The sequence below is a fragment of the Ambystoma mexicanum genome, chromosome 7q (genome assembly GCF_040938575.1).
Source record: "Ambystoma mexicanum isolate Mex_15411 chromosome 7q, UKY_AmexF1_1, whole genome shotgun sequence".
Classification (NCBI taxonomy): domain Eukaryota; kingdom Metazoa; phylum Chordata; class Amphibia; order Caudata; family Ambystomatidae; genus Ambystoma; species Ambystoma mexicanum.
The window spans coordinates 982,331,817-982,403,905 of record NC_090941.1 but is presented as its reverse complement, the minus strand read 5'-3'; the positions used below and the strand labels follow the sequence as shown (position 1 = coordinate 982,403,905).

General features: G+C 44.1%; 1 pseudogene; it reads right to left on the bottom strand.

The window, feature by feature from the left end:
* Window positions 1-37,990: 37,990 nt before the first annotated feature.
* LOC138528456 (large ribosomal subunit protein uL2 pseudogene) lies at window positions 37,991-38,808 on the bottom strand (annotated as a pseudogene).
* Window positions 38,809-72,089: the final 33,281 nt, after the last annotated feature.

Below are 72,089 nucleotides of genomic sequence, written 5' to 3'. Positions count from 1 at the left end.
CATGAGTGGGGGCCTGGTGGGGGCTGCCCATGGTGGCTGGGGGGTGGGGGTTGGTTTTGAGACATGAGTGGGGGCCTGGTGGAGGCTGCCCATGGTGGCTGGGGGGTGGGGGTGGTGGGAGACATGAGCGGGGGCCTGGTGGGGGATGCCCATGGTGGCTGGGGAGGTGGGGGTGGTGGGAGACATGAGTTGGACATGAGTGGGGGCCAGGTGGTGCTGCCCCTGCACTGCTGGGGGGTGGAGGTGGTGGGAGACATGGGTGGGGGCCTGGTGGGGGATGCCCATGGTGGCTGGGGGGGTGGGGGTGGTGGGAGACATGAGTTGGACATGAGTGGGGGCCTGGTGGTGCTGACCCTGCACTGCTGGGGGGTGGGGGTGGTGGGAGACATGAGTGGGGGCCTGGTGGAGGCTGCCCATGGTGTCTGGGGGGTGGGGGTGGTGGGAGACATGGGTGGGGGCCTGGTGGAGGCTGCCCCTGCACTGCTGGGGTGGTGGGGGAGGTGGGAGACATGAGTGGGGGCCTGGTGGAGGCTGCCCATGGTGGCTGGGGGGTGGGGGTGGTGGGAGACATGGGTGGGGGCCTGGTGGGGGATGCCCCTGCACTGCTGGGGGGTGGGGGTGGTGGGAGACATGAGTGGGGGCCTGGTGGAGGCTGCCCATGGTGGCTGGGGGGTGGGGGTGGTGTGAGACATGGGTCGGGGCCTGGTGTGGGATGCCCATGGTGGCTGGGGGGTGGGGGTGGTGGTAGACATGGGTGGGGGCCTGGTGGAGGCTGCCCCTGCACTGCTGGGGGGGGCGGGAGGGGGTGGGAGACATGAGTGGGGGCCTGGTGGGGGCTGCCCATGGTGGCTGGGGGGTGGGGGTGGTGGGAGACATGGGTGGGGGCCTGGTGGTGCTGCCCCTGCACTGCTGGGGGGTGGGGGTGGTGGGAGACATGAGTGGGGGCCTGGTGGAGGCTGCCCATGGTGGCCGGGGGGTGGGGGTGGTGGGAGACATGGGTGGGGGCCTGGTGGGGGCTGCCCATGGTGGCTGGGGGGTGGGGGTGGTGGGAGACATGAGTGGGGGCCTGGTGGAGGCTGCCCATGGTGGCTGGGGGGTGGGGGTGGTGGGAGACATGGGTGGGGGCCTGGTGGAGGCTGCCCCTGCACTGCTGGGGGTGTGGGGGTGGTGGGAGACATGAGTGGGGGCCTGGTGGAGGCTGCCCATGGTTGCTGGGGGATGGGGGTGGTGTGAGACATGAGTTGGTGGCCTGGTGGAGGCTGCCCCTGCACTGCTGGTGGGTGGGGGTGGGTGGGAGACATGAGTGGGGGCCTGGTGGAGGCTGCCCATGGCGGCTGGGGGATGGGGTTGGTGGGAGACATGGGTGGGGGCCTGGTGGGGGATGCCCATGGTGGCTGGGGGTGGGGGTGGTGGGAGACATGAGTGGGGGCCTGGTGGAGGCTGCCCATGGTGGCTGGGGGGTGGGGGTGGTAGGAGACATGGGTGGGGGCCTGGTGGAGGCTGCCCCTGCACTGCTGGGGGGTGGGGGTGGTGGGAGACATGAGTGGGGGCCTGGTGGAGGCTGCCCATGGTGGCTGGGGGGTGGGGGTATTGGGAGACATGGGTGGGGGCCTGGTGGGGGATGCCCATGGTGGCTGGGGGGTGGGGGTGGTGGTAGACATGGGTGGGGGCCTGGTGGAGGCTGCCCCTGCACTGCTGGGGGGGTGGGGGTGGTGGGAGACATGAGTGGGGGCCTGGTGGGGGCTGCCCATGGTGGCTGGGGGGTGGGGGTGGTGGGAGACATGAGTGGGGGCCTGGTGGGGGATGCCCATGGTGGTTGGGGGGTGGGGGTGGTGGGAGACATGAGTGGGGGCCTGGTGGAGGCTGCCCATGGTGGCTGGGGGGTGGGGGTGGTGGGAGACATGGGTGGGGGCCTGGTGTGGGCTGCCCATGGTGGCTGGGGAGTGGGGGTGGTGGGAGACATGAGTGGGGGCCTGGTGGGGGATGCCCATGGTGGCTGGGGGTGGGGGTGGTGGGAGACATGAGTGGGGGCCTGGTGGAGGCTGCCCACGGTGGCTGGGGGGTGGGGGTGGTGGGAGACATGAGTGGGGGCCTGGTGGGGGCTGCCCATGGTGGCTGGGGGGTGGGGTGGGTGGGAGACATGAGTGGGGGCCTGGTGGGGGATGCCCATGGTGGCTGGGGGGTGGGGGTGGGGGGAGACATGAGTTGGACATGAATGGGGGCCTGGTGGTGCTGCCCCTGCACTGCTGGGGGGTGGGGGTGGTGGGAGACATGAGTGGGGGCCTGGTAGGGGATGCCCATGGTGGCTGGGGGTGTGGGGGTGGTGGGAGACATGAGTTGGACATGAGTGGGGGCCTGGTGGTGCTGCCCCTGCACTGCTGGGGGGTGGGAGTGGTGGGAGACATGAGTGGGGGCCTGGTGGAGGCTGCCCATGGTGGCTGGGGGGTGGGGGTGGTGGGAGACATGGGTGGGGGCCTGGTGGAGGCTTCCCCTGCACTGCTGGGGGGTGGGGGTGGTGGGAGACATGAGTGGGGGCCTGGTGGAGGCTGCCCATGGTGGCTGGGGGGTGGGGGGTGGTGGTAGACATGGGTGGGGGCCTGGTGGAGGCTGCCCCTGCACTGCTGGGGGGGTGGGGGTGGTGGGAGACATGAGTGGGGGCCTGGTGGGGGCTGCCCATGGTGGCTAGGGGGGTGGGGGTGGTGGGAGACATGAGTTGGACATGAGTGGGGGCCTGGTGGTGCTGCCCCTGCACTGCTGGGGCTGGGGGTGGTGGGAGACATGAGTGGGGGCCTGGTGGAGGCTGCCCATGGTGGCTGGGGGGTGGGGGTGGTGGGAGACATGGGTGGGGGCCTGGTGGAGGGTGCCCCACACTGCTGGGGGGGTGGGGGTGGTGGGAGACATGAGCCGGTGTGCAGAGTAGTCCCCTGTTTTGTGGGCTGCCTGCAGGGGCCGTGGAGGGTGTACAGGGTACACCTGTGAGGACCCACCCAGCCTAATCACGTGTGATTATTCCCGCGCACCCCTGTAATACACGTACCCAGCCAAATCGCGTGTGATAATTCCCACGCACCCCTGTAATAAATGTACCCAGCCAAATCGCGTGTGATTATTCCCACGCACCTCTGTAATACGCGTACCCTGGCTAATCGCGTGTAAAACTTCACGCGTACCCCTGTCATACACGTACCCAGCCAAATCGCTTGTGAAAATTCCCGCGTACCCCTGTAATACACGTACCTTGGCTAATCGCGTGTTTAACTTCACGCGTACCCCTGTCATACACGTACCCTGGCTAATCTCATGTAAAACTTCCTGTGTACCCCTGATATGCATGTTACCCGCTTTGCGTTCCTTGTTTGGCAGCCCTATCAACTGGTCCAGGGTTAGCGCAGCCCTTTGCGATGATTTAGCGATTTTGATGGCTTTTCCTTGCGCGAGGGCGTTCTTGGGGGCGTTACTGGCGCTGCTGCAGGGTCGCTGCGATACTCTGCGCCACGGCTGGTTTGGGAGCCTAAAATCCATGAATACGATGTGCGCGGAAATCGGTTTTAGCGCACGCGCCTGGCGCAGACAATCGCACGCGGACACTCTTCGCCAGCCGCTTGCGACACTTTTCTGCGAAATTCTATGAATTACCATGTTAGCGTCTCCTACTGCTGCCATCACCTTCTAGGCCCTCTCAGTAACTTCATAATGATCTCATAATCTTGATTAGATCTTCCTTGCCATTCTACATCAAAATCAGATGACAACATATCCCCAAAGATTTTATTTCAGGTATGTGATCTCTTCCCATAAATGGGCAACCAATAACGCTAAGGAGGTACCATATCCACAAGTGTTATGAAGATTTTCTTTGGATTGCATAAGAGTTGCTGTATAGAGTGCCTGCATTACAGCCAGAAATCAAAAATAAGTCCTGTCTGATATGATATAATATGATATGGCATTTATAGCGCACCTGTACACAAGTCTTTCTAGGCACAATAAGTCAAGGAGAGGGAAACAGAGGAAGGACAAAACAAAGATCTTACTAGGCCTTGTGTCATTCAGATCACGCAAGTGTGCGGAAGAGGGAAGGGGAGAAGTGCCAGGGGGGAGGGGAAGGGAGAAGTGCCTTGCCATGCATCAGCCCTCTGCCTGGTTTGTACAGGCCCTGCCTAGACACATCTTTGGGCATATCAATTTTTGAAAAAAAGATATGCATGTGGAAATATGAGTCCTTGCTTTGGGCGTCCTTACATTGTGGTCATGATGCTCTCAGAATACCATGTTACATCATGAGCCCAGGTGTTGTTAGAATGTGAGTTCTTACGTCTCATAACACTGTGAGACGGAGTTCTGGAATTGGCGGAAGTCAGTTGGCGATACGCGGTACAAATATCCTTTAACATTAACATGAGGACAGGAGAGGACATGGTTGCAGTCAGCATTAAGGACACCTAATATTAATAAATGAGAAGTACCCACGTTGCGTGCAGACTGTGTCCATAAGCTGTGCAAATGCAAAGAGTTAATTAGGCCGTGCACAATATGCAGATATTCAACTTGAATTGACTGCGTGCTGACGTGGAATTTCTTTTTTTTTTTAATACACCCGTTAGTGTCACAGACCTGAAGCATCACAAATCCTACATGTTAATAAATCAGAAGGTCCCTTATCTGGTCTCTGGTCACCGTTTGAATACAAAGGCGCCTAGGAAGCGGTTACGCATGCGCACAGCTTAAACGAATACAAGGATTAGTAATGGCGTTGTGTTCAGCTATTCATGCAGCCCTAACGTGTTGGAAATCCCCATTTCAAAGCAATGGGATTCCAGCTTTTGTCATTCAGCGACTTACTGGAATTCTGAAAAGAGATAATGCTGCTTGGAGAGGAGCCAATCACATCCGAGCCAACAAAGTTAAATATAAGCACGATATTTACACAGTATATCTTCAGTAACGAGAATGACGTCTTTCCAAATATGGCTTTCCGCCAAAGAGGAACAGTGGGCTTATTGTTCTATGAGGAAATTATCTGGGCAAATGTGTAGTTCAGTCAACAGAACCAGAAGTAACAGAGGAATCAAAAAAAGTCCAGGAAAACATCCTCAATTAAGGAGGAACTGCAAAAACATACAATGTATACATACAACATGATATGATATAATTGTTTTTTTATAACACGCTTAATACCCAGAGGTTTCTAAACGCAGACCCTGGCTCAAACCTTTGTTACGACTGGAGACCCGGTGATCATACCGTCTTGCTTCCAAGGTGAGCACATTGGCCCTGAACTATCCTCCCGATACATTAATGTACCCATATCTTCACCTGTATTCCATCATCATAGTTTCTGCCCATTCACAGCTTGGATATTACTGACTGCAGGGCCTTTTTTCAAATCAGTAAATGTTTAAATGAGAGACGAGGGGCAAGTAACTTTGCTTCAGAACAATGGAAGGGGTTGTGAAATTCTACAGATTGCACATACCAACTCATTATTATAGGATGGCAGTCGCCACCCTACAGTTAAGGTGATACCTATGTCTCATAGGAAATACAAACATTGTATTGTTAATAACTTTTGCCTTGCATAATGGATTTGGCTGATATTTTCCAGACAGTTATTAAGTTATTAAGAAAGCAACAAATGCTGTTTTCGACCCACTCCCATTCATTTACCCATAGAGAAAAAGTCAAATTTTAGGAAAGCCGAACCACAGAAACCAGTGGGCGGATTTTAACTAAATAATAAACAATTTCGGCACATAGCATTAAGTCAGTTTCCGGCACTGGTTTGGGGTAAGTCCATACAGTAGTTTTAAGAATATTCCACAGGAACGGGGGTCTCCCCTGCTCCAAAAAAATAACTATGAATGGCATGGTGCTTTGCAGAGAGAGGTTGAGAGGCATTTAAGAAATGAAACCCTGACTTTTTTCCCAAAATTCCATTGCTAATGACTTTTGACATGATGGATGGATTTAGAGGAAAATAGAGAAACAAAACGTTTGTCAAGGCCCCCCACCCGAAGCAGAAATATTGGGAAACAAACGTTAAAAAATGAAAACTTTATTAAGAAAACAAAAGGTTCAGTTAAATTTCAGCCTACTGCCATTAATTTTCCCATAGAGAAAAAGTGCAGTTTTTGAACAGCTGTAGCGCAAAACCGCAGTGGAAATTTGCACCAAATTAGAAAAAACTTGAGCACAAATCATTGGCTTAATTTTCTTGACTGGCTTGGAATTAATCTATCCAGTTGTTTGTAAAATATTCAACAGCGGCATTGCGTTCCCCCTGCTCCTTAAAACCCTTACATATATCTGCCTTGATGCTTTGCAGCAGAGAGCCTGAGAGGCTTTTCAGAAATGAAAAGTCGCCATCTTTTTTTTGCTCAGTGTGAGCGATTCCCACGATAGTGCACAGAGAAGCCATAAATGAAAGAACTCAATAGACTATTTCAAGGAGGAAAAAGGATGCCATCAAGCTTTGGAATGAACTTCCTCATGACTTTAGAGAGTCGAATAACCTTCTCGACTTCAGAAAGAGACTCAAAACTCTTCTGTTTATTTAGTCACTCCTGATTGTTTTGAATGACAGCGCTTAGATGGCTTGCACTGTCTGTAAGCGCTATGTAAATACCAATAGGCAATAGCAATAGAAATCGCTTCAGGCTAGAGGTCAGCAATGGGAAAGAAGACAATGTATGAAGTTAGGGATTTGGAGGTGGGTTAGGAAGACATACACAGGTAGAATATTTTCGGCTGATCTGGGGAAGACCGCAGGAATCTCCTGAGATTCCTGCGGTCTTCCCCAGCAACACTGCAAGGCGTGCTCAGAATTGAATATGCATCACACAAAGCGATGAGTGATAAGGGGTAAGGGGAGAGGTTTAGGGAGGGGAAAAGCAATTGAGTGGAGCTAGGGGCCCTGGAAAAAAGAAGGAGGACACATGTTGAGTGCTTGTGAGGATGGGGAAGAGTTTTTAATTCCAAGCATTTTTTCACGTTATCGTGGGAATCGGCAAACCGCGACTCTACTGCAGGAATTTCCGTTATTGGAAATGATTACTATGAAATTATCACAGGAATAAGAAGTTAGAAAAAAAGGTTTAGCATCTCCAGCGCTTACATCAACTGGGAAGTGGGTAATGGGTGTTTGGTAAAAAGAAAATTGTGTGAAATGGCCAGTGGCTGTTCCCCGTGGCACAGCATTGCTTCCCTTTGGGCATTTAACCGCCTAATATTCAGTTTCAGACCTCAAAGAAATGTGTTCTTAATTGTCTCTATGACCAGCTGAAAGATTATCATCAGTATAGCAGTATACCCTAGAGCCATTAGGTGTATTGGTCCTATAGAAGGCAGCTAATAAGGTTTCATGCCAAAACACATCTTTTATGTAGACCCTACACGCTAATAATCAATAAGACATCATATTAACTTAAACAGGATTTACAGAATTAGTGAATTATCCTAGGTTTTCATTCTGTTCATCCATCGCCATTTGTGGAAATCTGAACAGTTTGTTATCAAATGCATATACAATATTCTTTCTAAAGTAATATTTGTCACTTTTGGGATTTTCACTGAGGTTCTCTTACCTTATGTTTTTCATTTTGTAATGTTAATTGGGATCTTAGTATTGTTGTGCCAGCTTGAATTGTGTTTGTGTTTTGAACATATAGTATAATTCAACACTATAAATGAATACACCTTTGAATAAAACAAATGTGATACTGATCATCAGAATTAAATCGTATGATATTTACTATCCTTTAGTTCAGAACTAGACAAATATTAATTGCCATAAGTAATACATTTGTGTTATCTTCACTGCTATTAAAACATGGTTGTTCCCTTTTGGGAACAACCATGTGCATGCAACGGCCAGTGGCTATGGCTAGTTGTCCCAAAAGACAGCTATTGATGCAACATGTACAGAGATCAGAGCCGAAGGACATAGTTATTGAAACCTCAAGAAATTATGCAACATGGACAGAGGCTATGGCTGAAGGCTGTGGTCACTGGACATGGCCAAAGGTCATGGCTAGTGGGCCCCAAAGAAAACTATTGGTGCAACATATACAGTGTACAGCCCTCATAACCGCAGTTATAGTGGTAATGTACTACAAATAACGACAGATATCAGTAGACGCCCGCAAATAACTGCAGTTATCCGTAAAAAGCATACAAAATGCCAAACTCTTTAATGCCCTCCCAGGCCCTCATCAAGTGCCCCCCTCCTCTTGGTGTATTCTCTCCACTCCCCTCAGGTACTCTTTCCCTACCTAGCCCTCTCCCATTCCCCCAACACTCGTCCTTTTGTCTGAAACACTTTAACTGCTGATCGCGTTTTCTTCTATAACCGTGGTTATCCTGCTGCATAACTGTCATGATGCCTACCCCCGGGCATCAGGACCAAGCCCATCAGCCCTGGGAGCAGGCATCCAGGTGCTTACTAAAATCCCAGCAGCCCCGGCTAGGGGCTGTCTGGGTACAGTCCTGGTGCCATTGGCACCAGGCTCATGTACATTACTTACCCAATGCAGATCATGCTGCAATGAAGTCAAGCCAACGTGAGGCCTGAATGGGACTACTTTGAAGGCTATTTAAACCACGTCCGAACAGCAGCACATGCTTCGCGTTATTCTGCATCCAGCATCGTAACGCTCACCGTGCCTGCAGTTAGCATCCAGACTTCTGCCATGGCCGCCTCGAATCCAGAGCTCCTAGAAAAAGAGGAAAGAAGAAGGAAAGGTTAGAACACGGTCATTATTTTAATTCCTTACCTGATTCCGGATCCATCACGTCTTCGAACTTGGAAAGGACATTATTTCTGCACGTGTCGCATCGCCAGCTGCAGCGCCGCGCCATACTCACCAGTCCTCACAGCATTTTTCGATTCGGTGCTGCCTCCATCATTTTCCTCGCCGAACTCCAGCATCTAGGGGACAAAAGAAATATAAGGTGAGCCGAGAGGGCCAACAAATACAATCTCTTTTTACCACCATAGGCTTACCTGATTTACCACCGGAGGCATTATTCTTTAACATCCCGCAATTTCTTACGCCGCACCTGTAATCAGAGAGAAAACAACAAGTTAATTACACGCATCTTTTACCGGACAGTGTTGGGTAATACAGACTCTTACTTCTCTTGGACCCAGCTGCAACACAAGAAGGAAATGGGACAAGAGTGAACATAGGACATATTGAACTCTTTGGACTTTATACTTACGGGTTCTCGCCAGGAACCTCGGAGTCAATATTTGTCCAGAACTCTTCCAACGCCTTCGAACCAGTGAAGTAACTGGTATCTACGCGCCCCTGCATTCCACGCAGGATGGAGAGCTCATCATTTAAAAACATAAGGTGAGATTACTGAAAGGGAATATCGGAGGTGATTAGTGGGGAGAACAGTGGGGTACCATTACTAGAATCCACGGGTGGCTAAATCCCTTTCTCCACTTGCAGGAGAATACTTCTACGGGTCAATCAGACGAGATTAGGCGGGCCAGTCCAGTCTGTCATCTCTGCACTACTCTTCACGTTGAAGGAGACCACAGCTGTCCGGGTCGGATTGACGCCCCTGTGGGAGCCAGTTGAGCGTAACAATAACCCTGGTTATGCAAAAACATTCAAGCTCTGAACTTAGTCGCCAGCCCCTCCCCAACACCCCAATTTCACATGGTGTCCTCTTTCCCCCTACCCACATCTGGCCTGATGCCATTTCATTATGTTTCTTACTCCAACTGGCATTTATTCCACATTTCTTTTACAGCTAACCCAGTTATACCTGTTAAACCCGCAGCTATCTCTGGCATCGAGCAAAACAACAAATTGGCGTGCTTCTAATTTCTGAAAAGCCTTGCTGATGCATAGTGGGAATTATATATAGCTATACTTTTGGGAGAAGGGAGCACTCCTCTGCTCCATCAAATATTTTAACAACTACTGGATGAAATCACCCCAGACCGCTCCCGTAAATTTGATTAGCCTTTCTCAGCCTCTTTGCTGCAAAGACCAACACCGGTAAAAAGGTTTTAAGGAGCAGGGTGCACCCCGTTATCCATCAAATATTTTAAAAACTACTGGATGGATTTATCCAAACCAGGCAAGGAAATTAAGTCAACACTTTGTGCCCAAATTGTTTCTTATTTGCTCCAAATCTACCAAGCAGTTTTCTTGCTATGGCTATAAAAAAACTGCACTTTTTCTCCATGGGAAAATGAATGCGAGTGTGATTAAAACAGCGTTTTTATGTTTTCCTAATAACATTTTCATTTTCTAACAAATCGTTCTCCAAATTTCATGTTTAGTGGGGCATTTGATAAACTGTTTGGAATATTGTTTCTAGCATCTAGCAAGTAAAAAGGTATTAGCCTTGCTAGGTCTCTCTGCTGTAAAAAGCACCAAGACTGATATAAAGGTTTTAAGGAACTGGGGGCACTGCATTCTCTGTCAAATATTTAAAAAATATTGGATAGATTTATCCCAAACCAGTCACGAAATGTACAACAAAGCTTTGTGCCAAAGTTGTATCTTATTTGGTCAAAATATGCCCAGCGGTTTTTGCGCTACGTCTGTTCGAAAACTGCACTTTTTCTTTATGGGATGATGAATGGGCTGACAACTGTGAAACTGTGGTGTTTTGTTATCTTAATAACTTTTTCTTTTTTATAACTTATTTCCCTAGAATGTGCATCACGGGGTAAGGGGCTCTTGACGAACCTTCTTTTTTTCGAGAATTTCATTCAAATGCATCCAGCAAGTCAAATGATATCAGCAATAGAATTTTGAGAAAAAAATTGCTGTTTTTTCATTTCTAAAAATCCTGTTAGTGTTTTTGTTTTCCTAATAATATCTTTATTTTTTATCAGATCTTTCCTAAAATGTCCAGTCTAAGGTGTGGGGGGGGGGGCATAGGTATAATTTTGTTTGAAAAATTTCAGACAACTCTGTCCTGTGATTCAAATTTTATTAGCAATTATTTTTTCGGGTTTCTTATGGAACTTGATAATCACCTTAACTATAGTGCAGTGCTTGCCGCACTATAATATCTCAGACACTTTCTCATGTCTCTGTGCTCCATTTTATCTGCTGCTTATTTTTGTAATGGCAGTCTTTCCATATATCCATATATTTCTGTGCACTTTGTATTGTTATTTTGAGTTGGGCGCAGAGGAATTAATGGACAATGGTAAGATATATATATTCACTGAAAAACCTTAAGCTAAAGTTCAGTTAAGGTGCCCAAAGGTTTTGCAACCAACCCCCTGAAATTCAGCAGATTTGGGAAGTCATGATTAGCTTAAATTGGTGCATTCCCATTGATATCCCCCATAATGCTATGACCCATCATAATGCCCTTTTGTATGTCATTGTGAATCCCTTCTCCTATAATATGTATGTGCTCATGGGCGTTTCAATGGGAACGTGCCCGCACGTACACAATTGTCTGAAAAATGTCAGCCAAATATGTCATGCAAGTCAAAAGTTATTAGCAATACATTTTTTAGAATTCCTATGGTACTCAGTACTTACCTTACCTATAGTGTGGTGACTGGTGCTATACATATATATATATTATATATATATATAATATAAAAAACGGCTCTTCCTATGGAAACAGCAACTTAACCATAACTACATAGCCACTACCGTTTATATATATATAATATATAAAAAATATATATATATATATATATGTATGTATATATATATATATATATATATATATATATATATATAAATAAATATATATATATATATATATATATATATATATATATATATATATATATATTACACAGCCATGGTAGTGGGTGGCTGTGTAGTTATGGTTAAGTTGCTGTTTCCATAGGAAGAGCCCTTTTTGGGTGGCTTATAACTTCGCTCTCCCTGAACGAATCCTCACCAAACTTTGAAAAAAAGTATATGGGTCACTCTGAATTCTTCTGCAAAGTTTGGTGAGGTTTGGTCCAGGGGGGACAAAGGTATAGGGGGGTCCCAAAACTTATTTTTTTCCCATAGACTGAACGGGGAAAAAACTTTGCTCACGCCTACAGGCCAAACCGCTGGATGGATTTTCACCAAATTTAGACCAGGAGCAGCAGCTTGGTCCCGAAAGCGTGCTTTTGCAAATTTGGTGAAAATCCGTCCAGTAGTTTTTTTTAAAATGACCAAAAAGTAGGTCACAAAAATTTAGTGATATCTATGTTCGGTCCGCGGACACACTTCCCTGTTCGCTCCGCGGACAGTGTCCTGATTGGCCAACCGGCTTGCGTCATGTCCGCGGATATGCAACGTGTTCGCTGATTGGACGGTGAAGAGTGTGAAGTGCATCATATTTTCGGGAACGCCCACCATCTTGGATTCGCTGACATCTGCAGACAGCGCAGTGAAACTTGGTGGAAAAATACTATTTAGTAGAGTGTGTTGGTGTGTAAAACTGTTTGGGGAGGGTGGGGGAGTAACAGATGGGTTAAATGTTGTATTTATTTAGGTGGTAGACCCCCCTGTTGTGTTCGCTTTGTCGACGGACAACGCGGATGTTCTGAAATGCTCTAAATAAACAAAATGGGGGTGTTCTGAGGACACTACGCCTGTACGTATTGTTCGCAAGCAAGCTGAAAGTGTTCTAAGAACACTTGCGGTGTCCTGAAATGTTCGAAAATAAACAAAATGGATGTGTTCTGAGGACGGTAAGCCTGTCCGTTTTGTTTGCAGGCAAGTTGAATCTGTTCTAAGAACACATCATGTGTCCTGGGATGTTTGTCAATAAAAAAAATGGGGTTGTCCTGAGGATGGTATGCCTGTCCGTACTGTTCGCCAGCAAGTTCAAATTGTTCTAAGAACGCATGAAGTGTCCTGGGATGTTTGTAAATAAATGAAATGGGGGTGTTCTGAGGACACTACGCCTGTACGTATTGTTCACAAGCAAGTTGAAACTGTTCTAAGAACACTCGCGTTGTCCTGAAATGTTCGAAAATAACCGAAATTGGTGTGTCCTGAGGACGGTATGCCTGTCTGTTTTGTTCACAGGCAAGTTGAAACTGTTCTAATAACACATGCAGTGTCCTGAAATGTTCGTCAATGGACGAAATGGGGGTGTCCTGAGGACACTGTCCGTATTGTTCACTGGCAAGATGAAAGTGTTCTTAGAACACATCATGTGTCCTGAGATGTTCGTAAATAAACAAAATGGGGGTGTCCTGAGGACGCTATGCCTGTCTGTACTGTTCGTAGGCAAGTTGAAACTGTTCTAAGAACACTCATCATGTCCGCGGACATTAAAAGTGCCAATATGGCATAGTTAAAATGTTTGACTCTATGGGTGTGATATGCTGCCGTGGTTGTGGCCAGGGCATAGAGTCTTGGGAGCATGGAGTCTTGGGAGCATGGCCATATGGCCATGCTCCCAAGACTCTATGCCCTGGCCACAACCACCGCAGCATATCACACCCATAGTGGCTTATAACTTTGGGATCAAAGAACAAATTTATAAGCAACGAAGTTATAAGCCACTATGGGTGTGATATGCTGTGCTGGTTGTGGGCAGGGCCTATAGTCTTGGGTGCATGGACAAGACCAAATTTATAAGCACCAAAGTTATAAGTCACTATGGGTGTGATTTGCTGTGATGGTTGTACTTATTATAATATACTTACCTTTGGTTTAGTAACTGGAGTACATGTATTTCTTGTTTATTTCTGTGATAAAAGAAAAGATCATGTTAGTATTGGTATTTTGTAACGACTTATATCATTGAATAATCAACATTTTTTTTTTACCCTCATATTTAGTAGATTACAAACCAGTGTACTGTGCAATTTTCTCAGTTTCTGTGTTTGTTGCTAAAATCATTGGGTCTGTGGGAGAAGAATAAAATCCATGTTGGATTAAAAAAAAACTTTTTTTGTTATGCTACAGTCTATTTGTTTGTTTGTTTTCAGTGTTCACTTGTTTTTTCTGGCTAATGCTCTATATATTGGTGTGTTGCAGATTTTTGGAGCAGTTAGATTCTTGTTGAAATATTCTAAGTCTATTTTTTGTTATAATGAAGTGGTATTGATTTATCTGTTTGGATATTGTAAAATTTTGGGGTAGTTAGATACCAGTTGGCGTATTCTAACTGTCTATGTTTTGTTATAATGTAGTGGTATTGATTTATCTGTTTGGTTATTGAAAATCTTGGGGTAGTTAGATACCAGTTGGCATATTCTAAAGGTTTATTGTTTGATATCATTTAGTGGTATTCATTTATCTGTTTAGTAGTTGTAGAATCTTGGGGCAGTTAGATACCTGTTGGCATATTCTAACAGGCTATTTTTTGTTATAATGAAGTGGTATTGATTTATCTGTTTGGATATTGTAAAATCTTGGGGCAGTTAGATACCTATTGGCGTATGCTAATTATCTATTTTTAGAGATAATTTAGTATTATTCATTTATCTGTTTAGTTGTTGTAGAATCTTGGGGCAGTTATATAGCTGTTGGCATATTTTAACAGTTTATAGTTTTTTAATAGAAGTTTAATTAATGTTTAAGTACAGTTTAGTTAATACATTTTGGTTTTAAGAAGATTAAATAAGTGTTTGTAAGATTTGCAGGTAATCTCGGCTTTAGAGTAATGGTACTATCATTACATTCGAACCATCCACATTTTTTTTATATATGCAATATAGTGGCCGGCATTGGTTGTGGCTCCTGTGTGGTAGATTATACCTATTGTTGTGAAGGTTTTCTTACCAAATGATACTTGACCATGTGTGAATCCAGTCAGCCGGCAGTTGTTTTTGGTAACATCTGCATTGTAACCTAGAAGCATTAGTATTACGTATTTACTACTTGTTTGTATTAGTAAGGTGGAGTGATTATCCGAATTGCAGGTAGTACATAATCTCCCATGGTTTGCATTTTGTACAAGTTGCTGAAATGGAACAGATTCACAATTAGGTATTGATACATACACAAAGCATTCATTGGGGATTTGTTCTTGTGTCACATTGTTGCTGAGAGTGCATGTATGTTTCACGTGTATGAAATCTGGAAGATTTCATTTATAGGTATGTTTTTGTTTTCCAGCACTTGCAGTAAGTACATTAGAAATTCTTTTGGATCTTCCTGTGAGTTTATAGTGAATTTCACCATTCCAGCACAGTAGTCCAATTGTTGTCTTATTCTATAAACACTATACGTCTTGTCAGGATTATTTGTTGCGTTTCTATGAAGTACTCACATTTGCAAACACAATTGGTCTGTACTGTGTAAGTAAATGTTGTCAACAATTGGTGGTAATTGAAATGGAATATTCATTGCTACATTTGCGTAGCAATTTACACCAATTACATTTGAAAGTTTAAATGGACCAGGTAGTTCTGTATCTGAGTGTTTTTTTTGGAGTTTGTGTTCCTTCTTTGAAAAAGTACGCAATTTACTTTCCCTAATAGGTTCTTTTTTGATTGTGATACTTGATGAAGTATTAGTTTATTTTAATCTCTTTGGAGGATTTGCAGTGACATCCTGTTGCATTTCTGTTTGATTTAGTTTTCTTTTAGAACATTTTACTTTTTGTGGAATAGGTTATGTTTTTAGATGGGGTGTATAGTGAACAAAGTCTATTTTATTCTGAAATGCAAGGAATATCAGCGTTTACTTTACTTGCATCAAAGTTGATTAGAAATAGACCGTCAAGTGTACGTAAGCGTGATAGTGCTGCGTAGCTCATGCCTTCTTTAAAAACTGTGTTACCAATATCTATCAATGCTTTGTCTAGGGTAAGATTTATGAATGGTGACTGCGTATGACAGAGTTAGAGAAAATTGTTCTCTGTGTACATACATGTCTTTGAAGAGAAGGAATCGAGCTGTTGAGCGTCCTATCCTTTTCTCTTTTGAAAGTTTGTCAAAAGAGAATATTGACAAACTGAATGTTGTTGTCATGTGGGTATGTTTGAAAGCCAACAACTGTACCCAGTGCTCCATTAACTAGTCCTTGATCCACGTCAAGGTTATGTTTAAGCATTACTCTGCAATTTAAGGATGATTTTAATATTTTTTCCAATCTAGCTGTGTCGGAGATTGAATTTTCTAAACTATTTAGTCTCGTTGTGGCTTGTTCACACATGGGTAGTGTCATACCATGTATGTCTGGTTTGTCTGTGGCGCTAATTTCAATTATTGGTTGCATTTCTTTTTTTATCATTGTTTCATTGAATTTGAAACAGCTTGCAAGAGTTGGCATTAAGGCCATACAATTGACATTTTTGTGGGCTAATTGTTCCATAACATCCGTAACACATGCATTATCACCATAAAGTGCATGAATTTGCCGTGTTTTCAATATTGCTTGAACTTCTTGAGATAATACACCAACTCTAATACTTTTTAAGAGGTTGGCATAAGTGAGATCTGCAGATTGCTGCATGTTTTCTTTTAATTCTCTGCATTGGAAATGTTGCCAAAATTTGACATTTCCAATGCTGCCAATAGTTTTATGGCAGAGTTTGTGTCCTAAGGTTTTAAAAATAGGCTCACCTTTCACTTGTGTCAATCGAAGAAAATCTCCGAAAACAATAATGTGCTTTCCTCCAAAGAGCTCTTCGTAGTTTGTTTTGAGTACTTCTTGTAATCTGAGGTGAATCAAAGCCAACATTAGGTTGAAGACCATGCTCACTTCATCTATTAGTAGCATTTTCATTTGTTTTAATGCTCTGCGTAGTTCCATTGCAGCTTCTGTAGAAAGTTTGTAATAGTCTAATTTGTTTTGGTGTTCTACTTGCAGGAGTAGTAATCGGTGTAAAGTGACAACGCCTATGTTGTAGGCAGCTAAACCTTTGGGGGCAGTGACAACAGCTGACAGTTTGTTGTTTGTCAATTGTTGAAGGAATTTACTGATGATTTTGATTAAGAATGTTTTGCCAGAACCAGCTTCACCACTGACGTACAGTAGTATAGGTTTGTAATTACCCAGGTGCATTCTTTGTTTTCATGTTGTACACCAGGTGCAATTTCTTTTGTTACTTCTTCAAAAATGCTACGTTGCTCATTGTTTGGTGTTGATTGTAGTATAGTTAAGACTTCTTTATCTTCGTACTGACACATGGTGTTTTCTACTTCTGTCATAGCTAATTCTGCCTCATTTGTTATTAGTGGCTCTCCCAGTGGTTCTTGGCTTCCTGTTACAGAAGGTTGACTACTGTCAGGAGTGTCCTTATCTAGTTGGGCCGGAGTTCTTCTTTGTGTTGCTGTTCATCGTGCAACATTGTTTTGTACTGTGTAAAGTTTACATCAGTTATAGTGCTTTCATTTGCTTTGAAAGCGTCTTCATAGGAGTCATAGTTATCTAGTATGTCTTCTTCTTTTCTCGATGGTTTAAAAAGTTGTAGCAGGGACATGTAATATAGTTCTTTATGTTGAGGAGTCTTTAATGAGAATTTGATATGATTCATTAAATTTGGTTTGGTGAGTTTTACTAAGCTGCCTTCACAATTTGTCACTCTGTATTTACCTTTTTTTTCATCAGGTTTTATATTATTTTTGTATGTGAAGTTTTGGGCTATGTGGTATAGACACATGGTTTCCAAAGTGGTACTTCTGTTTGGGTAGTATGTGTCCAATACATTGTTTTTTAAAATGTCTTGGCTGTTGGGATCATGTTTGGCTATTGTTTCTATATCTTCGTATGATTTTCAAACTCTTTTTCTAGATTTAGCAGGACCATGACTTAGCCATACTATATTTTCAGATTTTCCATACAAAGCAGTACCAGTTAAACAATCTGCTGCTTCATAGGAGCCACATTCTCTATGGGAGACCATTGTTATGCCCAAGCTGTATAATTTCTGATACAGTGTTTTGTCTGATGACAGGTCATTCCAGAGGTCTCGGAGCTTTGTTTTTTCTGCTTTGGTTAAGTATGCTGTAACATATCGGGCAACTGCAGTGGAATTGTCTGCAATGTACTGCACATCTATGTTTGCATTCCATAAGTGGGCAATGATTGCATTGTAATAATTGATATATTTTTCTTCTTCTGTTCTTTTTATGTAATATGTTTTTTAGGTGATTTACCTTTAACACTATGTCTGAAGACATGAAGTTGTTCACTTGACCTGTTTTTGTAATCGGTCTAGGGAAACCAAAGCGGCATTTGGTGTAGTATTTCCCTTTGTTTTTGTATTTGCGACAACAATATTTGTCTTGGGGCAGTTATATAGCTGTTGGCATATTTTAACAGTTTATAGTTTTTTAATAGAAGTTTAATTAATGTTTAAGTACAGTTTAGTTAATACATTTTGGTTTTAAGAAGATGAAATAAGTGTTTGTAAGATTTGCAGGTAATCTCTGCTTTAGAGTAATGGTACTATCATTACATTCGAACCATCCACATTTTTTTTATATATGCAATATAGTGACCGGCATTGGTTGTGGCTCCTGTGTGGTAGATTATACCTATTGTTGTGAAGGTTTTCTTACCAAATGATACTTGAATATGTGTGAATCCAGTCAGCCGGCAGTTGTTTTTGGTAACATCTGCATTGTAACCTAGAAGCATTAGTATTACGTATTTACTACTTGTTTGTATTAGTAAGGTGGAGTGATTATCCGAATTGCAGGTAGTACATAATCTCCCATGGTTTGCATTTTGTACAAGTTGCTGAAATGGAACGGATTCACAATTAGGTATTGATACATACACAAAGCATTCATTGGGGATTTGTTCTTGTGTCACATTGTTGCCGAGAGTGCATGTATGTTTCACGTGTATGAAATCTGGAAGATTTCATTTATAGGTATGTTTTTGTTTTCCAGCACTTGCAGTAAGTACATTAGAAATTCTTGTGGATCTTCCTGTGAGTTTATAGTGAATTTCACCATTCCAGCACAGTAGTCCAATTGTTGTCTTATTCTATAAACACTATACGTGTTGTCAGGATTATTTGTTGCGTTTCTATGAAGTACTCACATTTGCAAACATAATTGGTCTGTACTGTGTAAGTAAATGTTGTCAACAATTGGTGGTAATTGAAATAGAATATTCATTGCTACATTTGCGTAGCAATTTACACCAATTACATTTGAAAGTTTAAATGGACCAGGTAGTTATGTATCTGAGTGTTTTTTTGGAGTTTGTGTTCCTTCTTTGAAAAAGTACGCAATTTACTTTCCCTAATAGGTTCTTTTTTGATTGTGATACTTGATGAAGTATTAGTTTATTTTAATCTCTTTGGAGGATTTGCAGTGACATCCTGTTGCATTTCTGTTTGATTTAGTTTTCTTTTAGAACATTTTACTTTTTGTGGAATATGATATGTTTTTAGATGGGGGTGTATAGTGAACGAAGTCTATTTTATTCTGAAATGCAAGGAATATCAGAGTTTACTTTACTTGCATCAAAGTTGATTAGAAATAGACCGTCAAGTGTACGTAAGCATGATAGTGCTGCGTAGCTCATGCCTTCTTTAAAGACTGTGTTACCAATATCTATCAATGCTTTGTCTAGGGTAAGATTTATGAATGGTGACTGCGTATGCAAGAGTTAGAGAAAATTGTTCTCTGCGTACATACATGTCTTTGAAGAGAAGGAATCGAGCTGTTGAGCGTCCTATCATCTTCACTTTTGAAAGTTTGTCAAAAGAGAATATTGACAAACTGAATGTTGTTGTCATGTGGGTATGTTTGAAAGCCAACAACTGTACCCAGTGCTCCATTAACTAGTCCTTGATCCACGTCAAGGTTATGTTTAAGCATTACTCTGCAATTTAAGGAAGATTTTAATATTTTTTCCAATCTAGCTGTGTTGGAGATTGAATTTTCTAAACTATTTAGTCTCGTTGTGGCTTGTTCACACATGGGTAGTGTCATACCATGTATGTCTGGTTTGTCTGTGGCGCTAATTTCAATTATTGGTTGCATTTCTTTTTTTAACATTGTTTCATTGAATTTGAAACAGCTTGCAAGAGTTGGCATTAAGGCCATACAATTGACATTTTTGTGGGCTAATTGTTCCATAACATCCGTAGCACATGCATTATCACCATAAAGTGCATGAATTTACCGGGTTTCAATATTACTTGAACTTCTTGAGATAATATACCAACTCTAATACTTTTTAAGAGGTTGGCATAAGTGAGATCTGCAGATTGCTGCATGTTTTCTTTTAATTATCTCTATTGGAAATGTTGCCAAAGTTTGACATTTCCAATGCTGCCAACAGTTTTATGGCAGAGTTTGTGTCCTAAGGTTTTAAAAATAGGCTCACCTTTCACTGGTGTCAATTGAAGAAAATCTCCGAAAACAATAATGTGCTTTCCTCCAAAGAGCTCTTCGTAGTTTGTTTTGAGTACTTCTTGTAATCTGAGGTGAATCAAAGCCAACATTAGGTTGAAGACCATGCTCACTTCATCTATTAGTAGCATTTTCATTTGTTTTAATGCTCTGCATAGTTCCATTGCAGCTTCTGTAGAAAGTTTGTAATCTCTTCATTGGTGGAATAGGTGCGTGGGGAAATGCTATGGCTAGTGGTGATCCCTTTGCATGCATTATAGGGTACTTTGCAATATTGATGTTGTACTGGACTAATTCAGGATGCTATCTTGATGGCATGTGTGGAATTTGTGTATTTTGTGGCGTGGAATGTTGTGCAATTTGTATGTGGATGGATGTTTAATGTTACTAGACCTGGAATGTCATCTGTGTTGTGTAGCTTATACTTGCATGTTGGTTCATCTCAAGTACATTGCCGCCTTCCCAGATGGACATTGCCATACATCTGTATGTGCATTTTGCCCACATACGACAGGCTACACCCAGTTGGAGTACGTATCTCTCCCCCCCTTCACACCCAGTTGGAGTACGTATCTCTCCCCACCCCCTTCACACCCAGTTGGAGTACGTATCCCCCCCCTCTTCACACCAAGTTGGAGTACGTATCTCTCCACCCCCACTAGTCACATTGCCATGTGCTTGCCCTGTTATTCACCAAGTAGCCACGAACGTTGTCCGGTGTGTTGCTCCATGTAGCGTGGGATAGTTGAGTTCCGCAGGACCATGGAATCATGGGTTGATCCGGGAAATCGAGCACAGCAATGTGTGATTATCTTGTTGGCGTCACATACCATTTGGACATTGATAGAGTGGAATTGCTTCCTGTTTCGGTAGACTACTTCATTGTGATGTGGGACCACCAATTCCACATGGGTACAGTCGATGGCCCCGATGCAACTTGAGATGCCTGCCAGTGAATAGAAGACAGCTTTTGTGTTTGCAATCTCCTGGGCAGTCCGTGGCATGGATATGTGTTCAGGTGCATGCTTCAGGAGGGCATTGAGTACCTGGTTCAGCGTGCGGGAGAATACTGGTTGTGAGATGCCATGCATCTGTCCCACTGTATGCTGGTAGGTGCCTGTGGCCAGGAAGTGCAGCACACTCACCACCTTCAGTAGCGGGGGGATGGCAGTTCTGATGTCTATGAGGCTCACAATGTTGTCGTGGATCATGTCCACGATGCTGGTGATGGTAGCCCTGTCCAGACGGTACAGGGTGTGTATCTGCTCAGGGGTTAGGTTAAATGGACTGGCTGTGATCCTGGGGATTGGTGGGTGCCTCTGTGGTATGATTGGGGGACGTGGTGGTGCTTGCTGTGCCTGTCTTGCCCTCCTCCTCCTGCGTCTCCTTTGTGCTGCCTGTTGTTGTTGCAGCTGCACTGCAATGAGGTCCTCCAGGCCATGTAATTCTGCCAGTATTGGAACCATCTTGGTGTGGGAAGGGGTGTGGGAAGGGGTGTGGTGTGCTCCTTTTGAGCTGCCACAGTCTCCATTGCCTCCACCTGTGCTGATTTTGTCCAACTGTGGCAGGTGGGAACACTGCTCAGTTCTCTTAACGGGTGGTTCGCGATGGCGGTATTAGCGCCATGGCGGTAAGGGGTTTTGGGTGCTTTACCATGCCGCTATTAGCATGGCCGCTTGACTCGTGATGGTGTGCTATTGGCGGCATGGCGCTATTTACGGGATGGTGGGTCACGCACACGCGGACTGGCCGCTATTAGTGGCAGCCTACTTAGCGGTGCCGCTAATAGCGGTGAGCCGGGTCGCGATCCGCATGGGGATTTAACGTTACTGGTATTCCATTACCAGTAATGTTAAATCCCTACCGCCTACCGTGTAATGAGGCCCAAAGTGTGTTACAATAGTCCAAGTGGCTGAGGACCAAAGCAGCTACGACTGAGTTTACGAGGTATAAGGGGGAGCACTTTCCGCAAGATCTTCAGATGGAAGTGTCCCGCTTTACAGATGGCAGAGACCTGGTGATCCATAGAGAGAGGAGAAGAGACCACAATCCCAAGATTCTTTACAGTTGTGACTGGAATGGGGAGGGAGCCAAGAGCAGACGGCCAAAAAGAAATCACCCACAGTGTGGGATCAGGGGGGAACCCACCACCAGCACCTTTGTCTTGTCTCTATTGAGTATCAGCCAGTTGTGGTTCATCTAGTCTCCCACAGCAGAAAGACACTGGAAGAGGCATGACGACATCTCAGCATGCTCAAGATCTAACCTCATCAGGATCTGAGTGTTGTCAGCATATGAGTAGCATTTAATGCCAAAGAAGCATATGAGACACACAAGTAGCTGAAAATAGATGTTAAAAAGTATAGGGGACAAGGTGGAACCCTGAGCAACCCCTCAGGAATGAGAGCAAAGGAGTGAAAACAAGGGGAGAAGTGAAAATATGTGGCCTCTCTCAGCCAGGAACGAGGTAAACCAGGCAAGCACTTGGCCGGCAATGCCAACCTGGGCCAGGTGGGCCAGCAAGGTAAGGTGCTCAACGGTGTGAATGCTGCTGACAAATCAAGCAGAATCAGGGCCCTCACCCCAATAGCATCGGCCAGCCTTGCCATATCATCTTAGACTGACACCATGACACTCTCTGTGATCTGTGTTCCTATTCTTCCTATAACAATGTCAGAGATGCGGACTGCAGTGGCTCTGCTCCTTACAACCGAGGGGCTCATCGCCAGGGACAGGGGCTACCTGGAGAGAAGCTGTGAGGCTGCACTGGGGGGGTGAAGAGGTGCACACACCCTGGAGGGTGTGCAGAGCAAATGCTGTGGCAATCACAGCCCCCGTGGCCATTGGGACTGCATGGTTTCTTTGTTCCCCGGGGCCTCGCCAATATGGCCACCGGGATTCCTGCTTGACTGAATGCAGACCCGACTCCCACTGTAGGAGCCGAGGGATTGGCTCAGCAAGAGGAAGCCTGTGTAGCTGGCAGGCAGATGCTGACCCCCCTTCTAAGGGCCTCCTTCCAAGGGTTAGAGTATCCCCTGGCTGGTCCTGTCTAGGAATGCTCCTACAAAGGACATCTACACCACAGTACCTGGTATGGAACCCCATACTCTGTCCTATGTTGCTGCAGCACTTGTTGGCTGCTGTCCTCCTCCATATCCAAGGGTACACCCGACCCACTTATATCAAGTGCAGCTGATTCCTTTTTCCCTGCCCACATCTCCTACACTACGCCTCTACTCTCTGGGCAACCCGGCTCCAAATGCAGGCATTCCTGCGGCCATCACTTGGCATGCCTCCAGGACCTCTGTAACCTCCATCTTCTACACTCTACACTGATGCTCACTTCATGCCAGATTCACTTCCTCTACCACATATTCTTATAGTTCTACCCAGCCATCCAATTGCGCTACACCTGACTATCTTTTCTCTTATCCTCAATTGCTGCTTCCTCTGTATTTAAGTGCCCCTGTAATTGGAGCCTCATTTCTGCCAACTCTCTCTAGTTTAAGCTTGACCACTCATGTGCAGGAAAGCATAGTTGCATTCTTCACTGGAGCCTGTGTAATTAAGTAGCATCTGTTAGCCTTGAATTACTGCTGCATGCCCTGTTAGAATGCTGGCTTTCTAAATGTATGCTTGATTTTTAAATATAGGTGTTTTTAATGGTGCACTTCCCATGTTGAATTGGTACCTTTCTTTCACTTTGGACCGACTTCTTGTAGAGGAGCAACTGCATGCCCCTGCAGGAAATCCCACCCCCCAACTCCTGTATGTTGGAAGTCTGAGATTGTCCCATGCTTGACTCCAGCAGTTGTAACGATATCACAGCGAATATTAGAAAGAAGATACCCAGTTAGAAAACCATATCAGATGTATTCCCGAAGAGACGATAATCTAAGTGAGGAACTCATTGAAGGAATATAAAAACGAGTGAAAGAGAAGCTGGCGACATCACAAGAGACGACCGTGATGCACTAAGAAAACTGGCTGAAGATATTGCATGGACTTTATAGAAACTGACGACGAAGTTAAGAATGGAGTAAACTTTCATATGCGAAAAGAAGATTGCACATGTGTGACGCGCTGCAGAAAATGTAAGCCGTTCAATAACTGTATAGATGCAGCAACGCAAATAGACTAAGTGATCTTAGAAGATGGCTATATTTAGTGAATAGACTGCAGGCAGAGCCACCATTATATACAAACTGGACATCAGTATCATGAATTTAGTAAGCCTGGACCCATGGAGAGGAAAGGCTGAGAGCTGTGTTGCAGCAAGAATTAGCTGAGTTTGTGGATACGACTGGTGAGGCTGGCCGGTCTGGTACCAAAGCTGAAGCAGCCAAGGCTGGTTATCTATTCTTGAAGGCGGTGAACGTGAGAAGCTGAATCATCCCTTGATAAGCTGCAAGGAAAGAACACCATGAATGCAAGTTGTATTCATTTAAGACACTTAAATGCTGTAAAATGGACTAAATTGTGGTCTCCTGTCATGCGAGTCAAGGATGGAAAAAGAGTCGAGCTAGGACAACGATAGAGCTAGGACAACGATAGTGCATGATCGTACTCTCTTATATTCCCAGATACAAGAATACTTTACAAGACCAAGTTCAAAGACAATCCTCATGGCAGAAGGCATGGGTGATGACAGACATTGGGCTAATTGGGTGAGGAGGTCAAGTGAACTCCACCTCCTGGCACCTGGGTATGATTTTGTGTGATGCTAAGTGAACCGAATGTTCCAGACATGGCACAAGTGTGCCAACCAATTGTAGACGGGCGTATAACAAAGGGCCTTATAATTTGAGAGCCAATGATATAGCATGTACTTAATAGTCTTGAAAATAACATGTTTTAGAGGTAGGCATAAGTTGTCCACCCGACAGTAGATATCCAATCACAATCCCACCCCTTATAGAAAGTATACTTAGATGTTCCCCTTGAGACTATCACATCCCCTCGTAAGTTTTTCTCATTTGCCATGTAGTATGACATCACTTATGACAAATATTTTGCAAATAACTGTGTTTTTTATGAGATTTGATGAGAGCTCGAGCCAAAGTCCCTGTTTTAGATAATGCTATTTAAACAGCAAACTTTGCCATCTTCCTGAGTTGGTTTGATTATTTGGTGTCTGAGTTATTCTACATCCCCATCCATTGCATGCATGTTATCCAAAGGGCTCTAAACTCATTCTTAAGCGCTTTTCTACCTCTGTAATCTCTGATCCGCCTGAAACTTTAGTCTTGCTGTGTTTTAAACCCGTGCACTGATTGTTTTCTGCTTCATTTTAGTGCTGTGCTGGAAAGTTGAACCTAGATGTACCTGTAAACCTGTGCACTGGTTGTTTTTTGATGCATTTTAGTGTTGTGCTGCAGATTGGAATCTAGGTGTGCCTCTGAACCGGTGCACTGATTGTTTTCTGCTGCATTTTAGTATTTTTTAAGGTTATTTCTTACCTTTTTTATTGTATACAAAACATCTTCAGTGCATATCATAATATTCAAAACTGGTGAAAAAACATACAATAATACATATATAGAAGTGTGGCCATTTTCAATACATCATTCTTATATTCAATTCAATAGAAAGAAGAACAATAGCAACCAGGTGTATCTAAGGCTTGTATTCATATGTCTCTTTTCTAAAGGTACCATTAAATGGTCAATGTAGCCAGGCTTTGGGGTGACCTAATCAATGGTCAACGTCTTGATATACATCAATTGTAGATAGTTGCAAGTGGGGAATAGTCAGACACCTGAGGTGTTCTGTCCCATGATGTTTCGGCAAGTTGGTCTGTAAGCCTTCATCTGGGGCCAAGACTGGTTCTCCCTAGAGGAGGGAACATACAAGACGAATGAGATTAGAAAGTGGCTCTTCTAGAGTGCTGCTAATTCATACAAAAAAGCACATTTGTATATACAAATCTAAAACCGTATAGTTGGAAGATTAGGGGGTAGCCTATTAACCCAAAGGCTGCCCAGCCATAAAAGTGACCTGGTCCAATTCACTCTTTAGCACGTCTTCCTAGGAATGGGGAAGCAAAGAGTCTTGAGTCTAGTGTACTCTAATATGCCGGGTAGGAATTAGCTGTCCTAGGGTGCTGCAATTAGGCAAAGGAGAAAAGACCCTGATATCAGACATAGGGTTCTGTAATTGATCTGTGTCTATAGCATAGAGAAGCCAAATTAGAACAGTACATTGTAGGGAGGTACCTGTGCTGTTGCTGTAGTAAGAAGTGTAGTGCAGAAGTAACAGTTGTGCTGCTGTAGGCTGAGTAAAGCGAAAGCCTGTAATATTCGAAAGTAGGCTTAAAATAAAGGCATTCGCATATTAATGCAATGCGGCTCTCTTATACTAAATGGAGTTTCCAGTGTCTTAAGGTGTGTATCTTTGAGTAGCTGGAGACAGTCACCGCCAAGGGGGTTGATAAATCTGGGTGTGCGGGATAATCAGCTTCATGTGCATGCTGGTCCCTGCAAAGAAAGCAGAGGAACAGGATAAAATTAGCCCCAGGAAGGTACGCCATTGTCGTGGTTAGCACAGATATAACCCCTTTCTGGGAGTAAAGGCGAGCAATCTTACCTGATCTAGCTGGAATGGTCGTGCGTGTCGCGAATGTCAGCACAAATACAAGATTCGGCTTGGATGTAGTCCTGCAGCGTAATGTACACATTAAAAATGGAGAGCTGTATCCAAGGATGGAAGGGCGCATGCGCGGCGGGGCAGTGTCCCTAAGGCTGGTGCCATGAGCAACGGACGCATCTGAGGAGAAGCGTACGTGTTAGAACCATGTAAAGAGGTTTGTGCGGTCTATAAAGCAGCAACTATTGATTGAAAACAGAACAGGGGCATGGTTGCAATTGTATGTGCATGGCCTAAAAGAGGGCGCTGGATTGGGTGCCATATGGAGGTCGGGTAATGTATATGTGACCATGAGTTCAATGGTTGAGATATATTTGCATATAAGGTGAAAAATGTGTATATTTAAATGAATAAATGACCACATGGCAGGCCATGGTTCATAATAATATGGCCAATATGGCACAGTAACCTAAAGAAAGGAGATAAACAATCAATCCCTATTAATGCTTCCACACATTTAAAGTCACTGATGGGCAGTTTAGATACACAATGCCGGTATATCTTAGCGATCAGCTGTGTAAACAACAAAATGAAGCAATGTAACGTAGGAATATTCCACATAGACAAAAGAACAATAGTAACTAGTATGGAGCAAAAACGGGTAATTTTCCGATAAATAGTGCCAGTATATCTTGGCGCTCTGTTGTGTAATCCACAAAATAAAGCATGGTCACATGAGGATATTCAAAGGAAACACAATAGTGGTAACATTCAGGGGATACACATACATATTGCTTTTTAGTAAATGGCCACTGGTTGTCCGAAGGAACATCTGATTTGTTGAAACTTGAGAGCGCTAAAGTTTCTAACAGAATGGGTTCATGTACCTGTAGCTACAGGTAGAAGGGTTTTGATCTTGAAAGTATCATGCTCCAGTCTGCGGGGTCTAGTGGAAGACAAAGTCTTCTTTGAGCATTTGAGGGCCAGATTGTCAGACTGTTAGTAGGGGGTGGACGGAACTGCTTCGTTAAGTCCTCTAGTTGCAGATTTTAATTTAAAGATCCACCATGATTCTTATAATTCAATGTGTTCATGGCATTGGTAGTATTGAGCACTTCGTCTGCCACCCACCATAGCATGTCATCCGGGCTGTGCTGATATTCACGGTAGTGTGACACCATTGGGGCTGTGTGCATCCTGCATCTAATTTGTGATCTGTGTTCTCCGATACGTTTCTTGACTTGTCTTTTGGTTTGTCCGACGTATCTGAGCCCACACAGGCTTTCGATTATGTAGACAACATTGCTATATTTGCAATAAGAGAAATGTTTTATCATCCATTCTCTGTCTTCAATCATAAATGAAGTAGTCTTCTTAGTTAGCCTCCATACTTTGCAAGTTCCACAGGGGTGGTGACCCACATTCTCCCTCATGCTCCACATCTCGGTCCTCTGTGATTTCTTGCTTAATCTGGCATGGTTTAATACATCTTTAAAATTCTTGACCAGTTTTAGAGCCATTCTTGGCATTGGCTGCTCTGGTAAGCTTAACTGGACAAGGGGCCAGAATGTTTTATCTAATGCCTTCAGTTTTGTGGTGTTGGGTCCGAAGGTCGTTACACAGGTCAGTGGTTGTTCTTCTACTGTGTTCTGTATTTTAGGTGTAAGGAGATATTCCCGGGGAGTATATTGTACTCTTTTTTGTGTGTTTTTGACTAGTTTATTTGGTTATCCTAGTGTTTGTGGTTTGGTCTGTAACTCTTGGGCATGCTTTTTAAATTGGCCCAGTTCTGTACAGTTCCTTCTTAATCGCAAAAACTGCCCATAGGGTAAATTATCCCTTAGATTCCTTGGATGGATACTCCTGTAATGTAGAAGTGTATTTCTGTCTGTTTCTTTCTTATACAGGGAGCATGCCAATTTATTGTCTTTTGGACTGATCAGATCAAGAAAATTATTTTTTTATTGCTTTTGCTGAGTGTGAACTTAATTTCTTCATTTTGTTCATTGATCCAATTCAGGAAGATGTCCAGAGAGGATTTGTTATCTTTCCAAATAAAAATAATATCATCTATGTATCGGAACCAATGGAGGATATTGTCTAAAAAAGGGTTGGTTACGTTCAAGATGTATTTCTGCTCATATTCAGACATGAAAATCACTGCCATGCTAGGGCCGAAATCCTCCCCCATGGCCGTGCCGCTGATTGGTAAGTAAAAAACCTTGTCAAAAGTAATAAAAAAGTTATTAGTCAGTGCCACATCCAAGAGCTCCACAATAAAATTGATTGGAACTCTTTTCTGTAACATGTGGTGATGGCGTATATATTCTATTGGTAAGTCTTGAGGGATGCTCGTGAAAAGGCTCGTAATGTCCATTATGACCATTAATTCTTCTGATGAAATAAATGATTGATTTTCAAAAATGGATATTGTTGCTATTGAGTCCCTTAGGTATGTGGGTGTCTTTTGAATTAATAGTTGAAGAAAGTGATCCACAAATTTGCAGATTGGTTCCAATAGTGACCCACACCTGGAGACTATAGGCCTCCCTGGTGGTTTAAATTTGTTTGTGTAATTTAGGAAGTGCATAAAATGCTGGTGTTCTTCCTTCTGAGGTATTCAAGAATGTTTCTTCTTTTTCGGTAATCCAATCATGCTCAAATGCATATTTCGTTTTGTCTTGGATCTTTTCTCTAATCTCTGCAGTAGGGTCTTTTTTCAGCTTCCTATAATTTGTTTCATCATTAAGGAGGCTCATTACCATGTCCTTATATTGCTTTAGGTTTTGGACCACTATGCCTCCCCCCTAGTCAGCTGTTTTAATGACTATGTGTTTGTTGGCTGCAAGGTACTAGAGGGCTTTTTGTTCAGCTGAGTTTAAATTGCATCTTAGTCTCTGAGATGTGTCTTGTAGCTTTGCCATTTCCTTTTTTATACATTTCTAAAGATGCTGGTATTTCATTCTCTCTGGGGTTAAAGTTGGACGGGATCCAGAGTCCTTTGTCTTTTTCTTGTGTTGGAGGTTCCCTTTCTTTAACGTACACTTTGCGGCGTATGGATCTGAAGAAACGAAAGAGTTCTTGGTTCAGTGTGAACCAATTATTTGTGTTAGTGGGCACGAAGGAGAGTCCTTTCTCCAGGACAGAGGTTTCTGCTTGTTAGTTCAAATCCAGATAGATTAAAAATCGGAATTTCACTCAATGCCTCCACTGGTTCTGCGGTCTCCTGTATGGCTGCGTCCATTGTTGGTAATTGTAAGAAGTCATGGGTGGTGGTGGCAGAGGGCCCCAGTATCCTCCTCTGGGGCCCCCACTCCCTAAAAAAGGGACCTGGGGAAATGAAGGTTGGAATGGTCCTTGGTATTCTTGTCTCTCCTGGTTCTGTGTTTGATCATCTGAGGATCCCGGGTTCGATGTGTCGGAGAATGTCATCCATTTGCATCTATTTCTGTTGGGACCTGTTTGGTTGGCTAATCTTTCTTTATCAGTCTTATCTTCAAGGTCAGCTGCCAGACAAGGATAGACATTTTAAAGTTCTTTATGTCTTTTGCCAGTTTTTTATGTTTCTTTTCTAGCGTGATTGCCATAAACTGGTCTAAAGCTGTATTTATTTATTTCAGTTTATCCCGTGCATTTTTTAGATCTTCATTGTTAAGAAATTTGGTTTCTTCAGCTTTAAATTCCTCCTTAATTCTGGCATGTATCCGTTGAGCAGTAGTTATCGTAAGTACCATCAGATCTCTGGAGCATTTTGTTGATATTTTATTAAATTCAATCATATATTCTTTATCCTCCAAAAATAGTGCTGGTTCATTATGGATTATTAGACCAAGGGGTACCAGATTGACCCTTAGGTATTCCCTTAGGAAGTGACCATGAACCTCCATTCAGAAACATTTCTCTTTTAGTTTTGGTAAGTTGTCACCAGATGCTGTTGAGGCTATATGTTGCTGAGCACCGCCTAGGTTACCGTCACTGTTCTTGACACTCTCCTTCCTGAGGGCTACAAACTCCTCTCCAAACCTAGGCCCAACCAGCCTGGAGGTGGAGTGGCCTGATTTTCTGTGAGTGGGTCCCTGCCTCTATCATACCTACTCAATCCTACTCCACTTTTGAATGCCTCATCTGTAGGCTCGGGGTCTCTCTTACTATCTCTCTCACCCTCGCTACCATCTACAGGCCCCCCCGGCCACATCTCTCTCTTCCTCTCTGAATGGGTTGACCTTGCCTCCTCCCTTTTGACCTCTTCTTTCCAACTCCTCCTCCTCTGTGACTTCAATATCCACCACAACTCTCCTGAATTAGCCGTTGCACAGTTTGTGACCTCTGTGACTCCCTCTCTCTCACAATTCCTCCTTCCACCTCGACACACTTAGGCTCGGCCGGACACACTCTGGATGCCTTCATCTCTGGAGACATCCCTATCTCTAACCCAATCACCCCCCACCCCTCTGGTCAGACCACTCTCTCCTCTTCTCCCACTTGGGGCCATCAGCCCTCTATCCGAGCCACCAACCCCTGCTTCTGACTCTCCCTCTGACTCTGTCGTTGCTAACCTGCACCTCTCCATCTCTAACACTCTTGACATCCTTTCCCCTGTCAAGAGGATCCACCTGAAACCTGCCTTCAAGTGCAACAGCTGGTAGGACTCTGATCTAGCATCTCAGAAATGTAAGCGCAGAGTTGCTGAACGGAAGTGTCAGACCTCGGGCTCATCCTCTGACAAACTGGCCTGTCGCATGCTCAAAAGGCAATATCGCTTTTCTATCTGCTCCAAGATCATGGCCCACGTGCAAGCCTGCATCTCTGGAGCCACTAACAACACAGCTGAACTTTTCGAAATCTGCAAGGAACTTGCCTATCCAACTGCAGTCTCCACCTCTCCACTTCCTTCCGAGGCTCTCTGCACCACATTGTCCTCCTAGTTTGCATAAAAAACTCAGGACATCCTGTCCTCACTCTACAGCACCCCATCTACTCTCGCTCCTGCTCTCCAGCCTCCCTTGGCTCCCCTCCCTGCTCCCCTGTACTCTCCTCCCTCCTGCCCATATCACCTGATGAGGTCTCTAAAGTTGTCTGCTCCATGAAGGTCTCATCCAAACAGGTGCTCCCCCGCTCTTCTAGAACCATTAAGGATAACATCTCTTCTCTTGCCCCGGCTCTCACCGATTTCTGTAACCACTCCTTCGCCACTGGCTCCTTCCCTATATCCCTCAAGCACTCCCTTGAGCACAAAAGTTGTCTGCTGACCCAACCAGCCCTGCTAACTATCGACCTCCACCACCCCCTTCCTGGGCAAACACTTGGAGAATTTGGTCCTCCCCTAACTGATGCTCCATACTGAACTCACTGGTTGCCTCCATAACAGTCAATATTTATTCCGGGCATCCAGAGGCATGGAAACTGCTCTTCTGAACAACGGTGAAGACTTGCTCACAAATATTGACTATCTCTTCTGCTGTTCTCATTCCCCTTGATCTCTCCTCTGCCTTTGATATGGTCAACCACTCTATGCTTACAAAATGGCTCCATGATACCCTCGGCATCATGGATCAGGCACTGGATTGGCAAACCTCTTTCCTCACTAACCGCCCTCACAGTTGCAGCTGGGCCCTTTCTCCTCCATCACTTCACACTCCACCTGTGGCGTCCCCCAGGGCTCTATCCTATCGCCATGGCTAATCAATATCTATCTCGCCCCTCTTGTTCACCTGCTCTCCTCATTCTCTCCTTATTTCCAGTGTTATGCTGATGACACACAGCTTTCCTTCAAACTTCCTTCTACTACCTCTTCTACCTCTGCTCTCATCCCCGATTGTCTCGGCGCTATCCAGGCATGATGTGCAGCTAATTACCTCTGTCTTAATGCCAATAAGACAGAGATCCTTTTTATCGGGACACCTGCACCCTGTTTCCCTCCTACCCTCTGGCCGCCCTCCTTGGTTCCTCTACCCTCACCATCCTGTGGGACCAAAAACCTCAGGATCTTCTTCAACTCTTCTCTCTCCTTAACCCCTCACATCTTCGACCTTGCCAAGAAGGCCCACTTCCAGCTTCACCCCCTTAGATGCATTCTCCGTTTCCTCACCAGAAGCTCAATGTTTCCAGAGCTCTGGTTCCTTCTAGACTGGACTACTGCAACAGCCTCTTCCTCAATCTCCCTCTTTCCTCCCTATGCCCTCTCCAGCTAATCCAGAATAGGAATTATCCGTAACTTCAAGCCCAGAGATTGCATTTCTCCAGCACTAATTTCTCTCCAGTGGCTCCTGGTGGCTGCAAGGATCACATTTAAGACCCTTTCCATCATCCACAAGGCTTTCTGGGACCCGGGACCACGCCATCTTCAACTTTCTCTCCCAAAATACTTCCCTGCTTGAGCCCTCTGCTCCTCTAACTCCAACTCTCTGTTTGTCAAACGCTTTTACAAGCAGAGAGTGGGTGGCAGGCCTCTCTTCGGCTGATACCGCTCTTTGGTACAGCCTCCACGCCCCTCTCAGACTTGAGCCAGACCTTCTTAAATTCTGGAAACCTCTAAAAACTCTGGTTTTCTCTGACTCTTTCTCTCTTCCCCTTCCCTGCTAATCACCCCACTAATGCTGAGACTGGCGTCCTGGACCCAGTGGACTCCAGCACCCTCCCTACTCCTAGGACTGCCCTTGTTGGCCCCGTACATGGCCGCTGTGTATCCCAGCCCTGGGATTCCTCCGCCCTAACAATTAGCCAGTGGCTTCCTCCCCTGGCTTCGCTTGGCACTACCCTCCCAGGCTGTCACCAGCACTTACCCCTACCTTGCTCCTCCTCCCCAGCCCCCTCTTTTTTCTCCTGCACTTCTCTTCACAGCACTTGCACGTCCGAATGTCACAAAGCCTAGTAGCACCACAAATGTATATTTACTGCTTCTACATCACTTTGTTTATTCCCCTGTTCCCTCCCCACTTGTCTTGTGGAGCCTGGAAACACCATTTTGTTCTATAGACACCTAACAAATTGCCAATAAATAAATAAATAAATGTTAAGAAAGGTTTGGGACAGAGCTGACTTAGCCATCAACTCGCTTGTGGACTTCATGTGTTCTGCTTTTGCTCCATGGAAGTGATACTCCCATGCCTGATTTCATTTTAGTAGCAGACGTAAGAAAAATTAGCACCTGGAGACTGGTACTGACCTCTTCTCAGCCAATCAGTTTGTTTAGATTGCAAACAATAACTACTGGTATTGACTGTGCTCTGAGCATTCTGTCTTCAAAAGCATGTAAGGAAATAACGATGCAATTTCCAGGCAAGATTTCTTTCAACGAGAGTGGATCTATTTTTGACTGCAACATCCTATTTAACACATCAAACAGAAAGCTAAAACATGGGAAAATAGTGTATCTTTCTAATACAGGAACTGTTTACTTTAAATAACACCAAATGCATGCTCGGGTCAAACCTGTTTCAGTGCAACCAAGTTTGCTATTAAAATGCTTAATTTATGAGGGCAACTATGTTATTTCAATATTACAAAAAAACACCTTTCATTTACTTACTCAGTTGCCTATTTACTTTACCAGTATTAAAGTAACATTTTGTACATCATCATCAAAACTCCAAAACAAGTATTGCTACCACTATTATGTGCTAATAGTCTTATGGATTTCGGGAGGAGTCATTATTGCGTGGTATAATGACCCTCTCCAAACTTAGGGCAGGTCGTTATCCCACGATAATTACCTTTCCCTCAGTCTGCAAGGCTATAACAGACATCAAACCTGATAAACATAGCAAGTGTATTTAACCAAAAGTGTAAAGTTACTGTTAAACATACTATACAAGTTATGATATTTGGCAATGGCTTGCTCCAGGAAAAAAGCTAATATACCACATCCTGCCTCTTTTTCCTCAAACTTTTGTAAAAGCTGGATCACATGTGTATGGTCTATATAATGCTTGAAAATGATGCTGATCTACCATTCTCAAAACTGAAGGTTGTTGGCTGCAAGTTTTCGAATTATTCATAACCTCTGTCATCGCTTAACTTGCAGACATTGCCCAATGTTGTTGGAACGTGTCTGTGTTTGCTGGTAGTCATTGCAGTATGGATGTGACCAAACAGATCACGTTGGACTTTGCTTTTTGGGATAGCAGCAAGCCTGAATTGCATATGGTCTTTCCCTTTGCGTAATGGCATGGCAAGCTGGAAAATGGTGGCCTGGAGGATTGCACATGGCAGTCCAAGAAGTTATGATGAATTCTTAACCTTCCAGCCATTAGCCTTCTGTTTTCTAAACGTCACTGCATGTGGGGTGGGAACACCGAGACGTGGGTACCTAGTGTGCTGTGCCCAGAGAACCAAGCTACACCTCACTGATGATACCCAATGAAGCTGACCCATGGTTGGGATTGCTGGTGACCTTGTGCAGAAGCCATGTGAGCTAGGTGTGAGCTGCACACCCAACATAGGTGAAATGTAACTTCCAAAAAATTCCAATTCCAGCTCATGTTATGACGACAATAATATTCTATTACATAATGCAATGGTACTCAATGCATTGACCTCTGAAGGGGGAAGGGCTCTCTGGAGAGGAACTAGTGAAATCCTGACTGGCCCTTTATCGCATATTTCCAGAAGAAAACATTACAAAAGTATACACGTAAATATATACAAATATTGGATATTTCAAGAGTCTCTGCACTGGGATTGTGAGGGTGTCAATGACCACCGTGTATTCCTCCCTTTGTTCAAACTTTCCCTTCTTTTGTTTCTTGATGGGGGTTGGTTGACTTAGTACCCTATAGAGACCCCCGCCCCCCCACCTCAACCCCCACATTGCACACGTAGGGCATTGAGCAAACCCCTACAAGTTTGTCTGTTCCAATTTCTATTGTGGGTTCCTGGCAGGATGTTTCCCTAAATCCATTGTCAATGTTTGTGGACAGAAAAACCCACATTATAAAATCAATATACAGTAGAGAAAAGAGGCATTGAAAGGACTTCCCAGTGCTCACACCTTTTGTTGTCAGAAGCTTGACTAGTCTCAGTGAGCAAACATCTGGCTACTAATATGTGTACCCTCAGTGACAGCACAATGTAAACGAAACACCAGACAACTATGCTGGGCGGGCTAACTTCTTCATGCTTCCTTCTGGGCATTTGCAGTGCAAATAGTGACAAAAAAAGAAGAGATTCAGCTCCTTCAGGTTTTCTGTACATGTTATAAATCAGTAAAACTGTGTTTACTTTGAAGGTTTCCTATAGTGACCTTTACTTATAGTTAAGTTGGACTGCACATAGGAATAGCACATTTTGGGTGGTTTCTAACTTTGATGCATGAAACTTTTAGAAAATGTTTGCATGGCTTTGTCAATTGAGAGGGAAATACGAGTTGGTCCCTAAACCTTCCCCACTCGTTCTCTATGGGAAAAGGTCACTTTCGCCTACAGCCCAAACTGCTGGATGTGTGTATGGCAAACCTGTCCTATGATTGCCATCTGCACCCCAAAGTATGTTTTTGCAAATATGGCACACATCTGCCCAATGGTAGCCAGAAACTGATGAGCTATGTCTGGGATCCCCTGGTACTACCTGTAGACCAACGTGTAGACATTTGGCCGAATTCCTATTTTGATGATTCTGGGGCAATTTGTAAGGCCCCTTAACCTTCTGCTTTATTCAGTTTATGTTTTCGGATCACTGGCTTATTTTCAATGGCCAGTGGGACTGCTCCTGAAGAGTCCTCTGCCTTTTCAACCCCTTTTACCTTCCTAAAGGTATATGGTATTGAGTTGCCCCACAGGTGCCCAATACTAGGGGTGCCTCTCATGTACCCCATTTTTTCCCTAGGGTAATTATCTCACTCTACATTGGTTTTAGGGATTAGGTCGGTGGCAGCTGTGATTTAGGTTTGGCTTCGCCAGTGGTGCAACCCATTGTACTACATTGGTACCCCAGTACAGTTTTTAGGTAGCAATTGGGGTGCCAATGTATTTCTTTTAAACCCTACTCTTGCCATTTTTCTATTTTAAGAATCCTTTTGTTCAGTGCAACCATGTAGTAGTCTTGTTTCTTCCTATGAGCATGGTCTAGGCTAAGAGCAACCAGTGTGCTTGGTCAGCTGCCACTTTGCCCCGTGCCCCTTCTAGTGATTGGTGCACTGGCTGTTGGCCAGCCCCTTTTTGTGATGGTACTTTAGGCTTTGCCTGGTTCCTGATATCGCTTTTGTTTTCTTTTGTTCTCTTGTTCTGCAACATGGACGCAGGAAGTCTTCCAACCAGCTGAAAGAGTGTTCTCATTGATCTCCACCATTATTGCCATTTTTAATTCTCACTTGGCCATACTGGCTGAGTGCAGTAGTTTGGGATTTTCCTAGTTTATGTTTTCTGCTCCAGGGAGTCAACTCTGAGCTTCCTAAATGTTCCTCCTGCCTCTCCTTGAGCACTGGGTGAGCCTTCCATGCTGGAAAATATCCCACAACTAAACAAAAGGAATTAATCAATTAGAGATACCTCCTAAATGGTTTCCAAAACTGTATGTAACAATGGCCTGGAAAACCCCAGATTTATGCAGAAGACATGGAGCCAGAAAAACCCAGACACAATGATGAAAATAGACAAAGTTAAAGGCAAAACCCAGCTGTATTAACATTACAAATAAAGCAGGGACAGCATACAAGCAAAGCAATGTAACTCTGAAAGTTTCTCATGCAATGATTATAAACCCGATTTTCAACATTACTGATGTCATACTGCAATCTCGGTTACAAAAACCTCCAGGGTAAGGGGATTGGTTAGGGGAATTGACTATATCTATATTATCTACGACTTAGTCTTATAATTGGATATTTCATATCTGATGGCTCCACCTGAGACCACCTCTAAATAATAGCCAATACACGTCATCTGTAATATATATGATTGGGTGGGACGACAGGTACTGGGCGGCTTAACATTGATGGTCCTGATTGTTGGCATTTTAATGACTAACCCTTGGCAACTGAAATGTCATCAATACATGAGCCAGACGGGATTAGGGGGAGAGAGGTCAGAAAACTGCTTTAATTTCAATTAAAAAAGATGATATCCTTTATTCCTAGGCCATGAGCCAGCGAGCATTCTTTGTAGTTAACCTCGTTTTGTTTTTTTTATATCATTTATTTTTTGGGACAATGGACTTAATTTTCCTTTTCCTGCACAGACTTTGTACCACACAGTCTGCCAGTACAATGAGCAGCAATAAGACCAACTTTGCGACCAGCTCGAGCATCTCTCCTGATTGTTGAAGGTTTACCAATATGTTGATGGTTACCACCACCAAAGGGATGTTCAACAGGATTCATGGCCACACCACGCACACGCGGCCAGCAGTTTCTCTTTACCTTGTATTTGTGGTAGGCACGACCTGCCTTTAGGATTGGTTTGTCAATTCGACCACCACCAGCAACAACACCAACAATGGCTTGGTTTGCAGAGGAGACAACCTTCTTGGAACCCGAAGGAAGTTTAACCCTTGTTTTCCTAGTTTCAGGATTGTGAGAGATTACTGTAGCATAGTTTCCAGAGGCACGGGCCAGCTTGCCACGGTCACCTGGCTTCTCTTCAAGACAGCACACAATTGTTCCTTGAGGCATGGTTCCAACGGGGAGAACATTACCAATATTAAGCTGTGCCTTCTTTCCACAATAGACAAACTGTCCAGTATGAATGCCCTCAACAGCAATGAACAGTTCAGTCCTCTTCTTGAAGCGATAGGGGTCTCTGACAGTCACTTTTGGCAGAGGTACGCCACGACCAGGATCATGCACAATATCCTTCACAATGCCTTTGATGTGGCCATGCCTCTCGGCAAAGTCAACAGACCAGAGCTTGGCTGGGCCTTTCCTGTGCTTCACGTGGGCCTTGAATACGGACCCCACGCCTTTTCGCTGACCCCTGATCACACACCCCATGGTACTCCAGCCGGGCTATTCCAAAGAAAAGCTGTAGTTAACCTTGCAAGGTGCCTTGAGTCTGGGAATAGGCGTGAGGAGTGAGGCAGGTGTCCTGTCTACATCCGGGGCTAATGCATACACAGTGTTTTCCAGTTATGGGTCACGTGTGATGAGACCGCAATTGGAATTATTTCACCCTACATTTAATGGAAATGTAGCTAATATAAGTGGTAGTGCTATTACTTTTTCTAACACTGGGCACTTGCTTGATCCATTCCCTATGAAGTTTTAGGCTTGTAATTATCCTGCGCCTGGCTTTCAAAGGCTATTTTCTCTTTAATTAATCTTGGGAAAATATGGTTTGTGCCTTGGGAATTTTTATCTCATATTCTCTATGAGCCACCCAAACCCTCCTTAATTTCTCGGTAAGCATGGCTAGTTCTGCATAGTTTCTGTCTGTTGCCTGCACGGGTCTGTATGTCAGTGAATTCAGCAGTGTGAGTTTTTGTGGAGCCTCGAGGCCTTTCATTCACTTAAATACAGGCTACAGCCTCCATTTTGGAGAAGATGGCTGCCCAGTACTGTCGCGTTTATATGTTAGTGAGCTATATATGTGTGTAGTTCATGTTGCATTCATCTTATACATTGCTTATGTTAATCTTCTTCATGTCTAAATGGATGCAGTTGATATTCTTCATGTATAAATGCATTTTTGACCTAGGGTTTGTGTGTCTTCATGGTGAGTGCATATTTGCTTCGTGTCCATTGCATGCACGTATGGTTTTTCACTGCGAGTTTGCTTATTCTCACCATCTTTAGTTACATTATGTCAATTTCCTGCTATGCCTGCCTGGGATAAGGACAGTTCGGTCCCCTTAGTGAATAGCATTTCTCACCTGTGGACACAAGGTACCTTGGGAGTCCTTATTTTAGTCACCCCCTCAGGTTGCCTGCACATCTTATGTGTTTGTCCATGCTCCAGGTCATATAGCAGCACCCCCCATTGAAATTGCAATATACCCATTGTCCTACATAATTACAAGGGTTTGGGAGATAAGTAAATATTGACCCTGAAGGGGTTATAGGGGTTTCCCTTACTTGGGTATGAAACAGGTCTTCTGTTTGGGTATACCCAAGTGCAGGTGCAGTCAGGTCTACAACTATTTCTGTTCCAACTGATCCTTTGGCAGACCTTTTGCAACAGTTTATTGCTATTCTTAAAACACAGAAGTCCGGTAGTATGAGTACTACTATGGCAATTAGTATCTTAAATGCATTGGCCAGCCAGATGAGTATCAAAGAGAACAGACAACTGAACCAGTCATCAATTTTAGGTTCATCCACCTCCACCACCATTTTGTGTGCAATTCTGCTAAGGTGGCTATGGCCTCTGAGAGGGTCCGATTTTGTTAATCGTAGGCAGGTTTGTATGTGCAACAAGAAGACCCAATTTTTGTGCACATGCCACCCTCCATGGCTATTATTAAATCGTGGACATACCTATTCTGGGGAGTCATAACCCGTATGGCCCTCAGCTCCTCTTTTATTTCATTGAAGCCCTTCATGGTTGCATTTATGGTTTGCAACAGCTTCCGTCTGGTTATTTGTAACCATTTTGCATGTGTTTCTACCTGGCAAAACCAGGAGTAAAGAAGTACTTAAAGAACATTGCCGTCCTGCTGAACAATTTATGTTCATTTGGTATGTCGTCCTAGGCCTCCACTGATTTGCCCAAAATCTAATTTGACCTTTTGCTTCATTTGATGGTAGGGGACCTTTTCTTTCTCAGATGTGCGTTCATCTTTTGAAAATCACCAATTTACTACCAGAGTTGTTGTACTTAAAAGTACTACAGAACATAGGTATCCCCATTTCAAGGGCTATTGCATATTTGTTTTTGAACTACAAGCCCAATAGTGATCCATTAGTACTGCTGTTTCTGTTTTCATGCCTGGTACATCAAAAATGCGTTTGCACACGCTGTTTCTTCCAACTTGCAGTGTACCATTATTTCAGAAGCATAAGGTGGCATTTTCAATGGTATTATCTGCACTGGTCCCCCCTCATTATTGACCCATATGAGTAACTGTGTTATCTTGGGCCACTTGCCAAGACATCATTTGTTTGAATTTAGCTTGACCTCTTCCCACTGCTCCCTGAATGCTAGTGCTTTGCACACCACTAGTCCTTCAGTCCATCCCTCTAAAGTGAATGCTGTTCCTTTTATCTGTAACTGGGCCCTTTCCTAACATCTGGGAATTTATTTCCCTTTCTTATCATTGCACTGCAACATATTATTTTCTTCTACTTTGATCTCTGCTCCATTTGTTTCAGATGGCATATATTGTATCACCTTGTGCCCTGTCTCTGGCTTTATCAGAGTGTTTAATTCTTGTACATAATTATCCTCTTGTGGGGACTTTGCTTTGGTCACCCATACTAGTGAAGCCATATGACCCTGAAATTGGATTCTAGTAATACAAAGTGCAAGGTGCGTTAGGCAACAAGCTGTGCCTGTGATTACCTCTGTTATAAAATCTCTGCAGGCGCTCATGGCATAGGGAATTAGAGAACACACATAGCAGTTCTCATCAGACGTCTCCGTCGCCACTCGGCAAATGTGCTGACACCACAAATTATTAATGACTTGAGCGGAATTGGTCATGTACAAGGTCATGTGCTCAAAGTCATCCATCACACTCCGTTTTAGTCTCTGTATCTGCATAGTGTCTACAGGACATTCTTGGGTTACTATTTCATCTGCTACATTGTAAAGAACTAAAATAGAGGCTGCAAAATGTGTTTTTAAAAACATTGCTATCATCATCACTGTTAATGTATCAACCTTTTACAAATAGCTACAAGTATTATTTTTCTCCATGCCAAAAGCGAATAACCAATAGTGATGAAAAACCATATTGTTCTCACCCCCAAAATGTTTGCTTCTGTTCCTTAAAAACAGGTCAGTGTTCACAGGAAATATTGTGTTAATATGGCAAGAACAATTATTTCAAAGATAAAATATGCTTTTACATACACTAAAAGTACAGCAAGACTGATGTTTCAAACTCCTAGAGAAGGATAAGTATTCAATAAATAAGGTAAAGCCATACAAAATCTAGTTATTAAAGGAAGAATTGGTTGCTTCTTTCTTCTTCCAAAGTTTAAGTGCAAGTGTCCCTATAGGAATGTCTGATTTGTTTCTGCAAATGTCTCTAAGGGGATCAATGTCTCTTCATTCATCTTGCTTGTGGGATGTATTTACCCATGCATCTGAGCCCTACCTCAAAACTGTGCAGTACTGGCATTGAAAACATCATAATGGCCAGAGCTCCCCAGAAAATGCACAGGAAAATCCCATTTTGCCTATATTGTTCAGAGGGGCAATGCTGATTGCCAAAAGCAAACCCATAACTGTTGGGAATTCATTTTTCTTGAATGTCAAATATGGCAAAATCATGGGCACAGAATTACTTTACTGCAGAAACACACCAATGCCATGTCCTGAACATGGACAATATCCTCCATGTAATATCACTTGCTGAAATGAATCAATCTAAAAAAAATCCCAAGGATGGATGCAGTAACCACAAAATCCTGAGGGTGGCGCTAGCGGTCTAAACTCTGACAGGAGAGCTGTCTTGCAAAACTGTCTAGTGCAAAGAAAGGGGTCTCATTTCATCAAAAGTTCAAAGGGGTTGCCTGTCCTGAGAACTCTTGACACTTCAGAACTCAACACAAGAAGCCAGGAAATCACAGGGTTCTGTTAATTAAATGCAAAGTGGCTCCCTGGCCTCCTGATGTCAGCTTCCCAGAGACCACACAATGGCCCCTCTCCTCTGAAAGGAATATGTTGATTTTTACTGTTTTACTGTCAACAAAGGCCTGCCTGCCCGGAAGACATGTGACTGACCCACCCAAGTCTTGGAGGCGGACTCCAACACTCTGAGGACTGAATTGAAAGTAAAATATATATTTTACAAAAACACTGATAACTCTTTGTAATCAAATGACAGAAATGTATAACTTTGAGAGACTTAATTTAAAAAATGTACCTTTAATTCAAGCCCAAACTCCAAATTGTGGGATATTCTGGGACAAAACCCTGCTGTTTATTAATATTACAGACTCCCTGTTTCAGCTAGACAAACGAAAATGCATTGGTATGTGGGTAGATATGTGAGGAACAGTTGTATAAAATTTAATGAAGATCCAATGTTGTTTAGCACATTAAAAAGTGCTAAAAGTTGCCATTTTTGAATGCAAGCTCTTAGAAACAGCAGATTTGGGACAGAGTATACCTCATGTGATATGTGACATGGGTATGTAATTTCAAACAACTGTGTAACTGTGAAATATGTATTTTGATCATATATAGATTTGGGTGCACAGATGACAGGGGAGTTTTTTTCAAGAGATCATAAATGGCTGACATCACTCTGACACAACTTAGCTCCCCCAATCAGGGGAGAAATGAAAGCTGGACCAATGACAAGTGAGAGGGGCAAGTTTAGTTATGACCAACACACACACCCACTTGCAGAACATATAAATGGACCACTGAAACTTAGGTAGAGACATTCATTTCCATCTGCAGCGGGACGCTCTGCCGGAAAAATCCATACTTACCTCCATCAACCTTCAAGGAGCCAACACTTAGACTCCAAGATAAACAGAGACTACAGAACCTTAACCAAAAAGGCCACTGCCAGCAAGAGTATTTGTCAACAGGCCTGAAAATCTTTTTGCAACTGAACTCTTCAGACAGCCGGCTGACGCCGTCTGAATTTTGCCAAGAACTTTTGCAAGAACCCGGTGACAGAAATATCCAAAGAGAAGGCAGGACCCGACCCACAGAACCGGTGCCTAGCAGAGACCAGGCCATTGTATCCAGAGTGCTGACCCCGATGCTGTGAGCAGTTCCAGAGGCCAGGCGCTGTGAGCGGAACTCGGGAAGACCTGACCAGACTGAAGTCCGTGACCAAGTCGCTTTCCGGTTCAAAATCTCTTGTGAGTACTCAGCAAAACTCAGAACACATCTCTTAGTTAAAATCATATAATTCAATTCATTTTTAATCTAAGTAGAACTGCAGCTTAGCGATTGTGTTATTCTGCCATCATTTTTAAAGCTGAAAAAGTGTTGCGTTTAAAATTTGCAAAACCAAAAACGACCTTCACTAAATCGCTCATATCTCCGCGACCGTTTGTCTTAGAGACTTACAGTAACTTTCATCTGAAAGCTTAGAATCTTAGCTTTTAATCGCACCAAGAACCACATTCCTACCCCTTATAGTTTTACCGCAATCGCGGAACACGCATTCGCGAATTTTGCTGCGATTTGCAAATTTCTTCACGTGTAAAAATCTGCTGCTGCTTGCCTTCCATTTGCTAGAAATTCGTTTAACCTGCTAATCATCCCTGAATAATTGCTAGTGTGAGCCTGGACTAATATTAACTAGATACCACTCACCCTGAACTTCTAGAGGGAATTAAAAGCAAATTTAGCATATTTTTCACTCCATTGCCAGCACATATAAAAGCATTTTGCCTGTGTTTTCAACTTCTGTAGTCTAAGTTGCTGGGTGAACTGAATTACATTTGAATTGCATTTCTGAGAATTGTGTGCCTTCCTTCCCTTTCCTTGCATTGCATAAAAGGGGGGGTGAATTGTCCAAGAAAGTGATTACATTGTTTTACTGAAATCCTATCAAGTTATTTTCTGTACTGCATTTCATTCCACATTGCATCCATTTGAACCCATAAAAGTATTGTTGCTATCTTATCCATTTCATGTCAACTCCTTAGTGATTATAAAGAAGTGTGCTAGTGCCAGATTCTCCGTTGTTAATATTTATCATATCAGATTAAGTGTGATATTCAATTATTAATTTATTATAAGTGTGATATATATATATTGTTTAAATTATCAAATAAACCTTTTAAACTTGCAAAACAGAACTACTTCTTGGCTCAGTGGGGTCAGGAGGATTCCAAGAGAGGGGTGTTATATAGGGGTAGTCATCCAGAACGCATGAACTGGACATAAAGATATATCAATAAGGGTTTTCATTCAGTATTCTAGACTAGGCGTTGACTTAGCTGTAGTGCGGGATTGAATCCTCTTACAAATTGGGGGCTCGTAGCCGGGATTCTGGGTTAGAATACCACTTGTGCAGCTTAATACAGTGTGCTAACTGACGGGATACATACATCCAGTCGGATCACCACGCTGCATTACGCTGTGAAGCATTCCTCAAAAGGGACACTCCAAGAAAAGTTCTGTTCTGCAAAAATAAAATACTAACTTCTGTAAGTCAGGACAGAGACCAATCTCTAGAATGACGACCTTGGTAGATATGAAAATAGCCAGAGAGCACTTCTTACATAAACTATTTGTGAGAGGTGAATGGGCTGAGCAGGGCCAGGAGGCCTGGTTGCAGGCCATCACGCGACAGGCCACTGAAACAGGGTCAGACTTATGGAGAGATCAGGGTCCATTACATGTGGCCCTGAGTGAACTATATATGGCTCCTAAGGCCAAAGATGAACACGACAAGATTGTTAGGATAGTGGCATATTTATATTTATATATGGGAGCCATACAGAATAAATGTGCTGAAGGCCATGATCTGGCAAAAAGGCAACAGATGGCGTTAGAGAAGGCCCAATCTGATCTGGACTCTTCTGAGCAAAGGCTGCACAGAAGCCAGGAGTCAGAAAATGAGACCAGACAGTACATCACTAAAATAAAGGAGGATATGGATGTGCTGCAAAAGGAAAAGTCAGAACAGGATACCAGATTTCGGGCCTTGCAGAAGGAACACCAAGAAGGTTTGGACTCCCTACTGCAAAGCCAGAAAAAGCTGGAGCAACAACTGGACTTCAACAGGGTATGTGCTGAGCAGGTAGTTACCCTGCAAGGCCACCTAGATAGGGAAAAGGCAGAAAGCAATAAACTGATTCTGAAAGACCTGGATACCCAGGCAGAGTTTGATGAAGAGCGCCGGAAAGCTGGTGCCCTTCAAAGGCAGAGGGACGACCTGGCAGCACAGATGCAGGCTCTCAGTCAGGAAAGAGACACTTTAGGCCAGGAACTCTGCCACTTAAAAAAGGAAATTGAAGAAAATCACCTGGCCCTCCAGGGGCTGGGTGACCTCCAAAAAGAAAACCAGAACTTGGTAGAGCACACCAGAAGGGTGGAAGATGCTCTGGCAAGAAAGGAGCAGGCCGGTAGGGATGGGACTCAGGAGGTAAACCTCCTGCAGCAAAGACTGGCCCAGTTCTCCAGGACCAACCAGGAAGCACAGAGGGAAAATGAGGCCCTCTGTCAACACAATGATAGGCTCCAACAACAGGTAGCGATGCAGGAGAGACTGATAGAGTCTAGTAAGGCCTTGACTGAGGAACTGAAAGCACAAATGCAGGCTCTTGCATTGCAACAGGGAGCAGGGGCGGATAGAGATGAGGTCCGCTGGGAAAGAGAGACTCCTGACCATAACCTCAGGAGCCCTAACACCAGGGGCCTTCATCTCTCCCAGTCCCTGGACTCTACCACCCCCATGTCCCCTGGCGCACATGAGCACAGGGCCACAGGGATGGCAGATTACTATCCAGCTAAAAGTATGGGGCTCATAGGCCAGTACCACTCAGGAATGGAGGGGTGGGCATCCGGGTATGGGCACCCAAGTACAGTACAGTTCAGTGGGGAACCCCAGGAGAGTAGGCCCATTAAGGGCATCCTGAAAACCTCTGCCCAGTTAGGTCAGTGGAGGGGGTACCCATCAAATCCTGGCAGCAAGGAGGAATCTGAAGACTCCTCTGAACTGCGCAGGACACAGGAGACCAGGTCCCCACATTCTGCCAGCCATTCCCAGGCTCGCAGAATCCGGGAAAACCTGGAAGAGCAGACAGGAACCTCTGGGAGCAGTGCCTCTGAGTCAGAGGATGAATGGACAAGGGTTACCCGAACCAAAAAGGCCAATAAGGCAAAAAGGGCCTTGCTTAAGGACCCCTTAAAGCAGATTAAGGCGATCAGGAGCGTCATCACGCCTTACCATAAGAACGCTAAGTATTCTGTTTGGGAGCACTTAGAGTTGTTTGAGCAAATGATGGAGACTTTCCATTTGAAGGACAGCCAAAGCTGTATTCAATATGTAAAGTGGACCTTCTCCCCGGAATACTCCATTTTCTTTGCGGGGCTGGAGGACCAAAATCATTTAAGATGGTCCACCTATAAGGCGGCCATCTTGAAACATTTTTCCATTCATAGAAATCCTCAAGAGGCTCACAAGGCAGCCTACAATTTGCAATGTGGGGAGGATCAGGCCCCACAAGAATTTGTGCAAGAACTGAAACGTGCTTTTGCGCAGACCACCAGAAGGGTGCGCACAGACAGTAGAGAATTCATAAATACATTTTTTCATGCCTTGCCCAAATACATAATGACCCAGCTCGTGAGGGATTTTCACGAGAAAAGATCTTTAGACTGGGTCCTTGAACAGGCTACCCGGATCTATGAGGTGCAGAAACCGGTAGATAGCAAAAATAATGCTCAGAAAAACCCCAAAGCCAACAGCACCCCTGCTGCTGCCAAGGTGGCAGAGGTAAAGGTCACCCCCGTTTTAGAGTTGGAGATGGGGGGGCCTAAAAACCTACCTGCACCTAATAATGCTAGGCCCAGAAGGTCCTCGGGCCAGTCACAGACAGGGAGCCAGGGAGGCAGCCCCACAAATGGGGTCCCTCGCTCTCCTGATTATGTAAGTCCCCGTTACAAGGGAAATCGACCCATCCTGGGTTATGTGTGGACTCCTCCAGCCCAAGGGGGGGGATCCAGCCAAGCACCTAACCCAGGGAACTTCCCTCCCAACTTCCCACAGGAGGGCAGAAATTCTCCAAATCCTGGGCAGAACTTTTTCCCCAGGTATCCACCCAATTTCCAACCCCAAAATCATCCATCCTTCTTTCCCCACTTCCCTGAGCCCAGACAACCTAATCCGGGAGAGGGGAGGCCAAGGGTGGAGGGGTACCCAAATCTTCCCAACCCGGGGTATTACCAGAGGAGGGACAGCTACCCTTCCCGGGATCAGCCCAGGGGAGAAAACAGGGCCCCGTATCAGCCTGAGCGGGTTTCCCAGTTAGAGCGCCAGGTTCAAAACATGGCACGGGATCTGGGTCACATACTGAGGGCTCAGCAGAACCCTCAGATCGGCATGCCGGCGCAGAACGCACCCAACTCTGGACCTGGTGCCCCAGAACAATGACGGGGGCAGCACCCCGATAACTCACCGGTTCCCAGGGAGGAGGCACAAAGGGAAGGGGGGTGTAAAGCCTTGGAGGAAGCTTCCTTCCTCACTTGTAAACAGCCCCTGGAAACCCAGGAACCGGAAACAAAATCTCTTGCCCCTGAAAGTCTGCCTCCTAAGGAGCAGAGGGGGGGTAGGAGAAACAAAAGACCCAAACAGACTCAGTTTGAGGAGGAGGTACAGGTCTTCCAATTTGAGGGAGAGGGATCCTCAGAGGATCCTGGGAAAAGGATCTTCTCCTTCAGAGAGGGGGGAACTCCTCCCAAAGAAAAATGGGTCCCTAGGGATGCAAATCCAGACTGGGGAGATGTGGAGACTGAGCTACCGCCGCCCACCATCTCATCCCAGAACCAACAGCAAGAAAATCCCCTGGTTCAAACCCATCCTGGTGACTGCCTCCAAAAAGGGAGGGGGCGGCCCGGAACCGGAGCCAGGGGAACCCACAATGGCTCTGATCTCCAGTTGCCAAATTTTTCTTTCAGATTCCCAAGGCTCTCCACAGAATTCTGCCCAAATCTCTTCGCTAGCGATGTCCAAAACCAGAAAATTAGCCCACCAGTTGTCCAAAAATGTACATTATCTGTGCCCCCTTGAGGAGAAGGAGGGAAGATATTATGCCCCGGTACAAGTACAGGGGCAGGGTACAATTTTGGCACTGGTGGACACTGGATCTCAAGCTACCCTTCTGTCCAGAAGGGCCTTTGACGAACTGAATGCAGGAAGGGGAGAGAATTATCGTATTCCTCTCACCTCACTTCCTGGACAACTCCAGAACTTTGACGGGAAGGAAATTCCCGTCGAGGGGACGGCAGACTTGGACATTAAAATTGGGCGACACAAGTTGAAACACCCAGTCATAGTTGTGACTCCAGAGGGCACCCCTTGTTTACTGGGGAATGACCTCCTGAGAAGGTTGTCACCCCTAATAGATTGTGTAAACAAGGTCCTCTGGACCCAGACTAGCCGACCAATAAAATTAAAACAGAGTGTCAACCATGTTAGTTTAAACGGCACCTGCCACATGGTTGAACAAAAATCTGACCAAGTAGAATTTCACTTCCAGAATAGCCAAATTCCAGACGTGACAGTAATAGCAGTAGGACAACAGACTGGTGATGGGGGGTCCTCTCTATTTCTGAAAATCAACCTTCCTTCCAGTTTAAGGTGGTATTCCACACTGGAAGGAAACACTCTGAAATTCTTTACAAATCCACAATCAGAAACTCCCACTCCTATAGTCCAGAAAGATGTGAAATCAGCTCAGAGCCTGGCTGATATTCAGCAAATTGGAGAACAGTTGTTCATCCCTGTTCAGTTAAATGATGGGAAGGACTCTGTTCATGCTCGAGTGTGCGTGAACAATGGTAAGAGCTTCATCAGCGAAGCCATGTTCCGCCAACTCCCAAAAGATCCAGCCATTCCCAACTTCAAACTGATAGACAAATGGGAAATGGACCTGGAAGCACCCAATTCCAAACATCTCCTGCCAAGCAGGTGTATGCTCAAAATCTCCATTGGCAACAAGAGCATAGTCCACAATTGTTGGGTCGTGCGAGACGTCCCTGCCGCCTTTTACTTAGGCAGTGACATTCTCAATCGCTTTGCCATTAGTTTGGACCTAATAAACTTCAAAGCTTGGTCCCGATTAGCGGATAATCCCATGGGCTTTGATGATCCAGAAAAAGCATTTAGGTCAGCTCAATTGCTACCTTATGCAGTTGAAATTCAGATCAAAGAGGAAGTCACCATCCCAGAAAGGACCCGACAATTCTCCATGGAAGTGAAAGTTAAAAGAGGACAATATTTGCAAAACCCTGATGCTTACATACATCTAAACGCTTCTCTCCAACAGCAAGGGTTGGGGGTAAACCCAACTCCATTAGTCAACATAGAACATGACACCATTCCAATAGAGGTGGATAACAGCGACTTAAAGAGTATTACTCTAGCCGCAGGCACCATTATTGGAATGGCGGTTGATGACCGACATTTTTCCATAGACTTAGGTAATGAACTGTTAGGGCCAATCCCCAAGAACTGCTTTGACAGTGACAGTGAGGACAAAACAACACCAGACAGGATTTTTACCCGGCATGGGGGGAACTTCCTGGTGTACACTTCTTGCCCTTATGGTAAGGAAGATGTGACTTGTGACTTCAGGAGGGATGAGGTGATTTTCCAGGTCCATGAGGGCTGCCTTTCCCACCTGAAGCCTCCAGTCCAAATCAGCACTCTGACCAGGGACTTCTCCACCCAGTTGGAGGAGGCCGCGGAGATAGCCAAACCAGAAGTCTTTCCAGGCTTCAGGCAGATGGTGTAAGAGAGAGTCAACCTAGCTGATGCCTGTGTGACTCTGGAACAAAAGCAAAAGTTGAAACATGTTTTCTTGGATTTCCAAGATCTCTTTGCGGTAGACTCATATGACTGTGGTCGCACTGACATCCACACAACAACAATCTCCACGGACCCTGGCATGACTCCAGTGTTTGTGAAGCAATATCGCTTGCCTCTCGCATCAATGGAGTCCCTTACTGAAATAATTAAGAACCTTGAGTCCCGGGGAATAATCCGTCCAGTCCACAGCACTTTCAATAATCCGGTGCTGGGAATATTTAAGCCGAACGGCCAGTGGAGACTCTGTGCTGACCTTAGGGAGCTCAACAAACGGGTCCATACTTCCCGATGGCCTCTGCCCTACATTGACCAAGGGCTGGCCCAGATCCAGGGGTCACAGGTATTCACTGCAATAGACCTGACCAATGGATACCGGACTGTGCCTGTCAGCAGGGAGGACCAATACAAACTGGCTTTTACCTTTGGGGGCCAGCAGTACACATGGACCCGGACTCCCTTCGGATACCTTAACTCCGGTAATGAGTTCAATATTTTCCTACATAAGGCCATGCCAGACCTGGGTGCGAGGGGTAACCTGGCTTATGTAGATGATGTCCTCATCAAAAGTTCATCTGTGGAGGAACACATAGCGGAGATCCGTTATGTTCTGACGCAGTTGAGGGCCGCCGGAGCAAAACTTTCCTTTCAGAAAGCACAGTGGTGTAGAACCCGGGTTAATTTCTTGGGGCATGAGATTACTGCTCAGGGCCTCTGTCCCCAGGAAAAGAAAGTGGAAGCACTTCAGAAACTGAAAGACCCCACAACTCTGCGGGAACTAAGGAGCCTCCTTGGACTGACTAATTACAGCAGAAACTTCTTTGAGGGCTACGCAGAGATCACCAGACCCCTGATTCATCTCCTGAAGGGGGGGGTCAAGTGGGAATGGGGTCCAGAACAAGCCGAGGCAGTAAGACAACTCAAAAGAAGCCTCTCACAAGCGCCCTGCCTAGCTTACCATGTCAGAAACAAGGAGTTCTTCCTGGAGACGGGGTTCTCTAATACGTGCTTGACGGCAGTATTATACCAAAAGCATGACAAGGTCAATAAAGTAATCTCCTATGCGAGCAAAACTTTATCCTCTGTGGAGGAAAAATTCAACGATTGTGAGAAGGCACTCCTGGCAACGGTGTGGGCATTGAAGAATTACCGCCCGTTTATCCAGGGGGAACACATCATAGTGGAGACTCCACACCAGCCTCTGCAATATCTCCAAAGTGATAGAATCCGGACCGGAAATGTGAGTAATTCCCGAATTACTTCCTGGATTCTGTCAATGCAAGGCTTTCCTGTGGAGGTCAGATATGGCCAAAACAAGAAGAGTCCCCTCGTGCAAGGTCTGGCTGACTTGCATGATTGTGCCAGAGAAAACTGTCTCGAGGACGAAAGTCTAAAAATAAAGGACAACATGGAGGCATACCTTAATTCCCCACACAAAGTCTTTGAAGAAGACAAGTGTGAGGGAATGCCCACTGTCTATGTGGATGGATGCTCTTACCATGTTGACAACGACGGGGAGAAAGAACTGGTGGCCGGCGTAGGGAATGCATGGGTGAATGAGTCCCCAGAACCCTCTGCTGGATACAAAATTGGTCCCCGAAGTAGTCAGGTGGCAGAATTGATGGCTGTGCATCAAGCCATCCTCACTGCTGTCCAGCTTCAACTCCACGAACTGGTCATAATCACAGATTCGGATTATGTACGGAACGGGTTCGTGGAGCACCTGGTTAATTGGAAAACCAGAGGCATGTTATGTGCTAACAATAAACCCTTGAAACATGGGAAGTTGATCCAAAACATTGATGATCTGGTCACCTCGAATGAGATGACCATCTATTGGAAAAAGATCAAGGGTCATTCCAAAGTAGAGGGACCAGACAAAACTGGAAACGACTTAGCTGATCAGCTGGCCAAAACCGGGGCCATCCAAGGGGATCTAATTGAGATTGAGTCCCTGTTGGGGGAAATCCAGGTCACTGCTATCACTAGGTCCCAGACAAATGCTCACAACGACCTTTCAATTGCACAATGGAGTAAGGAGACCCCTGATGCTGATTTGATTACAGCTCAGAAGGGGGATCCAATTATTGGTAAGTTTTACCAACACCTTGAGGACCCTGAGAACTTTCCCCTGACGGATACCGATTACACTGGGAAAGAGGACCTAAGAGTGTTGATGAAATGTCCAAAAATGTTCCGAATCCAAGACGGTTTGCTGGTAAGGAAATCCAAAGCTGGCCACGATCAGTGGGTGGTTCCTACCTCATTCCGAAGCCTGATGTTAAGTCACGCCCATGATGCGGCCACCGCCGGTCATAGGGGGTTTCACACCACATTGGAAATCTTAAGAGAGGTTGCATACTGGCCACATATGGGGCAGGACCTCGACCAATACTTGAAGGGGTGTCTTGTGTGTGCACAATTTCAGCCATCCTCCCTCACGCACCGTGCGCCTCTCCAAAAGAGGGGGATGACACTGCCATGGTCAGATTTACAAATCGACTTTGTAGGCCCTGTGATTCGCTCTGCTAGGGGGAATAAGTACATGTTGACTGTGACATGCTTGTTTACCAAGTGGGTAGAATGCCTCCCAGCCCCAAATTGCAAGGCAGAAACGGCAGCTGCCTTGATGATTAACCACATCTTTTCTCGTTTTGGTCTACCTCAAAGGATTGAGTCAGACAGGGGTAGCCATTTCACCAGTGAAGTAATGACAAAGATGTGGGAGATACTGGGGGTCAAAAGGAAGTTGCATATTGCTTACAGGCCAGCTTCTTCGGGGGCAGTAGAGAGATATAACCGAACCATTGTGAGCATGTTAAAGAAGTTTGTGGCAGATTCTGGGCCAAGTTGGGATATCCGATTACCTCTGGTCCTAATGGCCATCAGATCTACCCCTTCATCTGCAACCAAAATGTCACCATTTGAGTTGATGACTGGACGCAAGATGGTGCTTCCGCAGCATTTGCTCTACAGGACCCAAGAGCAGACACTGATAAATGCCTCCACTACTCATGAGTATGTGGAGAATTTAAGGAAACACCTCCAACATGCTTTTGCTTACGCTCAGCGGAATCTAGAAAGATCAGCTGATAGCATGAAGACCCATTATGACCTGAAAACTTCCAGGAAGGAATATCAGGTGGGAGACCGGGTCTATCTATACAACTTCCAAAGGAACCAGGCCAAACAGCGCAAATTTTTGCCTACATGGAAGGGACCCTTTGAGATCATCGACAAGATCTCCCCTGTGGCCTACAAAATCCACATCCCCAAAGGTCCTTTGGCAGCGGGGGAAGACAAGTGGGTCCACATAAACCAGTTGAAATGTTGCCATCCCAGGCACACTCTGCAACAACTGGAGGAATCCTCTGGAATCGGGTACTGTCTCAGACTAATTCAGTTCCAATCATAAAACATACCACATCTAGTCTCTAAAATATTGTGATCTGCATGAAACTGTCTCTTAGTTATACTGTTTTTTTTTCAAAATAAGAATGTAATGTTTCGTTATGATGAAATGCATACTATCTCAACAGTGGTGGAAAAACGTCTGAGTAGGTATTGCCGCTCTTCCTTTGTCGTCCTAGGAGAAAGAAAACCTTGAGACGGGCCAAGGAGGACGATCCGGAGACGGGAACGAAGATCCAATGGGCCCGGGGTACCGCCCAATATTCCCATCAGGACCGGCGAGGAGAACCGATCGATCAGTACCGGATGGAGGAAAAGATGCTGAACTGTGCCATCTACCGGAAGAAGATGAGAACTAAATCCCAGATCTTGCGGGTCCCACCAGTGAAGGATTAGATGGCCACCGCAAAAAGGGGGGCTTGTGGGATGTATTTACCCATGCATCCGAGCCCTACCTCAAAACTGTGCAGTACTGGCATTGAAAACATCATAATGGCCAGAGCTCCCCAGAAAATGCACAGGAAAATCCCATTTTGCCTATATTGTTCAGAGGGGCAATGCTGATTGCCAAAAGCAAACCCATAACTGTTGGGAATTCATTTTTCTTGAATGTCAAATATGGCAAAATCATGGGCACAGAATTACTTTACTGCAGAAACACACCAATGCCATGTCCTGAACATGGACAATATCCTCCATGTAATATCACTTGCTGAAATGAATCAATCTAAAAAAAATCCCAAGGATGGATGCAGTAACCACAAAATCCTGAGGGTGGCGCTAGCGGTCTAAACTCTGACAGGAGAGCTGTCTTGCAAAACTGTCTAGTGCAAAGAAAGGGGTCTCATTTCATCAAAAGTTCAAAGGGGTTGCCTGTCCTGAGAACTCTTGACACTTCAGAACTCAACACAAGAAGCCAGGAAATCACAGGGTTCTGTTAATTAAATGCAAAGTGGCTCCCTGGCCTCCTGATGTCAGCTTCCCAGAGACCACACAATGGCCCCTCTCCTCTGAAAGGAATATGTTGATTTTTACTGTTTTACTGTCAACAAAGGCCTGCCTGCCCGGAAGACATGTGACTGACCCACCCAAGTCTTGGAGGCGGACTCCAACACTCTGAGGACTGAATTGAAAGTAAAATATATATTTTACAAAAACACTGATAACTCTTTGTAATCAAATGACAGAAATGTATAACTTTGAGAGACTTAATTTAAAAAATGTACCTTTAATTCAAGCCCAAACTCCAAATTGTGGGATATTCTGGGACAAAACCCTGCTGTTTATTAATATTACAGACTCCCTGTTTCAGCTAGACAAACGAAAATGCATTGGTATGTGGGTAGATATGTGAGGAACAGTTGTATAAAATTTAATGAAGATCCAATGTTGTTTAGCACATTAAAAAGTGCTAAAAGTTGCCATTTTTGAATGCAAGCTCTTAGAAACAGCAGATTTGGGACAGAGTATACCTCATGTGATATGTGACATGGGTATGTAATTTCAAACAACTGTGTAACTGTGAAATATGTATTTTGATCATATATAGATTTGGGTGCACAGATGACAGGGGAGTTTTTTTCAAGAGATCATAAATGGCTGACATCACTCTGACACAACTTAGCTCCCCCAATCAGGGGAGAAATGAAAGCTGGACCAATGACAAGTGAGAGGGGCAAGTTTAGTTATGACCAACACACACACCCACTTGCAGAACATATAAATGGACCACTGAAACTTAGGTAGAGACATTCATTTCCATCTGCAGCGGGACGCTCTGCCGGAAAAATCCATACTTACCTCCATCAACCTTCAAGGAGCCAACACTTAGACTCCAAGATAAACAGAGACTACAGAACCTTAACCAAAAAGGCCACTGCCAGCAAGAGTATTTGTCAACAGGCCTGAAAATCTTTTTGCAACTGAACTCTTCAGACAGCCGGCTGACGCCGTCTGAATTTTGCCAAGAACTTTTGCAAGAACCCGGTGACAGAAATATCCAAAGAGAAGGCAGGACCCGACCCAGAGAACCGGTGCCTAGCAGAGACCAGGCCATTGTATCCAGAGTGCTGACCCCGATGCTGTGAGCAGTTCCAGAGGCCAGGCGCTGTGAGCGGAACTCGGGAAGACCTGACCAGACTGAAGTCCGTGACCAAGTCGCTTTCCGGTTCAAAATCTCTTGTGAGTACTCAGCAAAACTCAGAACACATCTCTTAGTTAAAATCATATAATTCAATTCATTTTTAATCTAAGTAGAACTGCAGCTTAGCGATTGTGTTATTCTGCCATCATTTTTAAAGCTGAAAAAGTGTTGCGTTTAAAATTTGCAAAACCAAAAACGACCTTCACTAAATCGCTCATATCTCCGCGACCGTTTGTCTTAGAGACTTGCAGTAACTTTCATCTGAAAGCTTAGAATCTTAGCTTTTAATCGCACCAAGAACCACATTCCTACCCCTTAAACTGTAATCGCGGAACATGCATTCGCGAATTTTGCCGCGATTTGCAAATTTCTTCACGTGTAAAAATCTGCTGCTGCTTGCCTTCCATTTGCCAGAAATTCGTTTAACCTGCTAATCATCCCTGAATCATTGCTAGTGTGAGCCTGGACTAATATTAACTAGATACCACTCACCCTGAACTTCTAGAGGGAATTAAAAGCAAATTTAGCATATTTTTCACTCCATTGCCAGCACATATAAAAGCATTTTGCCTGTGTTTTCAACTTCTGTAGTCTAAGTTGCTGGGTGAACTGAATTACATTTGAATTGCATTTCTGAGAATTGTGTGCCTTCCTTCCCTTTCCTTGCATTGCATAAAAGGGGGGGTGAATTGTCCAAGAAAGTGATTACATTGTTTTACTGAAATCCTATCAAGTTATTTTCTGTACTGCATTTCATTCCACATTGCATCCATTTGAACCCATAAAAGTATTGTTGCTATCTTATCCATTTCATGTCAAATCCTTAGTGATTATAAAGAAGTGTGCTAGTGCCAGATTCTCCGTTGTTAATATTTATCATATCAGATTAAGTGTGATATTCAATTATTAATTTATTATAAGTGTGATATATATATATTGTTTAAATTATCAAATAAACCTTTTAAACTTGCAAAACAGAACTACTTCTTGGCTCAGTGGGGTCAGGAGGATTCCAAGAGAGGGGTGTTATATAGGGGTAGTCATCCAGAACGCATGAACTGGACATAAAGATATATCAATAAGGGTTTTCATTCAGTATTCTAGACTAGGCGTTGACTTAGCTGTAGTGCGGGATTGAATCCTCTTACATGCTGCTGAGTAGCCCTCGCCATATACCTCACCTGGACTCCTCTCTGTTCTTCATCACCTTCACTCTACAGGGAGGTCTATTAGGGCGGACTCTTCTTTGGAGAGCTTGAAATCACTGAGGTGGATCCAGGCTTTCCTTCCCTAGAGCTTCACTGCATTCTATGTAACTTCTTCCACTACGACTGTCACGAACTCATGAGGAATCAGGTGATGTCTGAGCCTGGCTGATTGCGTAGGGCAAAGAGAGCTAGCGGAAGGCAATACATCCAGTCCTTATGCAGTGTGTCATGCAGTCTTGCTATGCAGTCTTTCAGGAGGCCATTGAGGCACTCCACAATGCCATTCGCTTGTGGGTTGTGGGCCAAACAGAGTTTATGCCTCATACCTAATAGGGATGTTATTTTTTCAAAGAGCTCATTTGCAAAATGAGGTCCATTATTGGATCTCGGTACCTCACACACTCACCATCGAGGGAATACTTTGCGTGCAAAGAATTGTGGGGCTGCCATGGCATCTGGGTAGGTGCATGGTCCTGCTTCTATCCATCTGGTGAAGGGACACACCACCACAATTACATATTTGTATCCTCTGCACATTTGAGCCATATCAATGTAATCCACATGCAGGTGTCTGAATGGGCCAGTTGTGTGGAGTATTGTTCCTCTCAGGGTCCTAAGTATATGGCCCACTATATATTTCTGACAAGTTGCACAACTATATATAATAGTTTGTCACGTGTTTGTGCAGGTTGGGCACAAACCACTCACTGGAAATCTGCACTGCAGTGCACTCCTTGGAAATATGTGCTGGGTAGTGTAACTGTTCTAATGCTACTATAAGTAATTCTAGTGGCATTGCAGGCTTTCCTGTGTTTCCCTGTCACCACAGAAGATCTGTGGGGTACAATGAACAGCCACTTTTTTTTACCACAACCTCTGTTCTTCTGGTAATGCCTGCCCTTGTATCTCTATTAACTGTGCTATTGGAAGTGCATTGTAACTTTCAGTCACTGCCATCATCTTTGCATGTGATTGCATGGATTTTGGTACCTCCATTATGTCTGGGAAATACACAGCTCGTTTGGCCTTGGTATCTGCTGCTGTGTTTCGGCAGGAAATTAAAACTGAGCCTCTGGTATGTGCTAAGCATTTTACCTCCGTGACCTCTGATGGTTTTGATAATGCAGAAATCAGTTTTTCTAACAGTGCGGCATGCTGCACAGGTGCACCGTCAGCACGCAGGAAACCCCTCCTTGTCCACTGTGACAGTCCAGAATTCACTGTGGACGTCACATAGGAGAATCAGAGTACACCGTAACATCCTCATCTTCATGTCTCTCTAGTGCCGTAATCATTGCCACTAATTCTGCGGCTTGTGCTGAAAAATGTGCAGGTAGTCTTATGCTTTCAACAGTCTCAAACTCTCCATTGTCTTTGGCTCTTACTGCAGCTCCCTTCATTCTTGTTCCTGAATTTGTGTCTATTGTTGAACTGCCATCAACAAACACTTTTACTCCTGTTTCTAAGGCCCCGTCCATGGCGCGAGGTATCTCATCATAATAATCTGTGTATGTTGCGCAGTCATAGACATAATCATCTTCCTTCACTGGATCTGCTATGTATTTTGCTGGATTTACCACATTCAATCTAACTATCTTAAAAGATGGATTTGTTGGAAAGACCTCATATCCTGAGGCCTCTGTGTAGTCAATGTGTTTTTAGGCTTCTCAAGTATTGTAAAAAGCGCATGTTCCAGGTATAATGTTACAGAGCAGCCCATCGTCAAAGTGGACGATTTCTCAACTAGGAATGCCACTGCAGCCAAAGCTTGTTCACATGGGTAATGCCCTTTAATAACTGGGTCTAACAACCTGCTGTAATATGCCAAAGGTTTATGTCCCATTGAAGTCTTCTGTGTGAGGACAGCTGTCATCACTTCTCCATTACAATGGGAGAAAATAAAGAATTCTGGTTAATAATCTTGGATTACTAACATAGGTGCTGTACTTATGGCCTTATTTATTTTATCAAATACGCTGCTCATTTCTCTTGTCCATTGTATGGGATCTTTGTTTTTTTGTGCTCCCTTTAACCCTTCTAACAGTGGTCGGATGTATGTGCTGTAGTCAAATACCCATACTCTGCAATAATTGCATAATCCCAAGAATTTTTGCAACTCCTTCACTGTGTTTGAGTGAGGTGTATTACTGATTGCCTCTGCTTTTTCGGATATCACCCTCCTCCCTTCTTTGGAGATTATTAGACCCAAATAAAGTACTTCTTGCTGACAATATTGCATTTTCTGTTTCAACTTTGTACCCTTTCTCAGCTAGCAATGTAAGTAGCTGCACTGAGTCATTTCTGCACTGTTCCTGACAGTCGCTGCATACAAGCAAGTCATCTACACATTGTATGATGGCACTGGGAGTTTCTATGCTACCCAAATCCATCTACAACACTCTGTTAAACACACTGGGGGATTCACAGTACCCCTGTGGGAGATGAGAATGTTCCTGTCTTACTCCTCTATAGATAAATGTGGTAAAATACTGCAAATCTTCCTGAAGGGGTATACTGAAAAAATCATTTTTCAGATCAATCACTGTGAAATGTGTGGCCGGGGGAGGTATATTATAGAATACCATGGCAGGATTAGGTACCACTGGAAATTCAGGCTCAACAATGTTATTCAAGGGACGTAAATCTAGTAGGAATCTCCAGGACCCTCCCTGAGATTGTTTTAGTGGGTATACAGCAGTGTTTCAAGGGGACTCGTATGGCACTATCACTCCATGCTTCATGAGTGCATTTATTGTTTCATAAATACCCACATCTGCTTCCTTGGACATTGGATACTGTTTCACTTGAGGTAGAATTGCCCCTTTCTTTAATTTTATTTTTACTGCTCCAATCCCTTTTAACAACACCACATCATAAGGACTGGCTGTCCATAGTGTGCCGGGTACATTAGCCAAATTTTCTTCCATAGCATTATTTGTTGTGGCACCTATGTATACTCAATTCTCTATTGAAATGGTATATTTATCTCAAACAATACCTCATCATCAGAGTCACTTTAGTCAAACAACTCATCATCTATGAACTGGGTCAGTCTTTGTAATGCGTCAAGTGCTATTACTGTGCGCCAACTCATACCTTCCTCATCAGTGTCCTGTAAAATCACTGCATCCTCCCTCACTACAGCCATCTCTAGCTCAATTGTAGACTGTCCACCTTCAGTTACATCTGTAGGTATGTGTGTTGTGAATAAAAAGTATTTGGGTAGTCTCAATACCTGTCCCTCAATGTGGGGAAGCCATGCTAACATCACTTGTACTCCATAGAAAAATACTTCAGGATCCACTGGTACTCCCCTCTGTACTTTCTGTCCATGAAAGGCTTGTATGTATTATTTTGCTGTCTGCAAATATATGCCTGTTGTAGAGCATATTATGCCATCCTCTGTGAATGATATTAACATATTGATTTTGGCCATAAGATCTCTTCCCAATATGTTAACAGGTGTCTTCCTGCAATACAGGAATGGGATAGCTACCATCTGATCTCCTACTGTCACAGGGAACTGTCAACGAAAGGAACCATATTTGTAGCCCTAGAAAAGCCTTGAGTGCCCATGAATATTCCTGACATTGGAAATCTTCCCTCTCTGACACTGGATTGTGTTGCCCCACTGTGTACACTAAGAAGGAAAGAATCCTATTACCTGTGGATACCTCCACCCTTGGTTTGTGTACAGGGTTTGTGGTTACTGATAGGATAAGGCACATCAAGCTATTCTGTGGGCTGTCCTTTTGGGGATAAATGTTCAGTCCTGTCATGTAGAAGTGATCCCCTCAACCAGTGTCACTCTTCCTATCCTTGGTGCCTGTGGCAGAATATTGTTATCCCACTGTGTCACTGCTTGTTGTGATTGCACTGCACTCTGTGGTTGCTGTGTCAATGTTTGCTGTGGTTGTTGTTGTTGTGGCACTATCTGTGACTGTATCTGTGGCCCTTGGGGTTGCTGCACCTGCTGTGCTTTTGTCTGATCTGATGAATATTGTGTGTAGTCATAATACCTAAGTATTGCTGTGGTGCACCACATGGTGTTGGATATGCCTTACAGTCTCTTGGCCCATACTGCATTGCAACTTACTGCATTGCTCCTCTACTTTACACACTCATGAAATGTATCCTACTTTCCCACATGTCCAACATACTGCTCCATTGCCCCCAGGTCCTCCAAAGTGGGGCTGTCCCCCACCAAACCCAAATCCTCTCCCTCTGTGAACAAATCCTCTTCCTCCTCAGGGTTAAAAACGACTCTTCCCCTCTTCCTGCAAAATAACCACCCATGCCCTGTTGAGGCATCACAGCTCCCTGTCCATTATTCCTGCCTCCTGTATTTATCAATACCGCTCCTTCTACTGCCATTTTGGATAATCTTTTCTGCACCAATTTTGCCTCATCCTTTTGCCTTTCCTCTGTTTTCATTTGATCCTTATCCTGCTTTAACATACAGTGATGTACAATAGTCAATTGTTTCTATAACCATGGTCTCATTTCACGCCCCACAATCTTTTTTAACTGTCTCTGTACTGCTTCAGGTAGACCCTGGCATAGAATATGATAAAACACTGGTACATTCTTTCCCAATGGTCTTTAGTTTCCAAACGCCAACGTTCATAAATAACTTGAATATAGTCAGCAGGGTCCTCAGTAGGCCCCATCTTCATAGTCATTATGGTGCTCATGTCAGATTAATATGGAAATAGCACCCTCAGTGCCTTCCATACATTAGCTCTACAATTATTAAATGGTGACACATCATATCTAGTGGTGTTATGTTCTGTCACTGCAAAATAGCCTGCTCACTTCCACCAAGTTATTTTTGTCTGTCTGATTCCAGGGAGTATAGTGGGGCGGCCCAAATCCCTGTGGAGCAGTGGGAATTGTGTTACCCCTTTCTTGGTCAAAGGTGATGCTGCACAAGTTCTCCTTTTCAATGTGTCAGCTACACAGTGTCACTGGCGTTCTGGCAAGTTCCTTAAGAAAATTATGGTCTTCATTTATGGGGATTACTGATGTGAGGGGTGGATATAGGCTTACATTTGGCCCTAGCTTATCTGCTATCTCTCCTACACATGTCCTGTGGTATCCATTTATGGGGCTTGCACCACCTCTTCTCCCCCCTCTTTATCACCAAGGTCTACCCAATCTGTCTCTGTCAGTTTCTCCACTGTCATCATCTTCAAGTATGAGATCAAAACTCACTCCCTTAACCGGCTCCCTTACATATGTTCCACTCATTATCTCTGGCAACACATCTCTGCCCCTGGTACATGCTCATCTTTTGGCTCATCTCCTTCCTGATTTTTTCCATTTCTTCCTTTTCACTTGCCATTCTCCTGTTCTTCTCATTTAGCCTCTTTGCTTACTCATCCCTTTTCCTTCTTTGTCTTTCCTGTTCCTCTCTCTGCATCTTCTCTGCTGCTTCTCTCCATTCCCTCTGTTTCTCCCTTTGTGCTGTTTGCTCTCTCTTCTTGTGTCTCCCTCCTGACTTCCTCCCTGGCTGCTTCCTTCATTTCCTCATACTCCACTACCTTCACATAATTATTTTCTGTGTCTTTCCCATCGTGTCTCAACAATATTTTTCCTCCTACCTATTTCTCTGGTTCCATCATAGTCTCTCCACTATCTCCATCACCCTGTGACCATCTATCTGCATGCCTCTCACTCTCCAGAGCTCTTCCTTAGCTACTCTTAGCTTCTTTTCTAAGCTATGTAGCCCTCTATACTCTCCCTCATCCCTTAATGGTGTCTCTGAGCTGTGACATGCATCGTTCTCCATTTGCACTAATGACACCTTTCCTTTTACCAATTTTGCCCTTCTCCTACTATCATCTCTTTCCTCTTCAGTGGATTCATATTTGGGATTACTTTACCCTATAGCTGCTGCTTGTACCGGGTATATTACTGGGATGGTCGAGGCCAGTGTGCTCTCCTCATATAGAGGCAGTTCTGTGAATTGTGTGTGGATGCCTGCCTCAGCTGTTAATGGTGGGTCTGTTGGCTGTGTGCAAGCACTCTCCTCAGAGACAGGAGGCAGCAGCGCCTAGGGCTGCTTGTGCACCACCTGACACATTTTAAGCATCCATTCCTTCTTAGACCGCTCTGTCTCTTCCTCAAAGGCCTTCAAGAGCTCTAATATAAATAGCCTGTTCTTAAGCTCCCTGCCTTTGTGTCTGGCATGTAAGTATGTGCATATATGTTGGAGTTCATCTTCACAGTGAGTGCCCTCTTGTGGCCACGACATGTACATCTTTCCAGCAGTACCTTTCACCCACTCAGCATGATACTTGATGATTTTGGTACTATATGTAGGGAACACTTTGCATAGGTGAATTATTGGGGTATCTGACATGGTGACAACTTTTATGCAGTGAGCAGCTTGGCACTTACACAGAATAAACAATGCAAATAGTGTTCAGCTTACCTATAATCAGAAAAGAAATAGTCTTCACAATTCACTCACACTTTTCCCTTACTCACACCTCCTCCCCACTTCAAATATACAGCACCTATTGAATCAGTTTTCATTGTTTAGGGCCATGCCCCAATATCCAAATCCTACCTCTGGTTCACAATGACAAAATCCACTCAGAATCTAAATGTTCATACTAGCCCCATCAACCTCTACCAAACAATACTATCTGCTACTCTCACAACACACAAAGAAAAATCCACCTCTATTGAAACTGTCTCACAAAACAACACAATACCGGCAATCAACAATTTAATCAATTACAACACAATACAACACAATAAAATACAGCTGTCTTCCGGTTTCTTTATTTTGCCGGGTATCCTTATCTCTCTATTTAACTGTACCCTCAAAATAAGGTTGGCCCCTTAGGGGCCCTACTGTGCAGCCTTCCAAGACCTTGTCTAGGGATATCCTTAATCACTTTCACTGTTTATTAAACATCATACAATACCTTCCCCCCACGCCCCATTACCATGCATGTACAAAACTCACTTTCCATGGACCTTTGAGGATTGTGGGCACTGGAGTCCCATCACTTTTCCAGCTCCTCCTGTTTCTTCCAGTGGGCGGTGGAAGACCAGGCAGGATACCACTCCAAAGCCGGCTCCTGCTGTCCTTCCTGTTAAGTTGTGCACAACCAAAAAAATAAAAACTGCTCTCCTGACCGATACGCTTTCCACAATTGAGGGTGGTTAGTCAAAGTCCACAAACTCGAACCGTACTGTGCTACCAGATGAAAACAGAGGTCAAACCATATAGCCCTCTTACTGGCATTTGCCAATAAAGAGACAACACACAGTGGATTGTGGTATGCCAAATGCAAGGTAACCAAGGTTTAATTGCAATATAAAACTGGGGGAAAAACAAGATTAACAGCCAAGCTCTCACTCAAGATTTTTTCCACATCTCAACAGGAAACAGCAGTTTTTATAGTCATTTTGTTGTCATAGTTATGAAAACCTATCGCTCATGGTCATTGTTTCCCTCTACTAAGCTACTAAGCTACATATATAATTCTAAATGTCCAACAGTAATGATTGGACAATCCTCCATCTGAGATCCCACCCATGAAACATCCCATAAAATGTGCTATATCATCGTGCTTGAGTATTATTGGTAGGCTCTAAATTATTTCTCCAGTGAAAAGGACATGTGCTTATTGGTTAACATGCGGTCACACTCTCCGTTAACTGGCGACATGATGACATGCTTTATGTAGATGGGAGGAGAGGACAAGCGTATCGCCTTTGTTCTTAATGAAATAAAACAGCCCATGTTATTTCCGCCATCATGTCTCTGAGTTTTCAAGGACCAACTTCTAATAATTCCGGCCCCCCTTATCCTCGCAACAGTAACTGCCATTTTCTTCTTGACACATTTATGAATACTGTTATTATGAATCCTGCTGCTTTTACCATGTGCTATCTTTTTAGCTGCATCCGCGTTTCTCTGTCATGCCTAGCCGATAGCTGAGACATTAATCTGTCTGCCACTTAGGAAATTTCCTAGGATGTTCATTTCATCCCATACCCTTAACATTGTCTGCCTTGTTGTTGCAACCTGATTTACCTTGACAGTAGAATTATCACAATGGTATCTTGTTCCACTATGTAACCCTCCCCCACTGAGCCCTGTGCTATGACATTCCTTTGAGGCAGCTAGCATCTATCTGGCCACAGCATTTTCCTGAATTAAATGTATTTGTTCATATAGAGTGCTTAGCTGAGGCCTTTCTTAAAGCTGCAGTGTTTAATTCTCTGCTGTGTTGGTGCAGCTTTAAAATTGCAACTGCTTGTCATGTCATTTTCCTCTGCAGGACACATTTATTTTGCATTTATTTTGCTATATACTGAGTTCCTGGTGCATGCCTGTCAAATTATCTTTCCCTTCCTATGGGTTGCGGCAACATTTACCTGCCTACCATTGTTCTGACCTACTTGTGTAGTGAGTCCCTATCTTGTGTACACATGCCTTCCTGGAGCCGAATCTATTCTATTCTAATTGTGCAAGCTATGCCTTCTCTGCTCCCTACTTTTGAGGCACAAAGCTAACTATTCTTTGTGTCAGCTGCATTTCCAGAAGAATTTGAAGTGCAGTTTCAAATGTGTCCTTTCTTATCTTACAATTTCGTTTCTTCTGAGGAAGACAGGGGAGCAAACCCTGAACATGCTCTCTGGTCAATAATTGCCCCACTACAACATAATGCTCAGTAATTGATTTTAAAAAACAGGACATTGATCAAAGGGTACCCGTAATATGAAATATACATCTCAAGGAAAGTGCAAATTAAAGTAAAGATATGAAGGGGGCAACCATACTGGGGCTTTGCGAAACGCTAAAATCACTTCCCATTGAACATTTTGCATAAACCAGTAGATGGGTGACACTGAGAAATGTAAAAGCTATCATTTATCTTGCAATGTTGTTCTTGCTATAAAATTGGTGTGAGATGTAAGGAACTCATGGTGGCAACAGTAAAGACAGTAAAGACAGACATAAATTGATCACAGTTCATGGGTGTTTATTAAACTTTATAAATGGGTGGGAAAACAGCCCAATCTAAACCTAAATCTAAGATGAGAGCAAGCTACAACCATCAAATAATAAAAAGGCAGTCCTAGTGCCATCTTGTCAGATAAAAAGGGCTTCTCCAGCACGAGCTTCCAGTTTGTTTTTAAAATATCAGGACCTTCTGTGGCCAAGTCTCTTTTACACAAAGTCTCTTGACTCAGAGGGCCTGATGTACAACAAACAAAAAGTTCCTTTCAGTAATCTCCCCGGCCGATGATATCCGGAGTGTGGGGTGAAATCTAACCACTGAAGGCTGGGCATAAAGAGGCCAGAGTCATTTCTGAATGCTCACTGAAATGTAAGGCCGGCACAGAAATGATGTCAGACATAGGGCCTATTGAACCTAAATCTAAAGAAAGTGGGCCTAAAATTAAAAATGCGAAGATATGCCCAATGCCTTTCAGGAAGGAACAGGAATATATGTGTCTGACAAATCCATGGTACTTGCCATATTGAGATATTTTGAGTTTAAAACATGACCGAGCCCATCTGTCAAAGTTGGATGATGAAGCTTTCTCCTCCCACAGCTGTCCCAAATCACTCACCCATTCCCTTGTCCTATTAGTACACAGATGGGAGGTAGGTAGTGAAAACCAGCCAATCCCTTTCGCGAGAATCATGAAAAGTTGGTGATGTCATTTTCCCCATAAGTAATTTCAGTTTGCATTAGAACTGTTCTTCTTCCACTAATTCCGAGAGGAAACCTGCTGCTGAAATCTGACAAAAAACATCCCAGCAGGGAGGCCTAAATCTTGCATTCGAGACAGGAACCAGGAGACATAGAAGCTGAGTGGGACCCCTTGGAGGGGTCAGAGGAGATCCTTCACTGACCCCCTTGCTGTCCCAGCAGTGCCCTCCTGTTCCCTGATGCCCTGTTCAAGGCCTCTCCTGTAAATAAAACTACTCCAAAGCCATAGATTGTGTAGGCCCCATATTTTTCCAGCATTGTTTTAGTTATTTTCCGATAGAAAAATATCCTGTCTGTCTGTGTAGATCCCTACCATACTTAATCAAAGTAAATCAATTAATTCCCCTATAGTGATCACGGGATGGGTTTTGTTGGCATTCAAACCCAACAATCTTTTCCCAGTGTGTTGTGAGCTGGTATAGACATAAAGATTTGTCAAAATAATTAATCCCAAAACCCTGTTTCCACGTGAGTGAGCAGGGTACAAAATGAATTTCCTTTTCTTGCTGTCACATTGCAGCTGTACTTAAAACACCAAAACCGATTTTCCCACTGTGTTCTGATCAAAACCCCAAAGTCCTGCATGTTCTTGTTGGGTGTGGCAAAACAAATTTTCCCATTGCTTTTCTGTGCACCATATTGTTTCTGTGATTACAAATCCCAAAAACCTATTTTCCCAATGTGTTTCCACTCTCTGCCACTGGCCTTTCATACAGAGGAGTCAAGTCTAATTGATGTTTGGAGGGTGAGGGTTGCTGGGAGAAAGTAGAACACAATCTGCAATCACTGTTTGTGTTAAATTGTTCTTTTCCTGTATTGGTGGGCGATTTAGAGCAATATAATTATGACTGCATACCTTTATTATTTCTGTGTTGGTGTTTTTACGGAAGTCATTTTGTTCTTGTGTTGCAACAGCATTGGTGGCTGATGTTAATCTTTTTGTGAAATTTGGTTTAAGTAAATGAATAAATTTACATTCATAATACACACTGGCCACGTTCCTAGTCCATTGTGGCACCGGGTACTTGTTGGGGTTGCGTGTGAAACGGGTTTGAGGCCTCACCAACTAGAACCTGAATCAAAATCATAGTGATTTGTTTTGTGTCACTCCCTGAGTTGAGTGTGACCGCGTAATAAACCGTGACAGTTGACTAGCGGTTTACACAGTGAAGCAGTAGGGTTGTAGGTCTAGAAACCAATACAATGACCAGAGGGTTGGTATCTTTGCATTGGCTAATCCAAACTAGGGGCGAGTGGTCTGTAATGAGTGTCAACTTTCTTACTAATAGGTAGTATCTAAGATAGATAATGGGCCACTTGATGGCTGGGGCCCCTAATTCCAACAGAGAGTAATTGTTTTCACATTGGAAGAGCTTGCAACTTACAAATAAGATGGGGTGTTCTAATATGTTGCAAACATGGGACAGTACTGCTCCTAACGCTGTAATGGATGCATCTGTCTGAAATATAAACTCTTAGAGAAGTCTACTACCTTCAGGAATGGGTTCTGGCACAGAGTTTGTTTCAGAGTGTTGTAATATATATCATCCTCGTCATTCCAATGAAGTTTCTGGGGTTCGGCATTCTTGAGTTTGTCTGTCAGTCTAGCTGTTTGTCCAAAACGTTATGGATAAATCTACGGTAATATCCTATTAATCCGAGAAATGCTCGAAGATCTCTTTTGGTCTTGGGTGTTGGTGTATCCAGGACAGCTTTTACCTTCTAATGTTTAGGCTGTACATTCCCATTCCCTACAAAGAAGCTGAGGTATTTTACAGCTGACTGGGCCAGTCTGCATTTAGCTGGATTACCAGTTAGGCCAGCCTCTTTGAGGACTTTCATGATGATATAAAGATGTAGAAGATGGTCCTGCCAGGTCAACCTATAAATGACGATATTGTCAATATAAGCCCCACAGAAATACATGAGGTGCTGGAAAGTGTCTGGTGTGCCGTGTAAGCCAAAAGGGAGGACTTTGAATTGAAACAGTGGTAGGGGCATTGAAAACGCGGTGTTTTCCTTATTTGCCCCATGTACTGGAACTTGGCAGTACCCTTTGGTTAAGTCTTGGGTGGATCAAAAAGTGGCTGCTCTGAGTTTATCAATTAGGTAATCGATGCTTTGCATAGAATAGGCATCGAAGTCAGAAATTTAATTAACTTGATGGAAATCTATGCAGAATCTCCAGAAATGGTCAGGTTTAGCGACCAACACAATAGGAGAGGACCATGGACTTGACAAAGGGTTAATAATATTGTCTTTCAACATTTTGTTGATTTCCTCAATCTCTATCTGTTTATGGGCTTCAGGGAGTCTATACGGTTTTAAATTAACCACTTAACCTTTAGGTGTTCTAATATAGTGATATGTGCCTTTTACTCTTGCTGGTTTTTCTGAGAATACATCGAGAAATGAGGTAACTATATCTTTTAGATCGTCTTGTTGTTGGACAGATAGCTCTGGGGGAATTAATTCAAAGTTGTCTACCTCTTCTGGAACCAGACAGGCTAATACTTTGGCATGGGTGGCTAACAGGTTCTCTTTCTACTCTTTCAAGAGATTTATGTGATACAAACAGACTTTCTGTTTCCTGTCAGGTTGGGCTACTTTAGAAGTTCCTGTTCGTTCTAATATCTCATAGGGCCCATGCCACTTAGAGACAAGTTTGTTTTCCGAGGTGGGTAGGAGGACCAATACTTTCTGTCCGATTGAGAATGATCATAAGCTCATCTTTTTGTCGTAAGTGGAGTTTTGTTGGTTCTGAGCCTTTTCCATATGAGTACAGACTAGATCTCGAACCAATTTCATATGCTCTTGCATTCTGGTGGCAGTTTGCGAGATGGGAATGGGAGCCTCTTCTCGTTCTTCGCAGGTTTCCCAGAGCATGTCTAGGACATCTCTAGGCTCTCTGCCATAGAGCAGGTCAAAAGGAGAGAAACCTGTGGAGGCCTGATGGGTTTTCCTTACTGCAAATAGTGCCCAAAGGATCATTCGGTCCCAGCCTTTCCCGTCCTTATCTACCAATTTTCATAGAATTAACTTCAGAGTTTAATTGAATCTTTCTACCAAGCCATCGGTTTGGGGATGGTACACAGAAGTATGCAAGGTGGTCATATGGAGTAGCTCTTTGACGTTCGCCATAAGCTTACTCATGAAATTCAAACCCTGTTCGGTTAGTATTTCCTTGGGAAAGCCGACCATGGAAAAGTATGGTAGGAGGTGTATAAGGATTTGCTGTGTGGCATTATTTCACATTGTGAATGCTTCGGGATATCTGGTTGCATAGTCCACGATCACAAGGACATATTTGTTGCCTAATCTGAATGTTTCTAGAGGTCCATTTATGCCCATTCAGATCCTTGCAAAAGGGACTGCTATGATCGGCACAGGTTCATAAGGGCAGGTAATGGGATGTGCCTGCAGGTCTTTTGACATATTTTGCATGTTTGGATAAAGGTCTTTATATCGGCGTGAACACCTATCCAGTAAGACTTCCCACTAATATGATTCTGGATTTTAAATTGTCCTAAATGCCCCCCGGTCAGGTGGGAATGCGCAATCCCCAGTTCAACGTTTCGGTGGCACTGAGGTATTACCAACTGCTGCTTTACTAAGCCTTCCGTAGATATCTCTCTTCTATGAAGTAAACCTTGTTTTAGGAAGAAATAGGGGCTTTCTTTCTCTATACCTACTTCTTCCGGAATAGCTTCTAGAAAAGCTTCAGCGAGAGCTGGGTCATTTCGCTGAGCGAAGGCTAGGTCGGGATAGGTGGTAGGCTCTTCACCCTTTCTTTCTTCGATGTTACAAGGTTTATCATCTTCTCCAAAACCTAAGGCACCCTTTCTGTTTCGTCTGGTCCACCTTCTTAACTGAGAAAATAAAGCCCATTCCAAAATTCCTTGAGCAATTTGATCTCTACGATGTACTTCAAAGAGGATCTCACCATTATTTTGTAAGAGAACCTTTACATCGCCCCAGAAGTCGGGATCGATGATGCCTGCTAAAACGTCTATACCAAACTTCCACGCTATACCAGATTTTGGGGCCAATCTTATTTAACACCCCATAGGGGGTATTAAAACCAGGTCTGTAGGGATCATTCCTCTTTTCCCAGGGGGGATAGTAGCATCCCTACTGCTACAGATATCAAAACCTATCGATTCCTTGGTGGCAGCAGAAGGGTTGGAAGCTCTCTGACTAGGTTTTTGAGACTGTATGGTTCCCCAATCAGTTTCAATTGAGTCACATCCCACTTCTGAGACCATCTCTAAGGAACTCATGGTGGAAACAGTAAAGACAGACATAGGTGATCACAGTTCAAGGGTGTTTATTAAAATGTATAAAGTGGGTGAGAAAAACATCTAATCTAAACCTAAATATAAGATGCGAGCAAGCTACGACCATCAAATAATAAAAAGGCATTCCTAGTGGCGTCTGGTCAAATAAAAAGAGCCAATACTAAAAATGAATATTGCCAATCTATATTGCTAAATTGCAAAATAGTGTGGGATAATTTTTCATCAGAAAAGAAAGAAGTGTTCACAAAATGATAAGTCAGGATGGTATAAATGGGGTCTTCCTTCCCCACATTTTTAGCATGGGACAAGGCGGGCTCTCGAGCACAGCACATTCCTGGGCTTCTCCAGCATGAGCTTACAGTTAGTTTCCAAAATATCAGGGCCTTCTGTGGCCAAGTCTCTTTTACACCGAGTATCTTACCTCGGAGGGCCTGATGTACGACAAACAAACATTTCCTTTCAGTAATCTTCCATCGGATGATTTCTTTTCACCTGTGGATCCCCCACAACCAGACTCTGATACTTTTTGTAACCTTAGCTTGCCTCAGTCAGTTTCACATTTGCCAGTTTTACACAGTTCACATATTCATAATGCATTGTGGGATTCACTTCTCTTACCTTTTTCTAGTGCCCAGTCAGGCTTTCTCTTAAGCCCCCATTCAGGCTTTCCAAATTCATTGTTTGCACAGCGTTTCCCTCAGCTGGGAACACACGCCTGTTTCACAATGTCAAAACTTTGGTAATAGGTTAAGGACTTTCGATTGTACAAGGGATTTTGGCTCGTCCCTTGTATGACCACTTTAGCTCTTTGGGCCTCATTACAAGTGA